Source organism: Candoia aspera, chromosome 1 (genome assembly GCF_035149785.1).
Source record: "Candoia aspera isolate rCanAsp1 chromosome 1, rCanAsp1.hap2, whole genome shotgun sequence".
NCBI lineage: Eukaryota > Metazoa > Chordata > Lepidosauria > Squamata > Boidae > Candoia > Candoia aspera.
The window spans coordinates 89,053,927-89,126,015 of NC_086153.1; the positions used below are offsets into that span (position 1 = coordinate 89,053,927).

General features: G+C 41.3%; 1 protein-coding gene across 1 annotated transcript; it reads left to right on the forward strand.

Moving 5' to 3' along the window:
• Positions 1–3,236: 3,236 nt before the first annotated feature.
• On the forward strand, positions 3,237–31,298 carry HIVEP2 (HIVEP zinc finger 2). The gene is made up of 7 exons (XM_063309260.1): positions 3,237–3,284; positions 4,463–9,971; positions 11,638–11,792; positions 20,158–20,333; positions 23,304–23,405; positions 24,261–25,162; positions 28,798–31,298. The coding sequence occupies exons 2-7, from the start codon at positions 4,857–4,859 to the stop codon at positions 29,584–29,586; spliced, it is 7,239 nt and encodes a 2,412-aa protein (XP_063165330.1). The 5' UTR covers positions 3,237–3,284; positions 4,463–4,856; the 3' UTR covers positions 29,587–31,298.
• Positions 31,299–72,089: the final 40,791 nt, after the last annotated feature.

The following is a 72,089-nucleotide window of genomic DNA, read 5'->3' on the forward strand; positions in this document are numbered from 1 at the left end:
TCTAAAATGTTCTGTCCACATAAACAACCTGCCAATATGAAAGGGGAAATACCTGCTCAGGGAAAGAGAAATGTAGCAGCAGGCACAGATCCTCCTGCCCTTATGTGCAGATTTCTGGAGTAGAATCAAAACTACCTGAGCAAAGCAAACTGTTGCATGCAAAAAGTTCTTTATACCAGAGTGGAACCTTTTGGTTAAAAAAGAAAACATTCTGGACCCTGATCAAGAGACAAAACTCTGATAGAAAATTGGCTGCATTCTAGTCAACTGTGTTTTTTCCCCCTTAGTCTCTCGCAGAACCCCATCAAATTCTCATGGAACCCTAGGGTTCTGCGGGACATAATTTGAAGAACCCTGCTCTACACAGCTCTTTGTAGGATGTGTTGCCCATTGGAATCATCACAGTCTATCTCCAAGTATGGCTATAGAATTTAGTAGACCCTTGCTGTTTCTGAGTTTTTTCTCATTGTGGCTAATGTGGACATTTGGTCAAAGGGAAATAACTTATTTTCAGTATTTATGTAGTAGCATAGTTATTTTATAGGTAATCCTTGCTTAACAACCGCAATTGGGACTGGAATTCCAGTCATTAAGCGATGCAATTGTTAAGCAAGGCATCACATGACTGTACCCGATTTGATCATTTTTTTACTGCGATTGTTAAGCAAATCACAGTGGTAATTAATTGAGTCAGTGGTTCCCTATTGATTTGGCTTGTCGGAAGCCAGCTGGGAAGGTCACAAATTGTGATCACGTGACTGCAGGATGCTGCAACTGGTTGTAAATGTGAGCCAGTTGCCAAGTGCCCAAATCATGATCACGTGACCATGGGGGTAGTGCAGTGTTTGTAACTTCGAGGATGGGTCATAAGTAACTTCTTTAGCCTCATCGTATCTCCAAACTGTCATTAAACAAATGGTCGTTAGCTAGGACTACCTGTACTTATGACTGACCATCTGTCTCTCTTTTGAATCAGTTTTTCTATCTCACAAGCAATTGTGCTTTAAAAAAAAATTTGGATGCTTAGCTGATAATTCAATTAGTTGGTAAGTCAAGCCTTGACTAGCTAGGTAGCAGCACCTAGCCAACCTGGTCTGATCTGAAAAAAGTAAAAAGGTTTAGACCAGGGTTGATACTGGCATGAGAAATAACCAGGAAATATTAGGGTTGTGGGCTAGACTGGGAAGTGGAAAAAAACACCCCAGGCAAACCATTTGCATACTACTGCCAAGAAAATGACATGGATGTGTCCATGAAGTCACCAGCAGTTGGGCCATTATTATGCTTCATCACATGATTATATACTGGCATAATCACATTAGTTGTTTATTCATAACTATGTTTTAATAAGCAGCTGTGGTATTCAGAGATATTGTCTTCATGATTAAAAAGAATTCAATAATATTCAGTAGTGTTTTTTTTCACAGATGTGGCATTTTTTAATATAGGGTGTGCCTTGTAGCATAATGGAGCAACTTCAGGTTGTGTATCATTAATGGGCATTGGGTATTTGATCATAGCCATATATAACATTGAGCTCAGTATGTGATCGGTCTTGCCCCCAACACTGCACCTGTGTGGTCATTTCAGAACAGACCTCAGCCCATACAAAAAGGACGCTAGCAGTGAGGTCATCTTCACCCCTGGGATTGTACTGTACGTGTACTGATTTTCATACCAGGTTGAAAGGAGGTTCAAGTTTACAAGATGTTGATGTTTTTATGAAAGCCAATTTGTATGCTCTTAGGTGCACAGAGCCCTTCTAAATGCAGATGTTTGTGTATGCCTGCTTTAATAAGACACCCCAGCCATTATGTCATGAGGCTTATCTCTGCTGCTCTTATAGCAAAGTCTGTGCATATTTGAAAGAAAGAAACAGATTCACTGTGTATCAGCTTTGCATCAATTTCTGAGATCAGTTTAAATATGATGCTAATATTTTAAACTGTGAACAGTTTTGAAGCTGGCTCTCTGAAGAATTGTGTACACCGATACTGATCTGCCCAGGTCTTAAAGATTAATCAGAAAACCTCTGCTTTCAGGCCCAATATAAATTCTGATTTGATTGTGGTTTTCAGGATAACCTTTTCAGTGGTGGCCCTGCACGTGTGGATTCCGTCTGCTGAGAACTGTGCTTGTCTTGGCTTTCTCTCTTGGAGCGTTGAGTTGAGACGGAGTACTATGCTGTTTTACCAACACATTTCTGATTGCAACTGTGTTATGCATTGTGTCTTGCGCTGTCTTAAACCTTAATGCTTGGCAGTTACATCTAAGAAGCAATGTATCAGTTGTTTAGACATCCTATTACTTTAAAGTTATTAATGCTATGACACAAGTAGCTGATAGAGAAGAAAGAGGGTTATGCTTCAGTAAATTAACCAGAAGCTGCTCCTATATGTAGGTAGCCTGAAACCTGATGGTTTGACCCAACTAGTCATTGGTATTATTGAATCATAGCAATACTGTGGAAGGAGCCATGCAACTTTTGGTCCTTTCAGTGGCATATCTGCATGTTTCACACCTGGAACAGATCAGGGAGCTGAGCAGCAGCCTTAGGATCAAGGCTGGCCTAACCTCAACACCACCCGCCTGCCCTGTTGCATTGCTGTTGCTGTGCCTTGCTGTCAAGTACCAAACTGCTGATTGGCACACTAGGAGAGTGACCCAACTCCACAGCCACCACTGATCCTCTGGATAGCCTCTTCAGACAATGCACCCCTTCATTGCCTTTACCCAGGGTGGACTGCTCCCACCACCAACCCTTGATATGTACTGGATCCTTTGCTGTTAATCCTCAGAGTGGTCTTTAGGTGCCAGAAATCAAGGCTCAGGCCTACATCAGGCTCTGTCGAGCCTTTGAATTGATTACAATAGCTTCAGCATAGTAATTTTGCTGTCCTCCCCCCAGTCCAGGTTTTGCTTCAGAAGGACTGACTTAATGACAATATTAGCTTCTGTTTTATTTAGAACTGCTGGTGAGGCCAGTGGCTGAAATACTTAATTCCTAAGAGATACTTCAGTCAGAGATGTAAGTTGAAAGTTGAATTAACTTCTACCAGGACTTGAAAATGCTTATTCTTGAAAACTTACTGTATCCACTCCCTTAAATTGTTTGGAGTAGACCTTCTCATTTCTTGTAGATGAATAATTATTGCAGCATTTCAAAATATCTATTCTATAAAATCCCTGTAGATTTCAAACTTTCCGTAATTGCTTTTTTATTTCTCTTCCTCTCCAGGAACCTTCAAGATTTATCATGTATAATAGATGCCAACAAGATGAAGGTACTTGAAAACCAAAAAACAAAACAAAAAACTAAAAAAAAACCCAACAACCCCTAAATCTATAGCCTTTGCTCTGGACTGATTCTTGTTAGCTCATGTTATAGCCCCGATATTTTATTCCTTTAAACCGCCCCCCCCCCCCCAAGCATATATTACATTTACCCCTGTGTGGTATTTCCTGCCACTGCTGACATTCAGTCATTACCTTAGACATGTGATAGGACTTTTGCATCTGAAGAGTAGCTGTTCTCTGCTCACAGATCAGCAAAGGGACTTTGTTAACCGAAGAAGAAATAATAGGTCTATACATTTATTCTTCATGTATGAATTTGTACAGGATGCTGCATGCTTCCAAAGGTATTATGTGCCTGTGGTCTTTGGACTTCCAAGCTAATGATATAGGATAATATTCTGTTAGATTTAATTTTTATTTAAAACCATAGCAGTTATAAAGCTAATGGCACTTTTTAAGAGACTTAACATGGAAACATGATGCAGAGGAAAGCTTCTAATTTGGCGCCCTCTGCTGCTGCTTTTCAGCAAAAAAGTTAAAATGTCAAGAGATCCCATCTACAGATGTTAAAGAGTTCTAGTCTGCAGTGCAATGTGTAGTTTAGATTTGAATATGAGTTCATTTGCACAAGGTTCAGGATCATACCTATAGAGGCTGTGAATGGTCCTGCACATGTTTTGTAGGAAGCTGTTTATAAGGAAAGTGAAGGGTGACTATTGAGTTATTCAGGAATGAGGCTGGAAGGACTTAGAAAAGTGACTTTTCAGACTAATTTAATCCATGAAATAGTTAAAATTAGAAACCCAACAACACCACTCTCCCATCTTTTACCCAAAGAACTTATAAAAATTGGTTAATAACAAATAATCAAAGGTCCACAAAAGCATGTAATGAAAACAAACCCTTCTGTCATGTGAGATGATTATGTTGTCATTTTCTCCACCCCTGCCAGTGGCAGCTACTGTGTAAAGAAGAAGCAAGGTTGAGGGGATGTCATAGCATAGTAATATCACACCCAAGTTTTGTTACTGTTACAGATCCAAGGAAAGAACAGAGAAAGAGTTGGGAGATTTCTTTAACATCTGCCTCCAGAATTATACAAACTTGCAAATGTTTCTCTCATAAGCCTTCATGTGCTCTGATACCCATCTTTGTCTTTTTGCAGGCAGCTGCATCTTTTGGAAAAGTTCGTGTGGAACTCTGCTTTAGTAGATGAGCAAATATATCTCTCTGGTTCATTCTTCATCTGAACCATTATTAATCATGGACAGCCTTCAGATGCCACACCATGTCTTGACGGATGTAAAATAAACTGTTCAGAGACATTTCCTGCCATGAACAGAACTGTGTGACAATTACCTTTTAGCATAGAACCACAAAAGATCTAATGCCTGCAGTATGACTATGTGGAAAGTTCCACAGAGGAAGAGACGTCTGTGAAGTTAGAACAGCTGTGGAAAAATGGGAGCATCTGAACTTTAAAAAGCACAGCACTGGATACACTTCATGTGCCTGTACAGTTTTCAAGTGAACTAATACCTAAGACCTTTGGTGACAAAATGGACTCTGGAGATATAGCTGTAGGGCAAAATGCTACCTCAAGATCTGGAGAAGCGGCAAAGGTATCGAGCAGATGGAGGCAGGAGCATTCAGCTAATGTGAAGATGAGTATGGTTGGTAGCCTGGAAGGTCAGGCCCAAATTGATCCAGAACACATGGGAAGCCCTGCATCATCTCAGCTTTTTAGTTCTGGGAAAGGGGTGTCACCGAGCAATGCGACCCAACAAATCACAGACAAGCAATACCCTCAGCAGCTTCCAAGTCCATATTCCTGTCAGCACTCGCTTTCATTTCCGCAGCCATCGTTGCCACAAGGTTTCTTGCACAATCTGAAGCCGCGACAGAGCCTTGAAGGCCATAAATGGCAATTTTCTGGCCCTCTGCAGCCAGTTGCCTCTGAGGACTTATTTCCATTTCACGTGCATGGCCATAGTGGAAGTTTCTCCAGAAAGAAAATTTCCAGTCTGAACCCTGCTTATAGCCAGTACTCTCAGAAATGTATAGAGCCACAGTCAGAAGATGGTTATAAGAAAGAACATAAACCCAAAAAGCCTGGCAAATACATTTGCCCTTACTGTAGCAGGGCTTGTGCCAAACCTAGTGTACTTAAAAAACATATTAGGTCCCATACAGGGGAACGTCCCTACCCTTGTGTCCCTTGCGGTTTTTCATTTAAGACAAAAAGCAATTTATACAAGCACAGGAAATCACATGCCCATGCAATTAAAGCAGGATTAGTACCTTTCACAGAATCTGCTGTATCTAAGTTGGACCTGGACAGCAGTTTCATTGATGTGGAAGCAGAGATACATTCAGATGGGGAGCAGAGTACAGATACAGATGAAGAGACATTGTTACTTGTTGAAAGTTCTGACAAACTGAGCCCAGTTCCGCAGATTCCATTGGACATTACAAGCAGAAGTGGCTTTCATGCATCCATAGAAGAATCCTTGGGAGGCCCAATGAAAGTCCCTGTTTTAATTATTCCCAGAAGCGGGGTGTCATTGCCATGTGAAAGCTCCCTGCATGTTGGGTCTGACAATCTGCAGAATCCATTAAGTACTAAGTCTGATGACTCTCACACAGTTAAGCAACGCCTTGCACTGAGACTGTCTGAGAAGAAAGGACAAGATTCAGAACAGTCGTTAAATCTATTGAGCCCACATAGCAAAGGAAGCACTGATTCTGGTTATTTCTCACGCTCAGAAAGTGCAGAGCAACAAATAAGTCCGCCGAATACCAATGTGAAATCTTATGAAGAAATCATCTTTGGGAAATTCTATAGGATTAATCAAAGGACTGCACAACCATTAGCGACAGCCAATCAAGATTGTAATTCAATGGGTAGAAAAGGCAAGACGGAGCCGCTACCTCTTGTAAACCCTAGATTAGACATTAACATGTGTGAAGAGCGAATGTCTCCAAATAACGAAGCACTAATTGACGCTGGCAACATGAGCACTATGAAAAATAGTCAGGTCTTTAATGACAGCAGTTCAGAATCCAAACAGTTGCAAATTGTTACATCATCCATCAAAAATGAATCAAGCCTTTATCCAGGAAGTCATCTGAGTGATGCATCTCTGCTTCTAGAACCTTCAGCAGATACAAACCCACTGATTAGAAGCAACTCCATGCCTACATCATCTGCAACTAACTTGAATGTCCCATCATCTTTAAGAGGAAGCCATTCATTTGATGAGAGAATGACGGGTTCGGATGATGTATTTTATCCTGAGACTATAGGAATACCCCATCAGCGAATGTTAATAAGACAAGCAGCCTTTGAACTTCCTTCATTGCAGGAAGGACACTCAGACTCTGAGTATCATGGACGAATGGGGAAGAATATTATGCTTGCTTCCATTAGATCACCTGTTGGAGAAAAAGGGCCAGGCATGAGAGAAAAGAAGTTGCCAGCAGGGGAGAGACATATTTATGAGGGTGACTCTTCTGGAAAGCACTATAGAAAATGGGAAGATTATGGGGCTCTGAAGCAAAGCTTCAGTGGGTCAAAGCAAGGTGGAGAATTCTATACTGAATCGCCTACACAGTTACAGGCGGTGTCTTCCACGTATGGCATTACATTTGAAAACCGAAAGCGTAGAATCCAAAAGAGTGTTGGAGATGAGGAAGACACACCATCATTGTGCAGTGGTGTTAGTAGCAATTCCATGACTGGTGACTTTGACCTTAAATCACAAATCCAGGATGGACCAAGGAGTGGATATGCCATACAAAGCCATGATAGCACTGCTCACTGTCATTCAGAGCGCTTTGAGATGTGTAGACCCCATTTACAATCATGCAGTCCAGCCACTAGTTTAGAAGAATGCTCTTTAGCTACTGATCAAGAAAAGGCAGCAGAATCTCTGAGCAGAAAGGGAAATGTAATTTCTGTTATTCAGCATACAAATTCATTGAGTCGGCCAAATTCATTTGAAAGATCTGAATCTACAGAGCTTGTTGCTTGCCAGCAAGAGAAAACTTATTTGACATCTGAAAGTTGTGAAAGTGAAGTTGTGGAGTTCCCAATGAGCCCTGAGAGAGTTCAGCAGACTGAAAATGCTGATGTTGTTAGCAAACAGCCTTCCTCACTGCAGCCTTTTCATACATATATGCAGCCGAGGCTGGTTCGTCAGCATAATATACAGGTACCTGAAATTCGTGTCACCGAGGAGCCAGATAAACCTGAACGAGAGAGAGAGGTCCCAGTGAAAGAGCAAGAGAAGCCTGTGGAAGAATTCCAGTGGCCACAAAGAAGTGAAACCTTGTCCCAGCTTCCAGCTGAAAAGCTACCGCCTAAGAAGAAACGCTTGCGTCTTGCTGACTTGGAACATTCCTCTGGAGAGTCTAGCTTTGAATCCACAGGAACTAGCCTTTCTCGCAGCCCTAGCCAAGAGAGTAATCTGTCTCATAGTTCAAGTTTTTCAGTGTCTTTCGAACGGGAGGATGGCATCAAGTTCATAACATCAGCGAAACAGGACGAAGTGGTCAAACAGCCTGAATTTTTGACTGTCCCAGCTGGTGCTTATTCTCTTTCTGTCCCAGGACACCACCAACAGAAAGAAATGAGACGCTGCTCATCGGAACAGATGCCATGTCCTTATCCTGCTGAAATCCCTGAGATACGAAGCAAATCTTTTGATTACGGGAATCTGTCTCATGCTTCTGTGGTAGGAGCACCTCCTACTGCTTTATCTCCAGTGAGAGAAAGGAAGAAATGCTTTTTGGTTCGCCAGGCTTCTTTCAGTGGCTCCCCAGAGGTTTCCCAGGCTGATTCCAGCATGGAACAAAATATAAAGCAAGAGCAAACCGAACACGGACATGCTAGTCTTCGGTCTTCCCAAGCTCCTTGGTCTCATTCCTCCTTTTCTGTTCCTTCAGATGACTCTGGGAAGCATGCTGCTGGTTCTTGTCCACCACGAAGCACTAGTTTACCACCACTTTCCCATCTCTTGGTCCCCCAAGCACCTTATATTCTAAGCAAATATCCAGCAGAACAACAGCATCTATTTGCATTGCAAGAAAAAGTTCCCTTTTTTCCTATCCACAGTACTATATTGCAGTTTCCATACCCATCTGTCTGCATGGTTCACTTACCATCTCAGCCCTTGTGGCCTTCAGAAATTTCACAGACCCACCTTCCACATCACTTTGTACAGCAGCTTCAGAAATCTTATTCTAAGCAACCTTTCCCATTGGAAAGTCACCTGGGCTGCCACCTGGAATATGCTCAAGGGCATATTCAAAAGAAACCTGATTATGTATATACTAAAGAGCAACCTTACCAGCGTTACTCAGGAACATCTGGGCAGTATTCTAAAAATGCACTTGCAACTTACCAGCCAGATTGTAGCATTAAATCAACGGATACCTCTTCTGAACAGCAGCTACAGGTGAATTTTGAAACCCAGAATATTGAACCTGTTCAGTCATTACCAGGCACCATTGTTCCTGTTAGAATCCAGACCCATGTGCCATCCTATGGCAGTGTTATGTACACAAGCATTTCCCAGATTCTTGCTCAGAGCAGTAGTCCTGCTATTGTCATCTGCAAAGTAGATGAGACTCTTTCTCAAAGGACATTAGCAACAAGCTCACCCATGCATGGAATAGGGTTTAACATAGCACAGATGTTAAACCAACATGGAGGGCTGGAAAAATATCCCTTGTGGAAAGTACCACAAACTCTGTCACTCAGCTTAGACTCTTCTATCCCATTATGTCTGACTTCCAGTTCAGATACTGCCTCTACCCTAGGTGGAAACAAGCGTATGCTTTCACCAGCAAGTAGCTTGGAGCTCTTTATGGAGACCAAACAACAAAAGAGAGTCAAAGATGAAAAAATGTATGGGCAGATTGTTGAGGAGCTAAGTGCTGTAGAACTCACTAGTTCAAATATAAAGAAAAGTTTTCCCAGACCACAAAAGCCCCAGCTGGTTAGGCAGAGTTGTACCACTGAGTCAAAAGAAACAGTGCAGTCTCCTTTGCTCTGTTCTCCATTATCTTCATCATCTCAAGACTTGCCAGCTACCAAACCATCTCCCACTGAGCTTCCCAGTTTTGATTCTGCTTCACCTGGGCAAAAGTCTAGTGGCACCTCTGAAGGCAGGGAGTCCCCAGAAGAACTAGATGTGGATGAAACAGCATCAGATATGAGCCTAAGCCCACAGAGGTCTTTGGTATCTTCAGGAGAAAGTCAGGTGGAAGACCAGTCCAAACCACAAAAATTGCCATTTGGCATGTTGGTACAAATGGCATCTCAACCAAGTGGGAAAGCAGTGAGCTCAACAATTCTCCTGACAGATCTTGCTGACATCCAGCACATTCTGCAGTTCCCTAGTTTGCGTACCACCACAACTGTGAGCTGGTGTTTCTTAAACTACACAAAACCCAGTTTTATTCAACAAGCAACCCTGAAATCATCTGTTTATGCTTCATGGTGCATTAGTTCATGTAACCCAAACCCATCAGGACTGAGTACAAAGATTACCCTTGCACTCCTACGATCCAAGCAGAAAAGCAGCACAGAAATCTATACACTGTCTCCGATGCATAGTCCTGGAACAGGAAAGCTGACATCATCAAGTGCATGGAAACAGTTTGCTCAGGTAATTATTCAGTTCTTAAAGATCTATGTGTTTTAGTTAGGCTTTCTATTATACAGAAGAATGCAATGTATGAGAGACATTTCAGTGTAATGTTTTTGGAATAGCTTTCCAAGATATTAATTTAATTCATTGTTTCTTTCTAAGGGGATTTTTCAAATCTATGAGCAAGAATTAGTAGGAACATAGCATCCTGACTATGGATTGTTTCTGAAAAACCTTGTGGCTATTCAACATTTTCCAAATATATTTTTCAATAGAAATTATTCCAAAGCTTCTTTCTTGGAAAAAGACATTGCATCATCACTAACTGGTTATAAAACAAATATAAAGCATTAATTCCAAGTCTCATGATGTGTTAGTTGTTGCATTAACTGATTTTCTGCATCTTTGAGTATAATGGATTTAATTTTTCAGAGTGCAAAGTATATTGAACTCTCATAAGTATAACAAATTCTGAGCAATAAGGGTGGCCTTGGTCCTTTATTTTTAAGTGTGTTACTTCTTTGTGCACCAAAGTACCATCAGACAAAATCAACAATTAATCTACACTGTTGGAGTTGTGCATGTTATACAGTTGCATATCTGTGCTTTCATTTTCACTGTTCTTATTGGGCCCATTGGCTGAAGTAAAAGGAGCCCAGTGTTGGACCATGAACATCCAGGTTCAGGTCCCACCTGATTAAAGAATTCATTGAGCGACTTCGGATCAATCAGTCAGTCCCTGCCTAATCCATCTCAAGGAACTATTGGAAAATTTAAACAAGGGAAGACCACCACATAAACTGTCAGGTAGAAGGCAGGATAGAAATTCAATAGCTAAAGAATAAATAAAACAAGGTTAACATAAAATTAGGTAGAGGCTTCTCTGCAGATTTAATACGGGAAGACGAATCTGCATTTTCCTTCCATGGCCACGGCCATTTAACAACTTCAAAGTTACAGGAAGATCCTATCTGGAGAAAATCCAGAGCCTCAAGTTTTATTTGTCTTTGGTTTAAACCATACATGGCAGTGCTATGTGGATTCTCCCCCTCCCCCACAGAAAATGTCGGATATGAAGTCACTACATCACCTGGGGTTTTCCAGCTCTTATGTGCCTGTGCTAGTTCTAGTTGAAATACTTGTTTCTGTCCCAGGAGATTGTGGATTTATTTATTTATTTAGCGATGAATAAATTCCTGATATATTGGGTTGGGGAGATCAAAGGTAGTTGGTCATAGTTTGTTGCCACATCACTACCTTTTGAACTATAGGCAGAGAAACTAGTGTGTCTTAACCACACCACCCCTGATGGGCTGGATGGCTTTGAGGAGACTATGACTTGAAATGCCAGTGGTCATCAATTGACTGATTTTGATCGTCTAGTAAGTCTTATTTATCTTTACTTTTTATGTATAGATGGCAACATGATATGCTATGTTTACAACATACTGAGGCATTTTTAAAAATTTATTCTACTGCCTATCTCTTTTATTCCTTGGAAAATCAAAGGACTTAGTTAATTGGCTTCCTGAGTTTTCAGTGTGATGTAAGGCCTAATTATGACTTAAAGCATTTACATTAATACGGCACAACACTGTTATTCTGTTTATGTATGTAGTGTTTATTCTAAGCTTCAAACGTTTTCGACCGTTACTGACATTTTCCCCTGCCTTTCTTTTTACAGATGAAACAGGAGCCATTCTTTGTATTTGGCAGCAAGTTTGAAAAGAAAGTGGTGGGGAATGTTATCAAAGAACGAATTAAAGGAGATGGCCATGGTGATAAAGATATTGTAGCCAAACAAACTGAGCCAATGCGAATTAAAATTTTTGAAGGCGGGTAAGAACAGAAAGATGGAATTGTTGTGTGTGTTGTATTACTTTTAGGGACAAGATCTAAAGAGTTACTTTGGGTGCTCATGCATTTGTGATGTTTCGGGTATAATCTTATATGCAAATTGAAGCCACAACTGATCAGAAGTTTAACAAGGCCTAAGCCATGAAGGGCTTTAAAGATGACAACCAGCACCTTGAATTGCACCCGGAAGCACACCAGAAGCCAATGCAGCTTGCAGAGCAGTGGTGTCACCAGTAACATGTGCCGAGTAACTGTCACCAGTAACTGCCTGTGCCACTGCATTTTGCACCAGTTGAAGTTTCCAAATACTCTTCAAGGGCAGCCCCACATAAAGTGCATTGCAGAAGTCCAATCTGGAGGTCACAAGGACATGAGTGACCATGGGCAGGGCCCCCTGGTCCAGGAATGGGTGCAACTGTCTCACAGCCCTAAACTGTACAAAGGCCTTCCAGCTGCCAGCTGCTCTTTGAGCAGGAGCTGTGAGTTCAGTTTACAGAATCTTTAAAAAAACAGTAAAAACATTAAGAATATAAAACAATACAAACAGCCATAATAATAAGTAAAACACAGCAGGGGTCCCACAGACACATTAGCCCTAGGTCTGGGACCAGAGCCACATCTTAAGGACTTTCTGGAACTCCAGGAGAGGGGGTGATGTCTGTATATCTGGGGGGATGCTGTTCTAGATGATGGGGGCCACAACCGAGAAGACACAGTACCTCGGTCCCATAAGATGACAATGTTTAATGGAAGGGACCTGGAGCACACCCAGTTTGCCTCAATGTATGGGGTGGGCAGATGCAATTGGAGAAAGGCAGTCCCTCAGATAACCAGGCCCTATGCCATGAAGGGCTTTATAGGTGAGGACCAGCGCCTTGAATTACACCCAGGAGCCAACTGGCAACCAGTACAGCTTGGGTAGCAGTAGTGACACACTGGCATAACAAAGAGTGCCTGTTATTGCTCGTGTCACTGCATTGTGAACTACCTGTTCATTGTGAACCAGCTTCCAGCTGGTCTTCAAGGGCGGCCCCATGTGCAGCACATTGCAATAGTCCAATTGTGAGGTGACTAGGTCATGAGTAGCTGTCTGAAGGGCCTCCTTGTCAAGGAAAGGGTGCAACTGGTTCACAAGATGAACTTGTTGAAGTTTGAGGTTTCTTGTTTGTGGGTATTTGAGAGGGGAGAAGGGTTGTATTAAAGCTAAAAAATGGTTTGCACGTGTTTAATGTAGACTTTTGCTGAAAAATGCAAAAAAAAATGTACCTTTGCTTCTCAGCAGTTTGTAAGATTAAAACTCTGAACAATATAGGCAATCTTCACTTAATGACCATTTGTTTAGTGACAGTTCGGACTTATGACAGTGCTAAAACCTACTTGCGCCCAGTCCTCATGCTTATGACCATTGCACCATCCCCACAGTCATGTGATCACAATTTTGGTGCTTGGCAACTGGTTCACATTTATGACTGTCACAGTGTCCTGTGGTCACATGATTGACATTTTTGACCTTCCTGACTGGCTTCTGGCAAGCAAAATCAATGGGGAACCATGTGATTCACTTAATGACACATGATTCACTTAATGGCCATGGTGATTCACTTAATGACCACCACAAAAAGGTTGTAAAATTCAGTCTGATTCGCTTAATAACTGATTCACTTAGCAATTGATCCCAATTGTGGTCGTTAAACGAGGACTATCCGTAGTGTCCATGCTGTTTTATACAGCCAAGCTATTACAATTCTGTGTTGAACTTCAGAATGGAGCAGAATTTGGCCATTGTTCTGAAGATGGTCATTGACTTATCTGCTGAAAAAAGGATAAAGTCTTCTAACCACTACTGGTAGCTAGTAATGTCATAATTTAAGTTCCTGTGTTCAGATGAATAAAAAGGACAGTGGAGAAGGACATGGGCAACTGATTGAACTTCCCCAAACAGGCAGGGGAAGGGGTAGACTTGCAGAGGAATACCATTAAATTTGGGTCAGTCACTTTCTCTCAGCCTTAGCAAGAAGACGATGGTAAAATCACTTCTGAAAAATGTTGCCAAGAAAACTGAATGGATTTGTCCATGCAATTATCAGGACTCACAATTGACTTGAAGACACATATTAATTAATTTAAAAAATAAGAAGGAAGGCAGCAAATCAGAACTAGCTAATGTGAAAGTTCTCCTTTGCACTGGGGAAAGGATATTGGCAGTTGAGAGAGCTGTTCCAAATAATCTTGAGCTGTATAATTTTGGGCTGAAATATGAATCTCTTTGTAGATTGTAGTCTATGACCACTGCTTTAGTACTCACAGAGTTCTTTGGAAGCCAGTTGAGTTCAGATCTTGCATAGATAAGCCACAGGGTTTAAAGTCTGAATTTATCGCAGTTGTCCATGAGACCAGAGGGCTCTTGAAATAATTTCAGCCAGTATTTTAAACAGCTGAGTTGCATGCAGGCTTGTTGAAATCAAGGCAGATTTTAATGACAAATTAGATACATATTGGGTCATGCCAGTCAGGGCTCTTTAGGAATTTGATTAAATGACCGAATTGAGTCACACTGTGGAAGTTGCAGATCTGTGCATCAAGATTCAGACAGCTTATGGCCTTTGCTGTACACCATATAGAGCTTAACTGCATCCAGGACATACTTCTTGCCATTCTGGTTGACAAAATGTGATATTTGTGAGACTTGGACCACATAGAAATGGTCCTCGTTTGTTCATTCCAGGATGTCAAAATATTAAAAGACTCTACAAATACCTTTTCAGGCTTCAACACTGAATAAACCAAACTAATGATTTAGTTTAGTTTATTCAAATACCATCACTTTTCTAAGAATGGCATCATATAACAGGATTTCATGAGAATACCATTCTCTCTGCAGAAAAGCGCAAGTGCCCGGAGGTATCTTCTCAAAACCACTTGAGATATAGATAGGATGACTGTATTATCTGCATACAGGAAATTGTCTGCATACAAGAAAAACCAAAACAGATTTGTTGGCCAGCATAGTGGGATGAACTGACCTGCTTTTCCTAAAGCCAACTTGTTACTCTGTCAAAATGTTACCTACTGTATGAAGTCCAGGAACTTCTAGTAGAGGTGTTTGGCATAAAACTTGCTTACAATTCTCAGCAGGCTGGCTGGACAATCATTTGCTGGATTCTTTGTCCCCTTTTTAATACAATGAGACAGTGATCAATTTGCTCCAGTCTGATAGCATCTGCTGCCAACCAACCAACATTTATATTTAATTCTGCTAGAATTTAGTCAGCCTGATAGCTTTACCGTTTTTAAATGAAAAATAAGTCTAGTGATTTTAGAAGGAGATACAGGGATCCAATGACTCAAGATTTGTGGAGGCTATAAAAATAGAGCTTGGGAGGCATCATGGTGTCCCTCCCTGCCCAGAGTCATCAGGTGTTGCTCACCCTGCCTTGAGTTTGAAGAAGAGATCTGAAAAGGAGCTGTACTTGAATTTGCTCAAACCATGAGTCTAGATCCTCTATGCAGTCAATGATTCTTCAAGGACCCCAGATAACATGAAAATGTGTACTCATATTCACCTTCCTTTCAGACTTCCTGTGTGAATGCAAGGAGAATGAGGAAACAAGAATGTAAGGAATAGGGCTAACATGCACAGCCCTGTCCTCTAGACACTTTTGCCCTTGCACATTCAATAAATGTCCTAAAGAGGACTGAACCCATTCCTCAATATATGTCTTATGTAGTTCTTGCTACAATTTTCCTGCTATTTCCTGCTATTTTAGTCAACATATTTCCCACCAATTCTTTCTGTCATTCAATCATGTCTTGCAGGATTTAGAAAGATAACCTACTGGTAGACAAAAGGTCTTTCCTATTACTTCTCTTTTAAAATAAGATAAACGTATAGGTAGCCCTTGTTTAGTGACTGCCTTGTTTAGCGACCATTCACAGCTACAATGGTGATGAAAAAGTAACTTGGAGACCAAGCCTTGCATTTATGACCTTCTCAGGTCTGTAAAGCAAAGGAAAACTTGTCTCAGACTCAATTTTTATGAAATACAGTACAAATCCACACATGAAGAGCCACTCTGCATTTTTGCTTATTGGAAGAATTAAGATCACTGTTACCAGCTACTGTGATCCAAATTTAGGGCTGAATGTGGCTACGTTTTTTGACAGTTTAAAGATCAGTGATATCTAATTTCAACTTATTCATATGCCTGTTGCATATATGTTCATCCCATCCAATAGAACAAATAGAGTCAATTATGCATAAACATTGACCTCACTGTACAGAACAGATGTTATCATTGGCTGGGTCCTGTATAGGACACTGCTGCTAACCACTTTGCTACAGTCCCACAGTGGGCATCTGGAGAACTGGCGGAGGGTGAGAATCAGTTTTTCTCTGTACCTGCACAGAAATCATGAAATTTCTTTTCATGCAGTTGATTCCACTGTATATGAATAACAAAGGACTTCTGTTAGGCAGGCAATACAGTTTTATCATATGTGCAAGATGTCATACATGCAGAGCATGGCACCGTAATTGTTTCAACCAGTCTGTTACCTCTCAAGCCCTCTTTTGCATACAATATTTTGCTGTGTTTCATTAAATATAGATTAATATTGTTTCAGTGTAATAATGTGCCCTCTTTAAAGTTATGGTGGCAATTTTTTCTAGGGTCCTACTTAGTTCTATAAGACTTGTTCTTCATTACAATTTAAAAATAAACATTTTAAAGCCTTTTGTTGTTGTTACTAACCATGCTTTGCCAGTGTGAATTTCCTTATTCTTGTCATTTGGAAGGCATTAGCTATTGATAAGTATGATTCAAATGAAGTTATTTGAATAGCAAAAATTACTTTTTACATAGAAGCTTTTAATACTTAGAGCAGCTGGAGAAACTACTTTTTAGGGAAAAAAGGATCACCTTCTGGATCCTCGATATCAGGAGCAGATCAGTGGTAGAAGTGGGATAAGATAATAGAATATGTGTAAAACAAGAGGCTGAAGGACTATAAAGGAGATGGAAAATAATGTATCACCGACTGATGTACCTAGCAGTTATAAACAGACAAGGCACAAAGACCTGTCTGTCCAAAGGGCTATGTAGCATCTGCATAACAGCAACATTTAATTTAGAATCTTCCAAAAGCAAGATTCTTCACTACCCTGATCATCTAATATTTGAGACGTGTGTGTGTGTGTGTGTATGTGTGTGTGTGTGTGTATGTATGTAGGTAGGTAGGTAGGTAGGTAGGTAGGTAGGTAGGTAGGTAGATAGATAGATAGATAGATAGATAGATAGATAGATATAACAAACCAAACTAAACCATAACCATTTGCACCATGACAACAGAAGAAAGATCATTGCATGCACTCAAGTTTTAGGTTAACACCTCGCCACAGGGACATATGATAGGGGAAAGCTTGCTTTGTGAGGGACTGTCTTGGCAGTGTTCACAACAGGATGCTGAATTAGACTAGTTGGAGCAACAGAGCTCTTAGCTGAAAGACCTCTTTGGATCATGGCCAGGCATGACCCGTATGTCATCTTCAACACTCTTTGTTAGTAAAACTATAATGTCTTGAACTAAAGGGAAACATTGATTTCTTAGAAAAATAGAACATAAATCTTATTCCGAATAGAATAGAATAGAATAGCTTTATTGTCGTTCCACTATACATTATACACCAAGTGCATAATAAAATGAAATTTCGTTGCAGTTGGCTCATAAACACAATCAGACACTAAAATAAAATACCATAATTACTATAAAATATACATTCTTTCCACATTCCACTTAAAAAAACTTACTAAGTATTCAGGAGTCTGATAGCCTGGGGGACAAAGCTATTACCCAATCTGGCTGTTCTGCATCAGATGCAGCAGAACCTTTTCCCAGAGGGTAACAAAGAAAACAGGCCATGATGAGGATGGGAGGAGTCACGATATTTCGAGTAATTGATAAAATAGTTCTGTTCATTATGTGTCCATTCTAGAGTTTAGTAAATTCTAGTATATTTTCAATAATGTGGTCTTTTCTCTGGTTAAAGATTGTCAGGAGGATCATCCTACTTTAAGGGAAAAGGGTATGTACAAGATTGTAGTGAAAGTCATTCACATGGCCTCCCATAATGAGATAACCATCTGCCACGCAGACATCCCTTTGGAAGTTGGTAGTCTTCAGAGACAGGAAAGATGTATCAGTGCAGCTTTTCTAGACAGGAATAGTGGAAGCACATAATCTTTTTACCTACCAACTGTCATTAATTTCCTGGGACCTACATGTTTTTCAGAGTGTGGTCCTGCTACAAAGTCTTGCTCTGGAAACATCACGGGTCCCAAACAGTATCAGCAATAAATTACTTCTAGACTCTATTTTGTCTCCCCACCCCCTAAAAAGCACTCTTGGCACTCACTTTATCAGTGGGCGATTTAGCATTGGCCTCTTGCTGAAGGCATTACTTTTTTTTCCCAGTTGGTTAACAGCAAAGGCAACTTGACAGCGGTAAAAAGATGAAATAACCACCAGCAGCCGTTTCCAGCTGGGTATTCCGTTTGCCTGCAGGGTCTGGCGTTTGCTTAAATGATAGCTGGGAGCAAAGCAGAGGGATTTGTGAGCAAGCCTAGCTATTTTGAGGAAGTAAAGGCATTCTGGTCTTTTTTTCAGAAGCTGCTGCAAAAATGCTATCTGATTGTTTCTTCTCTTGTTTGATTCTGTTCATGAAGAGTGCAAGCCTGCTACTCTGTTACATGGGAATAAGCCTCACTGGAATCAGCTGAGCTCACATCTGAATAGGAATGTATAGGATTGCATTGTGCAGTTAGGAATGTGCACACAGCAACTTATGCAAGCCTTCTTTAGGCAAAAGTATGCTGCTGTAAATGGTTTTACAGTATATTGGGCAGAAAGGGGGAATGGTTGGAAGAAGAATGAATTCTTCTGTGGCAAAGTTATTGTTTACTTCTCTTTAAGAAGACTGATAAGGTGCCTGGAGCTGGTGTGCAGAGGTGTGATATATGCCATTGATGTCCTTGCTGATTTTGGAAATATCTTCTTATCTACTGTGTCTTTATTTACTCTGCCTTTGGCCCAGTCAAGAGATAGCCAATGATCTTCAAAGCCTTTCCCAGAACTAGGTATAAAAGATTCTCTTTCCCTGGTATAAATATTGAGCAAAGAAATCATTGTTTGGGTATCTTATTTAGATGATTTGTAGGACAATGATCCCTTTGGAACTTGAGAGGGAGAACATGTGTGGTGGGTGTCTTGTGCTGCTTGAGGTATGTTAGAAAAACTGTGGCTCTTTCTGATTTGGAAATGTTGGAAGTTTTAAATTCCATGTCTTTAATGGGGAGTGTACATTGAAAAAGGAAAACAATTTCATATAGGCAGTTTAAATTTGCGCATGTTTGTACATTTGATCTCTGCATAACAGTTCTGGCTCGGCAAGAAGAAATGGTCACTGAGCAAAGGTCTATCTCTAAGAAGATGCATACAGTGACTATTTGCCAAGTATGTGGCAACATGATACTGACATATGAAAGCATTCCCTTGGCTTTGTTTTGGGGGGGGGAGGGAAGATAGCCTTCAATGGACCATATGATCTGCCTTAGCAAGTAACTGTGCTCTTTGTTATACTATATGCTTCTGAATGTAAAGTAGTAGATAATCACGAACACATGCAAAGCAAAGGAACTGAAACAGGTTTGCTGATAACCCTGTTCTACAAATGCATGGAAACTTTCTGGAATTCCCTAGTGGAAAAATAATTTTATAGTCCCACAATAGAGCAAAACCCTAAAGATACTGACAGAGTTGCCAGCTTTTAAGAAGGCTTTTTAAAAAAAAAAGTGGGAGGGGAGAAAGTTCTTTGCCTAGCTTCTTCTGAGTAGGTGTTCCTGCTCAAACATAACTCTTGTCTGTTTGTGTGTGTGTGTGCGCGCTCATGCGTGCATGCACCTTCAAGTCATTGTTGACTCCTGACAACTACCTGGATTAGTTGTGCAGTTTTCTTTGCAAGATTTTTGGAAGTGGTTTGCCGTTGCCTCCTTCCTAGGGCTGAGAGAGAATGACTGGACCAAGGTCACCCAGTTGTGTTTGAGACTAAGGAAGAGCTAGATCTCATGGTCTCCCAGTTTCTAGCCTGTTGCCTTGACCATTACAAAGTGATCCTCTTTATTATTTTGAAGAGTTGTTTTGACTTTTGTAGTATGTTGCCTTTACTGTATTCCTTTTATGCTTGTAACCCGCCTTGAAAGGTAACATTCAAATACTTCAACTAAATACAACCTTTGTGAATAAAAACGGCCAGTTAGGTGTTTCCTATTTCATTCTGACTTTCTTCTAACAGATATAAATCCAATGAGGATTATGTGTATGTCAGGGGACGTGGACGTGGAAAGTATATTTGTGAGGAATGTGGAATCCGTTGCAAGAAACCCAGCATGCTGAAAAAGCATATCCGAACTCACACTGATGTACGGCCTTATATATGCAAGTTGTGTAATTTTGCCTTCAAAACAAAAGGTACCTGATCATTTTTGTTCTCTTATTTTGCTGGGGATTGGTAGATGAGAAAATGTGCTCTTGGTGCTCTGACTTCCATCCTTCCAAGCGTAAGAGAAATTTTCTTAAACTGAGGGGGCTTTTATTTCTGAAAATAAGATTTCATGAAATGCACCACTCCCATTTGAATAAGTGATTCAAGGTTTGATGTGTTTGTCAGAGAGAGCCACTTTGTGTAACTACATTAAGAAATACGGGCTTCGACCCAGCCCATCTGTCTGCAGAGGAAATGTAGTGGCATAAAATTGCCTTGGCAATTATTACTTTTGTGCTGAAAACGTTATGGCGCAAACATCAATTACATCAAGGGATTGTACATTTGCAGTAGCACATTGCAGAAGTGGAACATTAGCTGTGCCAAGCTGAGAATTCCTAAGCTGACTTTATGGTGGGTCAGTTTCACAATTATTAATAATGCACTGTTCCACAGACTCCAGGTGGGCCCTTCCATCCATGCTCACATGAATTATGGATTGAGATCTGCTAGTACATGTCCATGGGTACTCACTGCCACAGGGGAGGAAAAGCAGCTTCCATTTATCATCTCTGCAAAACTGCATCAAATGATGGCCATGGGAGCCAGTGTTGGCATTTCCTTGTTTTTTGCAAGGAGCAAGCCATTAAGTTACTATGGTAACAAATCACTCTGGCAGAGTCAGAAGGTCAAACTTAAGTATCCTTAGTTTTGGGTGTGAAAAGATGACCATATAAGGTAAAGCTTTTAATTGCCCTGGAGAGGTATTTGCCTGGGCTTGTTAGTTTTGGTTTCCTTTCTACACTGCCTTTCTCCCAGTCCTCTCTGAGCGCGTGTGAATGCACAAGCTTGTAAGTATGTTTTTGTGCTTTCTGTAAATACATTTATTTTTATAGAAATGCCTGGTGTGTGTTTTTTCTGATCTGTCAGGCCAAACGCTTTCAAGCACTCTGCGACAGCCAGAACTGATTTTTAATCAATCCCTCCCCTTTTCAAAGAAAATAACACCAGTTGCCTAATTTAAAATGCTAAAGCCATTAGTGGCCTGCTCCTGCTCTAAGTGACAGTGGGAAAATATCTACTCTCTGTGTATGTACAGAGGGGTAATCTGCTTAATTTTGCAGTACTAATGTACGGATTGCCCTCTCAGCAGCATTTGATATTATAGGCCAACCTTCCGCAGGGTTGGTACACTCCAGATGTGCTGGGATCCTGGGGAGTTGTAATCCAACACATCTGGAGGTCATCAGGCTGCAAAAATCTCCTGTAAAAGCTGATGCCTTCACATGCTGGAGGTGTTACATTGAGACTGAATAGTGTGAAGAATCAGCAAATATCTGTAGGGAGGATAACACAATTAACAGAACTTTTTATGAACTAATTTTTTAAATATATTTGCTTGTTAATTATATTTCAGTAATAACTTGTAACCTGTTGTAAAAGTTAGTCTAGTTGCACCTCAAGGACTTGCAAATTTATTCTGGAGTAAGTTTTCATGCCCTTGTGTGTAAGGAAGTGGAGCTGAGTTTCTATAAGATCCCCGTCCTCCACATCCCCAGCTGATTGAGATCATCCGAGGAGACTCAGCTATAGCAGCCATTGGCTTGTCCCACAGTGATTCATGGTTGAGCCTTCTCTCTCTTCGTCCCAGTTCTGTGGAATGCACTCCCTACTTTGTTCAGAGACATAACCTCTTTGGGTAGACCCTACACATACCTTTACAAAATAGGCTTTTAATTGTGGGTTTTGGATGCTGGATTTATTTTTTTTAATTGTTGCTTGAGCCTTATATCTGGTTTTAATCTTGATTTTATCTAACCATAAACCTCTGAGAAACTTTGGTAAATTTAATAAATAAAGTAATCCACAAGGAAGTATTTATTTATTTATTCAATTTATATAGCCACCCATCTCACATTCGTGACTCTGGGCGGCTTACAATTAAGTAGCTAGATGTCAGAGGCAGGCAAATGGGAAAACACCTTGTGAAGTTTCTGCCAAGTGTTTATGTCCTCCTTGTTCAATGCATTCAGGGTGGGAGGTCAGAGCGGCAGCTGTTTTTTTTTTTTAATTTGAGTATTTTTTACTGTACAGTCATTTTTTTTAAAAAATCCCCTCCTACAGGGTATCATATTAGTTACAACAGTGCCAGGACTGGTGTAGGTTCGGGGCCATTTTAGGGAGGAGCTGTGCAGGGTATATACTTCTGGGGTAGGGGACTGGAAGGGCTTTGAATTTCCTAGATCCCTTGAAACCACATTCAACACCTCCCTTCTTCTCCCCTAATCACTGCTGAAATATTGATAGTAGAGGAACAACAGTGGAAGAGATTTTCCTTGTCTTGATGAGGAGCTGTGATGGCAGATCTCCTTTACCACCCATGGAAAGGGAGCTCCACAATATCCTGCATGAGGTTGTTATATGATAGTCCAGGTGTGCAAACCTGGTCAGTCCTAGATTTACCATTTGTTTCCTCATCTTTTCAAGATGGGAGGAGGAACATTTACTACTGTATGTCAGATGGTAGAATTGGCCTGACATCTTCCATTTTCCTTCTCAGTGACATCCTTAGATATTTTCACATCTCATCCAAACAATTGAAATGCCAATCCTTTTCCAGTATTTGTAGTTGTTGTTGTTGTTGTTGGCGGTGGTGGTGATGATGATACATTATTAACAATAATGACAGAGGCACAAAAAGAAGATTCAGATTCAGTAGTCCTGAGTATCACAGCTTAGTTATGAAAAGAGAAGAAAAGAAGAAACACATGCGCTTCTATGAAATTATTGTTGCTGCAATGACATTTATATAAAATGAATTTGTTTTATCCCTCTGTCCAGTTCACTAATTCCATATCCAGCCAAGAAGGAAAAGATGGGGAGCATCTCTTCATAAGAGTCAGTATGAATTCTAAACTGGTGCCATCTTGTCTAGTTCATCTTTGTGTTTTCCACAGGGAATCTGACGAAGCATATGAAGTCGAAAGCGCACATGAAAAAATGCCTGGAGCTGGGGGTATCAATGACTTCAGTGGACGATGCGGAAACTGAAGAAGCAGGTATGTGAGTTTCTCTGCTGCCGGAGCAGTTGCAGTATACAAATGACGCATCACATTCTATCACTTACTGACAAGAGAGGCTATGTTTTTAGAATTTAAGTTTTCCCTCATGTCAACACTAAAGCACTGAAAATAATATTGATATGTTGGTTTGAAGCTTACAGAATTTAAAGGCTATCTTTATGTCTTCTCTCATCTCACCCTATCCCATCCCATTCAGTAAGGTATACAACTGGTTCTAGCACACAGTATTCTTAGAAGCTGACATAAAAACATATCTCAAAATAGTGTGAAAATTTTTGGTAGCGCACATTGCTGTTAAAGTTTTCCTCACTGCACTTTACACAAGGTATCCGAGCAGCTCAGCTCCTAGTTTTTTGACAGGAGGAAAATATTAATTTAGGCCTCATTGTGGTATAATAAACTTTTTAAAGGCATATTACTGGACATTTACAGCTCATATTTTTTAATAGTACAACTCTACTTAGATGTAAGCCTTATCAAGTTAATCAGCTATTCCCTTGAAGCAGGTATACAGTTGTAAGTCAAGTATTTGAGGATCATGTAAATGCCGGTTGGCAATCAAATATGTGATTTTGGTTATACTCTGAATTTACTCAATTTTGCAAGAAGTTTCAGAGAGGCATGGATATCAAACAGGGTTATGCATTTGATGGTGCAGGAAAATGTCTTAAGTAGACATCTTACCCATGTATTACCAAAAAGCATCTTTGTTTCATATTGCAGTGGGAGCTTTAGGCACAATCAACAGCTTTATGGGCAAAAAAGATCTGCAGTCAAGTTCAGTTTTGTGTCCCTTGCATATGACTTGTTGAATTGTTACATTTGTTTCAGAAAATATGGAAGATAACCACCAAGAAATTGAGAAGAACAACATGTCTGGCACATCAACTGAGCACCAGTTCTCTGATGCTGAGGAGTCTGATGGAGAGGATGGAGAAGACAATGATGAGGATGATGAAGATGAAGATGATTTTGATGATGCTCTTGGAGACTCAACACCCAAAACAAGATCTCGAAGCACTAGCCCCCAGCCGCCCCGATTTTCCTCAATATCTGTGAATACTGCTACCACATCTTATGGGGGCTCTCCTGAGAGTTCTGTGGGTCATTCGTCCTTGATAAGTTATTTGGTCACTTTACCTAGTATTCAGGTTACTCACCTCTTAACAACAAGTGATTCTTGTGATGATTCACCAATGACAGAATATCAAAGATTTTTCCAGAATAAAAGTACAGATTCTGAACCTGACAAAGACAGGCTTGACATACCTAGCTGCATGGATGAAGATTATATGATTTCCTTGGAGTCCAACTCATCTCCTAGAGATTTTTCATCATCCAGCCAACAGTCATCCCCTGGGTATGATTCCTCACCATACAGAGATAACTCACCAAAGAGATATTTAATACCCAAAGGAGATCTGTCACCTAGAAGGCATCTATCACCAAGAAGAGAGATTTCACCTATTAGACATCTTTCACCAAGAAAGGAAGCTGTCCTAAGAAGAGAGTTATCACCACGCAGAGATGCTTCCCCAAGACGGCATCTGTCACCGCGGAGGCCAGTGTCTCCTGGAAAGGATGCAACCTCTCGAAGAGATCTGTCTCCACGAAGAGAAAGACGATATATGGCCTCTATTAGAGCAGCATCACCCCGGAGAGGCTTATACCACAACCCATCATTGCCCTTGGGCCAGTATATGCAATCTGAGTCAGTTCCTTTGGGACATTCGGTAAGTTAAATATAATGAGGAAACAGTCCTCCTAAAATGATTGCCTACAAAAAACTTTTTAACATTCTTTCTTCTGTTACGTCAATTGGATTCTGAGGTAATGGAAACTGAATTCTCAGAATTGGCTTAATTGCTAGGATGTGTGCTCAGACTAGGATATTGGTTTTGGTTGACAGACAGATCCTTACATCTTGTTGTTAATGAGTGAGACATGAGCCTCATAAACATCTGATTCTGTTCAGGTTGTTGGTTTTTTATTTGCTCCTTCCCTGTTACTGCAGCTCCCTGTCCCATGTCCCAGACCCTTCCTTATCTGCTAGTTCTTGGAGGGCTGTTTGGAGGCTTTGATGGGAAGGAGGAGAAATCTATTTACATTACTGTCTTTTCATTCATGTAGAGTGGGATCTTAGTTCTATTTATTTCAATGAAGCATTTTCTTCTTTACACGGATGAAAGCTGTAGAACGGAAGTGAGCAACCTGAGATCCCAGGACCAGGTGTCCCCTAAGCCCTTGTCTTGTGGCTACCTCTGATTAGAATCACTGACAGTATCATCAGCATATTGGGGAGAGAATATAGCCCCAAGGAACCCCACAAAGCAAGGGGAATAGGCTGGAATTCTCTCTTTCCCCGTCACAAAGACCAGCTTGAGCAGCCCACAGAGGAAGGAACAGAACCGCTTCAACCCCATGCTCCTCTCTCCCACCCTGTAAACCAGTCCAGAAAGATGGTCTCAAAAGCTGCTGAGAGTTGAAGGAGGCCAGGGTGGATGCACTAACTCTGTTCTGGTCCCACCAACAGTAATCAGCAAGTGAGATCAGTGCTGTCTCAATACTATATTTCCAGGCCTAAAACCCAGCTGAAAAGAGTCTAGATAATCTGTTTCCTCCAAGGCCCGCCAGAGCTGCCGTCCAACCTCCTTCTCAACAACCTTCCCTAAAAAGAGAAGACATTTGTACAGCCTGTGGCTCTCATGATGGCTTCTTGGGGAGGGGATAGACCACCGCTTCCTTGAAAGCAGGGCCACTCCTTTCCTCCAGGATGAATTTACCACTGCCTGGATCCAACCACGGGTCTCCCAGGAGGCCTTGACCAGCCAGAAGGGGTGCGGATCTAATACAGAACTGGAATCCATATGGAAGTAATATTTTTATTTGGCCAGATGAAGATTTAGAAAATAGTGTGTAGGTTTTCAAATATCTAAGTCCTTTGCTTCTTAAGAAACTAGGATGTCTTAGAGACAGCAGGTTCAAAATACGGACATGAATAATTTTATTAGCATTTTAAAAAAAAACTATCTCTGTAATCAGCTGTATCTTTAGATAAGAATTATCAGACGTACGAATAACTGCTCTGCACTGTTTCATTCCAGTCTGTTACCCACAGATGTATTTTTCAGAATGAGATTTTAGAAAAGCATCCTTAGTTTGTTTGTTTATTTGTATTTAAACCTGAATTCAAAATGACCGCCCCCCTCCAAGTGTAGACAAAAAAAAATTAAAATACAGACAGAAATTCTGGGAATGCGCTGCTTGTCAGCCTCAAGTTGCTAACTGCAGCTGCAAACCATCCTGTAGATTTCTGCCATCTCCCCAAAATGTGTGCTATGACACCCTTAACACATGTTTGTGTGCATACTTGCTCAAAGCCACGTTCCCAAACCTTCCTTCCAGCAGAAGCAGCAAAAAAGAAGGGGAAAGTAACCAGGATGGAAATGGGTTAAGGGATAAAGTAGACTGGCATTGGAAAGGCTGGGGGGAATTAGATGAAAATGTAGTGAATGGAAGAGGTAAATGGACAGAAAAAGAAAAGAGAGACAAGTTCTAATCAGGCATAAACAATATTAAAACATTCTACTATTAAAAAACATCAATCAGTGTTACTGTTAACAGACTAGCAGAGAGAGTTTAATGTTACAAGCAATGCAGTCACCTCACTTGTTCACCATTTCCTTGAGATCCTCAAGCCTGTTGACACAACCATGTTTTGAGGGACTTCCAGAAGGATATCAAGGATGGGGCCAGTCTCACCTTGGGAAGAATGATGTTCCCCAGGGCAGTTACCATGGCAGAAAAGGCCCCTCTCCTGGGTCCCGCTGGATGTAGCTCCTTGACAGACAGGACTGCAACATACCTCTTCTGCCAGACCCGATGGGACAGGCAGATGTAATCAGACAGAGGTGGTCCCTCAGATAACCTGGCCCCATGCCATGAAGGGCTTTAAAGGTCAAAGCCAGCACCTTGAATTGGACCCAGAAGCAAACTGGCAAGGAATGCAGCTCACTAAGCAGAGGTGTAATGTATGCTGTTCTAGGGGCACACGTAACTGCCTGTGCCACCACGTTTTGTACCAGCTGAAGCTTCATGATACTCTTCAAGGACAGCCCCATGTAGAGCATATTACAGTAGTCCAGGGAGGTGACCAGGACATGAGTGAAAATGAGTTACTTGTATTTCCTACCCAACAGCCCTCCATGGGGCTGCCTTTGAAGATGACTCGGAGGACTCAGTTGGTTCCAAACGTGACAGTCCATCTGCTACAGTCGAGCCGCCCAACACCTGTGTTCCATTTGTTCCATTGGTTGCTTCTAGGTCTGATTCAAAGTACTGTTTAAAGCTGTACCTGGATCAGCTCCTGGGTACTAAAGGATTAGTAGTACCCTCTCCTGACCAGAACTGGCCCACCCTGTGTTTTACTGCAGAGAGGGATTACTCAGGATCTACAATCTGTCTAAGGTAGAAGAAGTGGAACCTGTTGCCTTCCGACATCTGGAACCCCAAACCTTCTTTTTTTGGGGATTTTCCTTGCTTTTGTAAACTGCCTCAAGTCCTATGGAAAGGGGTGGTATATTTATTTATTTACAAATGTCTTTAGGCCACTTAAGTCATTTGACTCTGGCTTATCAAGGCAGCATACAATATATAAAATGAGAATAGTAATTATCAAGTTATCAAATAATTATGATCCACATACTGTAAATCTTGAATAAATAACTTTTGCTGTCAACATCTGCCTGCATGTTTCTCAGTGGATGTAAAGTGATCCCCTCCCCAATTCACCATTAATTATTTGGGAAAGCAACCGCTTCTTCCTGCTAGATGCACATTCCATACAGTCCTAGAAGTTATCCAGGATTAAAACTGTGTAACAGCTGAATATGTACAGGTCTTCAACCTAAATAATCTGCTACTATTTCACTCAGTGCTGCAGAACATTTAAAAGATTATTTCCTCGTGCTGTTTAAATTCTGAGATTTCATGTACTATATGTGTAGTAGTTTTTTAAACTAACTTGAGGTGCTGCCTTAGAAACTTCTTTAGAAAACTTCAGAAGATCCCCAAAATGAAGCCTTCACCCTAGCTATGAATCATTCTGTAGCCTGCCTCAGTGGGTTTGTTTTTTTTTTTTTGGTGAACATTTCAGCCAGCAATTACGTCAGGATTATGTCCCTTCTCCAGATATTTCTGTCTAGTAAGTAGCATGACATCTCATCCTAAATATAGTTGGTTAGGGTTGTAGGGTTGCCAAAGTGTTGTATGGAATGAGTGTTTTGCTGAGCCACTAACAAGAATGGTGTACTTCCCCTTCCAGGACCAGGAAGTACTGTTGCTGATCTTTGTCTTTCTCTGCTTACAGAATTCAAGAGCAGGATTGTTGCAGGCACCGTATTTCAACTTGCCCGGAGAAAAAGGCATTCTGGAGCACCCCATCCCTAACCTGTTTCCTGAGGGTCCTACCGACTATGTCTTTAGTCATCTTCCACTACACTCCCAGCAGCCACTTCGTGCACCTATCCCTATGATGCCCATTGGGGGCATCCAAATCGTCCATTCGCTCCCTGCAGCCCTGTCTGGTTTACACGCTCCGTCCATCTGGTCTCTCCCCAAAGAAAGTTCTGGGGAGGAGCAGTGGGAATCAGGCATCCCTCCAAAGCATCAGGAGAAACGTGCCTGCCCTCCCGCTGTGCATACAGTGGCCCAAGGCAGCACATCGACGTCTGAGTTCCTGTTGATGAGAAAGGGCGCTTTGGAGGAAGGTGTCATTGAGAGGGAGCAGGAAGAAAATATTCAGACTTGTACAAAAGCCATAGCCTCTCTCCGCATTGCCACAGAGGAAGTCCTCCACGGGACGGAGCAATTACAAAGGGATTCCGAGCCCTTTCAGAAACCCTTGGAAAGTGCACATTTTAGCATGGAACACTTTAGTGGCTCTGAGCCAGGCCAGATCTGCGCCTCAGCCACCAGCCCTGACTTGCACAGTGGTGAAAAGGACCTTTTTGGTACATCACAGCAGACTGTAGTATCTCATTCCACCCTTTACAGCAAAAGCGGCGTGGAGGTCAGACCGTCAGGCTACCTGAGTAGGAAGGATTCAAGCACACAGGAGAGAAGAGAGCTGCCCTCTGAGAAAAGCAAGCCACAGTGATCTGTGAGGTGTGAAAACTTGTTGACTCCCCCCTCCCCTTCCCCAGCGATAGAAGGAAGTATTTGAATTTATAGCATGCCGGTTCTAAGTTACAGTAGTTTGCTATTATATATACTTTTGTTGTATCAAAAGAATGGAGTAAAACTACGAGTCGTCATGGGCCTGACCAAAATGAAATTTCAAAATTCTTATTGGGTCTGGTACTTTTAACCTGTACAGGTGTTTGTGCCTTTTCTTTACTTTTGCTTATATTCTTATAAGCATTTTTTAGCAGTAATTTGTACATATTTTAGAATTTGTGTATCTGCTTTGTAATAAATGTAATTTCTTTCCTTTTTGGGACACTTTGACCTAAATGATGTAAAGCAAAAAACAAAAAAAGCATCAATATATCTGTGAGGTTGCACTAAAATATTTTTATATGATTAAAAACTGAACAGCTTTTATGTACAGCTCTGATTCTGTAATACTAATATTTATTTACTTTGTTTCATAAATTGTACATTTTTTCTTAATGTTGCGGGTTGCTTTTCTATGTGAAGCATGGGATTTACTGTTGCATTATTAGAACAAAAATGTATATTGTAAACAAGATATTTAAACTAGAGTATCTTATCTTATTCTGCACTTATGCATTAGTTAAAAAAATAAGATAAAAGGATGTATCAGTCCATTCTTAACTCTTGTAATTTTTTTTTTGTCTCTTGTTTGCTGGATCAACTATAACTTAAAAGTGCTGATTGTGATTTTAAAGAGATAGTACCGTAAAGCATTAAAGTAAAACCATGTGCTATTGTGAGTTTTTTCAAAGCTTTATAAAAGTTATAAATATATTAAAAGTATTTGGTCTTATGTGAACATGTTGCTATATGCTCCTTTAAAAAGAATATGGGAAAACATTCCACCCCGTGTAAATATATGCAACTTCAAAAACTGGTGCAATTTCATATCGATTGTGTGAATGCTTAAAGGGTTCTTCCCATTTCTAGTGAGGGTCAGCGAATAGGGGGATCTTGACTAGGAGAGAAGCAAGATCAGGTGATGGGACATCGCATATCAGGATCAAAGTGTCTTTAAAACAAGAGCAGTGAAATCTGGCATCCTTAGCCTTGATTACAGAGGAGTCAAGCTTTTACTCCAGATGAGAAAGCACAGGTTTGTCTGCGCAGAGCTTAGATAATCGGCTGGCCCGGTAGCTTGGCAGTCAGCGCTGGGCGCTGCACACAGGAGACAGAGCCATGGAAGCGAGCTGGAGGGTTTCCAGACCAGCTGAGAGCAAGGAACTGAGTCATATTGCCAAGTTATCTCGCTTCTGAGGGGGCAGGGGTAGGTGGGGTTATGGAAAGGGAATGGAGAGAAATAGTTGCTCACAGCTGTTTGGGGATAGACGTTCTTCCTTGGAAAAAAAGGTCCTTCGTATCTACGGATCTGTCTAAGAGGAAAGATCAGCCGGCAAAATCAAGATTTAGGGCATTTATAGCATTCAGTTGTCTTGGGAGAAGTTTGGGAGGAACCATTCCTTACATGTTTAAAGGTATGATGGATTTCCCCAAATATACACACATCTGCCCAAGTCAACAACAACAAAAAAGCTGGGTTATTTTCTGTGCTATTTAATGGATTATAATTCTGTGAAAACACATTTGTATATTGAATTGCAATACATTTAAGGAGTGTTGTTTAAAAAGAAATAAATATACAGTTACATTACAGATCTAGTGTCCAGTTTTCCTGTGGTGTTTTGATTTCCTCCCCAAGTTAGCAGTGGAAGCTCTGAGCTGCAGTCCTGGATCCCGCACTTCACTTGCAAGAAAGCCACCTGGAACTCAGTGGAATTTGTTCCCAAGTAAAGAATTGGGCTGCATGTTGCCTAGAGGCGTGTAAACTGATGTTACATTTTGTGAGCACAAAAACATATGTAATATATTTAATTTTGTATATAACAACAACAAAACAATTGACACTGGCTGAAATTTTTCAAACTATTACAAAATTATTGTTGGAATATTTGATAGTCATTGCATGTTTTTGAAAGAAAAAAAAATCACCTTAATTGATTTGCTCAGCTCATCCAAACCTTCTGAATGTATGCCACTTGACCAAAAGCATCTTCCAAAGACATAAGCCGAAATAGCTATTATTAACCAACCAATCAATAATTGCAATAATGAATCCTAACCAGGTTCATAGAATCAATGGTCCTCCATATTGCTGAGTTAGAACCCAACAAAAATGGCCCAATTTAAGGGATGCTTAGAATGAATTTCAGCATTGCAATAGTAGCATAATGTACAGAGAAAATAGGAACAATTCCATGTGGAAAAATCAAAGAGATGGAAAACTTCATAAAATTTGGATGTCAACATTGCAACCTTTTTTGTTTTATTCCAATTTTAGCATGTATACTGCCAAAGCAAGGATTAAGAGGTGTAATTCAGCATTACCTGGAAAGCCAAGAGGTATATGCACTTCAGGATATAATTTAGTGCAAATTTAAACCAACAAGTCACTTGATTCTTTGTAGCATATTTTGGCCAGCAAAGCAAGCAGAGACTAATTTCTGCGATAGAAAAGATGAGGTAGTTCTCAATAAATTTCCACTTATCCAGGGATGATTGCTCATATGACTGATTGGCTTCAGACTTTAAAAAGAATAACTAAATGTCACTAAAAATGTCAAATATATTTGGTTACATAAAACCATAGGTAGCATATATGCATCCCAAACTGCAGTCTCTTCAGTCTGATTCCTATATAGCATTTGCTTTTTTCTCTTTTCTGGAGGGTACAACACTGTTTAGAAAACATTCCTCAGATCACAGATAACATGGTAAAAAGCTGCTATCACAGGACTTTTCTATAGATTATCCTATGAGCATTTTGTTGTTGTTTATTCGTTTAGTCACTTCCGACTCTTTGTGACTTCATGGACCAGCCCACGCCAGAGCTTCCTGTCGGTCGTCAACACCCCCAGCTCCCCCAGGGACGAGTCCGTCACCTCTAGAATATCATCCATCCATCTTGCCCTTGGTCGGCCCCTCTTCCTTTTGCCCTCCACTCTCCCTAGCATCAGCATCTTCTCCAGGGTGTCCTGTTTTCTCATTATGTGGCCAAAGTATTTCAGTTTTGCCTTTAATATCATTCCCTCAAGTGAGCAGTCTGGCTTAATTTCCTGGAGGATGGACTGGTTTGATCTTCTGGCAGTCCAAGGCACTCTCAGAATTTTCCTCCAACACCACAGTTCAAAAGCATCGATCTTCCTTCTCTCAGCCTTCCTTATGGTCCAGCTCTCGCAGCCATATGTTACTACGGGGAACACCATTGCTTTAACTATGTGGACCTTTGTTGTCAGTGTGATGTCTCTGCTCTTAACTATTTTATTGAGATTTGTCATTGCTCTTCTCCCAAGGATTAAGCGTCTTCTGATTTCCTGACTGCAGTCAGCATCTGCAGTAATCTTTGCACCTAGGAATACAAAGTCTTTCACTGCTTCTACATTTTCTCCCTCTATTTGCCAGTTATCAATCAAGCTGGTTGCCATAATCTTGGTTTTTTTGAGGTTTAGCTGCAAGCCAGCGTTTGCACTTTCTTCTTTCACCTTCATCATAAGGCTCCTCAGTTCCTCATCGCTTTCAGCCATCAAAGTGGTATCATCTGCATATCTGAGATTGATCCTATGAGCATAACCCAGTAATAATCTACCTTCACTTCCATTCATGGGCTAACACCTGGAAAAATAGATGACTAATACATTTTTGCTTCCTGGCAAAAAATTATCTATGAAATCTGATGATACGATTACAACCATTTCTAATGCAACAACCTTAAAAAATTAACTTCAGGAATTCAGCTGAGTCTCTGGCTTAACAGTTTTTAAAATCTGCAATAGTTGCATTCATACTCTATTTTATATGCATATATCTACTATATATCTCTCCAATATTTTAGAAGTTCCCCTTGAACATAGCACCTTTAAATATCTAGGAAATAATATATTGACAGATTTAAATAAACTATTCAGTAACAGTTATGGCCCTGTTTGGAACAAGAATGTTATGGAAAGATGGAACAAGAGTTATTTTGTTATTTTAGACATACAGCAGCAATTATGTTATTTCCAAATTCTTTCTTGGTAAAATTCTTACCATTTAGCAAAAAAAAAAAAGATTTTATTATTTTGCTTTAAATCAACATACAATAGAATAAAAATATTTTATATTTACCTCAAAATAAGAGAGGATAGACACACCTTGTTTAAGCGTATGTTATCAAGCAACTCAGCACAGGTTAATCCTTTTATAATGGAGTATCCAACAAAGCCACAGATCAAGATGGAAAATACTCAGTTCTTAGATAAGAATTTAAACCTATCCCTTTTCTCCCAAGCAGACGTTAATAAAACAAATGAACACAAATACAAATTTATACAAGTAATGTGCTGAATATGGAGAATTCAGTGTTCACAACTTATTGGAGTTAGAGTTGAGTTGCTTTGCGCTGCATTCCAGTGCTTGGCCTTTGCCCCCACTCCTTTTTGAGTGAATTCTCTTCTAGATGGACCAACAATCTGATGTAGGATATGCAGCATTTATTTATTTTATTTATTATTTATTTCTCAAATTTGTACTACTGCCCATCTCCCCACACAGAGGGACTCTGAGCATTCTAAGTAAACAACAACGTTCAATAATTTGTACATTGCATTGCTCAATTGAATTCTTGTGTCTATTCCATACATATCCTAATACAATTTTATCCATTTCTAAGTGATTTTGAAATACAAACCAGAGAGCAGTGACAGTAGGTTTGAGGCTACCCTCTTCTGTTTCTGTGTTTTTAAGTGCTTATACTAGTAAATTATCGCTGAATTATAAATAAAAACCAACAAGAAGGCTTCAATTTTGTAAAAAGGAATTACTTTTTCTTTGAACTTTTAGACTACATAATTAATGTTGATGGATTGTTTTCACATGGATCTTATACTCCATATAATATACAGTGCAGAAAGAACTGGATGCGCTACTCTTGCATTTTCTCAAATATGCTCATTATTTAAAAAAAACAAACAAACACACACTATATATAAGGCTTCAGAACTCATGAAAAAGAGAAAGACTGATGAACTTACAGCCCTTTCTAATATTTACATTGCATTCTCAAAAAAAGCACTACATGGTCTGACTTAAAATATTAAGGTTACCCAGAAACTAATTTCTCAAAATCCATAGGCTCAAAAATGTCACAAGATATCACCATATTATCTCAATAGATACCATCCATCCAGCTTCCAATCTGGAGCAGACATGAGCAGTTTTATCCATGAAATGCTTGGCCAGACTATTGCAGCTTGTACCACTTGGTTCTTCTGCCCCATCTTTCCCTAAAAGTTTTAGGGAAGCTTTAGAAGCTTCCATGATATCCCACTGAAAGCTTTTTCAACATCCCGCCCCCCAGATAATTGCTGCTGGATTCTATCTGTTTTGAATGAAAAGAATTACATCAGGTAGCTGTAGGTTTATACAAGGTTAACACAATTCTGATAATATTCCATTATTAGAATCTTGCTGACCCTGTAGAAATCCAGTCTGAAATAGGCACACAATCATTGGAAGAACAAGCAGCAATCTAAGGAGCAAAACACTTAACAGCTTTTCTTTTATGAAAGAAATGATGCATCTGATTTTGAACAGAACAAATGGCTATGTAGAAAAACTACAACAATCACAGCACTTTAAAAAGAGGCTTAGAGGAGCAGAGGATAGACTCTGCCTTACTGGATGCATGATTCTCTCCTTGGTTGAGAGGGGAGAAGATGAGGACACAGAAATCAAGAGAAGAATTAGACTAAAGAAAAGAGGCATTGGGGGTAAGAAGGCTTTGAGACTACAGGAAGCATAATAGGTCTGGCACATAACTATTCCGAAGACAAATCTAGGCAAAAGGAGGACATAGTGGCGTCCACTTCCAACAGCACCAAGGCCAATCACTTTCAATCCATCACTATCTCTTTCTAGCGAGGTGGAGAGAATCTAGGTCCCCAGTTAGGGCCATAGTGAACAAAATCTAATGTCTTGCTAAAATACTAAGCAGATCTAACGTGGCTTAGCTTTTCCTAAGATCAGCCAAGATCACTAGGTGCTGCCACTTTCTATGAGAAACTGCTATAACGTTAACACATTTATTATTGTGTATTGTCTATAATTTCCATTTATCATATTCCTAACATGCAATTAAAATTATAAAACGCAGTTTACAAAATGCAAAACCTAGAGTTAAACATTTTCAGTTCAGTTCTAACCTGCCTACCAAGCAATCAGCAACAGCAACTATATCTACAGAACTAGGCTGGCATCAATATTTAGCTAAAATGGTTTAAAGGCCCATATAAAAGTAAACAGGGTCAGAGGGTCTCCCCAGAAAGGGCCTGTCTCTTGTGCTTGGATGTTGTTTGGCCTGCTGTATGTATTAGTATCTGTATCTTCTCTCTCATTCTCCTTTTCCAAACATCCAATGAGATGTTTTTTTCATTTGAAACCATATCCAATCAGCTATTGCTGAAGTACAGGATGATATACATATTCAGAGAATAGTTTGTTCCCCACCTCCCAAGTCTACACTCCTACACATTTTCCTTTCAGACTCGGGGGTCTGTTTCGCCACCTGTATCCAAAGGATTTATTGTCACGTCAAATCCTTTATACATAGCTCTCTTGACAGGCACTTATTCCAGAAGCATTGCTATCGACAGCTCCATATTGGAAGTGTTAACATTCATTGGCATCATGATAGTCTAAATAGCTGATGCAAAAAAGCAAAAAGCAAAAAAAAAACAAAACGATGTTCAAAGAGCCAGGGTACAACTGCCCTTATTCAGTGCCTGAATGCTGCTACATCTTCAGCCACAGAACATGAAGCTGTTCCATATTATCACAACTGAAACCCAACAATGGCATCTGAAAGTCAAAATCAAGCTACAGCTGGGGACAAGTGTGCTACTTTCAACAATGAAATTATTTGCAGATTGCTAATTAAACCCATTGCAAATAGGATTTCATTTTTATTTTTGATGGAGAAAATGGTTTTAGTGTATTTATATGGCTGGTTGCCAAGAATACGACTCACTATGAATCAAGTAAAGCTAAAGACTTTCTGCAGCAACATATGGATGCTGGGAATAATCGAGTCATAAATGGAAGCAGATGAAAACAATTTTTTAAAGGATGAAATAAACAGTCAGACGGTTGCAACTATCTTTTGGTTGATATCTGTATTTCTGTTGCTGTCCTCATATTCTTCTGGAGGAGGGGGAGAAAAATTACACTCCTATATAACATGTGAGATGGTCTGTGGAGCACATGGGTTCTGCCTTGCTGTTCTTTTCTTTAAACTAATTAAAATCCTCATGCAAACACTGTTGCTGTGATATATTTAAAGATGACTCAGAGCACTATTTCAACATACTTTTTGCTTAGGGATGGCTAAGAATTTGGTTTGGGTTCTAGGAGGGAAGGGAGGGAATTAAGGAGAAGGGAGTTCACCCAAATTTTTAAATGTTATCATAAACAGAAGGGAAAACTATTATCTGGGGGACTGCGGTGTGGGAGAATTCTCATGCACTCCTCTGTTGACATGATTACTTGCTTTGTCCTTTCCAGGTAGGGCTAATATGCATTATAATACACAAAAACTATTGACAAAAAGATGAAATCAAGTCAGTCTACCAACATTTGTATGTTTATGAGAATATGGCTGCTAGGAAGACATTGTTTTCTCTTAAATGCCGTGTCTCTCTTGTGGTACCTTGCTGGATTGTAAGAAAATGTTGGTCAGTAAGATAAGCAAAAGAGCAGCATAGCAATTTCTTGCTCTCCAAATTACTGGTTTCTAAATTCCTATACATGTGGGGACAGATTGCCTTGGCTTTATGGTTATTTTCCTAGCAACTAAGGTTTTGTTTGTGTAGAAGTGAGAACATTTGCTGTTAGCTGGCTGAATAGGTCAGTCTGGCCTTCCCCATTTGAGGCTGAAGAGATGTGCCGTTGTTGAGAATTTTGAAAATGGTTCACGAACAATTTGGGCTTAGCATTTTACAAGGAACGTTTTTAGCAACCAGATAAGAACCAGAGAAGTTTGGACCACTTTCGGCTTCTGAGATCCCAACTATTAATAATTTTCTATTAATAATTTTCTCTAAGTTTGACATGCAGATCAAATGGCTCTCCTTTCCTCTTCAGATTATCCCCACCCACGGTAAGTAATTAAATAAACACCCTGATTTGTGTGATTAACATGCTCTAAGGGTGACTTGTCTAATTGGGATGCACAAAGCATTTTGAATTCAAAATATTTTGAGCTCACAAAGTGCTGTTTTGCATTTAAAACAGTTGTTTCAAGTTTAACATGGATTGTTCCAACCATTATGAAAGTGTTTCAAGCAACAAATGGCTGCCATCTTTGTTTCAAAATGTAAGCTGTTCCAGAATGGTCAGACTAACTCATTTTGAATTTGAAACAACATATTATTAAACAAGGTATGCCCATCCTCTCTTATTTTGAGATAAATATAAAACATTTTTATTCTATTCTATGTTGATTTAAAGCAAACAACTCTTTTGAAGTAGAGTGTTTTAAACTTGAAATACTCTGCAGATCTTGACTATCTAAGACCAACCAATACTTTCTACAGCTGAGTAGATTCTACTTGGCTAGGGTAGATGGAACAGTTGAGATAATGCTATTATTTATTTATTTATGTATACATATGTATCTACATACTGTATATACATACATGCTGTACACTTTTATAGGGTAGGGAGGACCTGGATGCAAGAGGCACACTGAAGGGTAATTAGGAAACTCTCTTAGGAGAAAGAAAGATTCAGAGAGTGAGAAGTAGGTGAAGGTAAGGAATGAGAAACTATAAGAGAAGAAGATGGGTGAGAATAGGAAAGAAGGGGTGAAGAATAAGGTATATATGAAGTCATTTTCTCTCCTGAGTTACTTCCATGTAATTGGAAGAGATCATTTATTCAAACTCACTGCAGAGAACATGTGGTATTTTGATTGATAGCTGTCTTTTTCTCTTTAACCACTTCACATGTAGGCAGTCCACCATGTGGTAGACTAAACAAGTGCTAAACAAACTCTCACTGTGAAGAAACTTCTACTGTTCAGCCAAAATGTCTTCCCTTTTGTACCCATTGGTTTTAAACTTGCCTTTTGGAGCAACAAGTCTATGCCATCTTCCCCATCATAGCTCTTCAAATACTTGAAGAAAACAATAACCTTTCCCTAATTTCCCCCTTCTATCATTTTCGTCATTTCCAGCCTTTAAGACTTGGTTTCCAGTCATTTCACCATTTTGACACACTCCATGGCCAATGACTTTCTTAAACTATGGCTTTCAGGATTAGTCACTCAACATACCAGTTATTCTCAATCTGCTATCTTGCTACTGCATGTTGTGGAGTCATATTTTTATTTAATATTAAGCAGCTGCATCTCTATTTTTTTTCTGGTTTCACACAATGAAAGATCTATTCATTAGCAAATTTCTGCCTCTTGAAAGCCAGCTAACTGGTGGAACCTTTACCAGGAAGACAAAGCAAAACAGGTAGACACAAGGCATCACATGCCCAATGTAGGCCAGTTGCATTAAGAACCAGTCTGAGGAAAAATAATGAAACAATGCAATGGAATGTGGTGACACAGTCCATGCTTCAGCCTAATCCACATTTTCTTTGAACAATGTACATCATCTCAGGAGAAGAGTAAAAGCTTTCTTTTGTTTTTGATTTCTTCTCTCATTTGAAAGGGTTGTCTTGTCCCTGGAGGCAAAGAAAGGGATCACTTTTTCCTATACCAAATAATTCCCCAGTTGTATGATAGGGAGTTGATTCATTTCCCCCAGTTTCTACAATAGACATGGGAGTGTGTGTGTGTGTGTGTGTGTGATATGTCTGCAGTGTGGGGTGGGGTAGGCCAATAGAAGCTAATGCCAAAAGAAGGAGAGGAAGAAGGGAACTGGATGAATTTTTAGCACTTAGTGGCCAAGTGGTGGTTACATTGGTGAAACCAAGCTATGTTAAATGGTCAATAATGTTTGATCTGACCCAGAGTCAGATGCTTTCTTTTAGGTAAAGTATTTATAACCCACATCACCAAAGCAAAAGTATACCTTACTGATAAATTAAAGGCTCCTGCTGATGGTCTAACAACCTGAAAAGACACAACATAGAATGAAAAAAGTGATGCAGGGGGGCCCAAGAAAACACAGTTGCAATGGGCACTGAGGAAGCTAGCTCAGTGTTGCCTTACCAGATAGCCCTGGTCTCTGGGATTTTAGATTGAAATGTTTCCTAGTCCTACCTGGAGATACCTGGAAGCTGAGCCATGCAGCTTAGCCACCCCACCAAGAAGGTGCATGACAGCACTAAGCCAGGGGTCTGAGGGTAATCCTGGGTACCCCAGGCCCCTTAAAAAGAACAGCTCTGTTCCTTTTAAGAAAATTAGGAGGGGTCTGCAGATCTTTGACAGACTGATCCAGCTTGTTGAAGAGTTGATAAAAGTGTTTCACTGAAGCAGATTCAGAGATTCATTTCACAATGATATCTTTTATAGGGACTGGCCAAAAGTTCTACTTACTTGGGCGGCAAGACAAGGAATGCCATTTCCTTTGTGCCAAACTCTTTCTTTGTAGCACTGCATCTCTGTGGCATTGTGTCAATCTGCTTTGGCTGCCTCTGCTAACTAATGATTAACATAGACATTTTAAGCCAGAACTCTGACATAACCACCATGAACTCACAGAAGGGGCCAAGCTTTGCCAATGCATCCTGTCCAACCTGACATACCACCAGAAAGGGTGACATGGGAGTCCTTCCAAGCAGTGGCCAAGGTAGACAGCCAGCTGTGCTATCCCAGTTGGCACCACCCAAAATCCATCGATCAGAGGCTGCTAATAGCAGTATTCCAAAATGGCATCAAAGAAAGCGAAGAACTTTCTTTCTAAGTAATCGTTGAAAACATTTATTTTTATGTTTGAGTTGGATAGGACTATTTCTATAAACCCAAGTACCAGCATCCACCCTACCTTGTCTGGGGTTGAAAGCTAAGCAGATCAGGCTTAGTTAGTATTTGGATGAAAAACCATCAGGGAATTCCAAAGCTATATAGTACACTGGAAAGTAAAACACACACACACACACATCAATTAAGGCGATGACATCAGGAACAAGTGTTCATGTAGTTCTCCAAAGTTGTTTCTTACAGCAAAGATTCCTGAATCCAAAAGAGGGAAGGAAGGAACATGGGAAGAGACTCAGAGTAATTATACTAGGTATAGATTGTGCTGGAGAACTGCTTTGACAAGCTTTCAAGTTACTCTACTACATATAAAGATATTTCTAAGTGCTTTAGGAGAAAATCCAAAGCATTGCAGTTTGTCAATGATGCTGTATTTCCAAGAAGATCAATAGCTACCATAAGTGTAAGAGGATTCTTATGGTAGAAAATTTAGTTTCATCCCATAATTGAAGGTGCTTATCCATACTGTGATCGCCACTTTATTCTGCCACATTTCTATGTAAAACCCCACATTAAGAATACACGGAAAGCACCTCTGAAGTCGATTAAAGATGTGATAACTGATGAGTTCCTTCAAGCTTTTGTAAAGCATGTGTAGTATGAACATTTTTGCTTCCTTGTAGATTAGAACTCAAAACCTAAACATTTGAAATGCGCCACCTACCTTATACCAGGTTCCTCATAGATCCAAGCTGATTTGGGTGAGTGTCTGTTTACATATTATATAACCCAATTTGTTTTTAGTGAGTGTTTTCCCCAGAAGTACTGTACCCCATGCTTTGCATTGCTTCCCTTAGATTTCCTGGGATCTGTGATAAAACTATTGCATCATTTCCATATAGCCATGTTGCTACAGGTTTACTGGTGAACTTTGGAAGATGATGTTCTTCTTTGACATAATAGTTCACCATTGAGTTGAAGTAAAAATGGAACAATTGTGCAGCAAGGATATATCCTTGTTTAACTCCCTTTCTAGTTTGCATCAATGGAATTCTCTAGGTATTGGACCAAAAGCTGCTTAAAGCGCACAGAAGAGCCTACAGTGCTTTTTTACCAGGTGGTAGAGCACTAAGCCCTGGTCCAGCATATATTGGCCTGGTCTAATGCCTGCCTCCTCACGTCTTCTTCCTCAAGTTCATCAGCCTCTAGTAAAAGGAATATTAAAATAGGATATAGGAAATGACTGGCTGAGGAATTCTGGGAGTTGAAGTCCACACATCTTCAAGCTGTCAAGGTTGAGAATCGCTGTTACAGAGGATATTACAGAGCTAGAAAAGATGCAAAATGGGCAACCAAAATGAAACTACATGGAGGCAGATCATCAGAAGAAGATATTTTTTCACACAGCATGTAAAATACAAAACATGCAAATATGGTTGTGATAGCCAGTTTGGAGGTTATATGGAGGATCGGGCTATCAATAGCTCTGAGTCATAGGCAGCATGCCTTAAAATTGGTTGCTCAGAAGTGACAGAGGAAGGGGACTATCATCTGCCAGTCCAGTCATGTGAGTTCCAATTCATTCATTTGGCCAGTATGTGACACGGAAGGCTGGACTAGATGAGCCTATGGCCTGACTCAGCAAACTCTTATGTTCTTAAATTGTCTGTGCTAATTTACTGAGGCAGATAGAAAAAGGAGAAGGGAAAAGAAAAAAGAAGACTGCATTATGTTTCCTTATCCTTCTATGTCAGCCAAGTTTACAGAGGCCTGGAGATTAAGGCTATCTCCATAGTTGTTGAAATACTGTGGGAAACAAGGCAAAAATAAGGACAGACCTTGACTCACTGGTTGCCATTTCATCTTGTCCACAACAAAAAGACAGAACCAAGTAAGTGTTGAAAGTCATATTCTTAGAGTGACATTTCAGATCGATGTCCACTGAAGGTCCTTTAAAAATGCCATTTAAGGGCAAGATGTACATGGACCACATACAATAATGAAATGCATTATTGCAAGGGACAAATATATCTTATATGGTCACATCTTTTGAACCGAGTACTCCTTATTTTTCGCTCCTCTGTCCTTCATGTCTCTTTGTTATATGATAGTTTTTATTCATTAGTTTATATTATGTATTTCACATCCATCAAGTTTCTAAACATCTCCTGCTCTAAACTGGGATTTGCTCATGCATTTTAATGGATCACTCCCTGTACCTACATTATGCACATCTACAGAGAAACTACCATCAGATTTATAAAATAAGACATTTTAAAAGGAGACCAATCCTACATAAGGTTATTTTGCCATTTTTGCAAGTACAGTGTGCTTCAGATTTTTAAAATGTTTTATTAATCTTTAATTGTTTCAGGAATGCTTAGAGGTGGTCAATGAATTCATTATTTCATTGTTACAACAGTACCCAGGTATGCTAAATTTCCTTGTGAAGTCTCAGGTGGGTAGCAGATGCTTGGCAACATGTAATGACTGGCATTATACATTCTGGCACCATAACCTGCACATATATCTTTTAACCAATTAAAGATTGCCTGAAGGAATTTCATGTGTTAACTCAACCTAACCCTGACAGCATGTAAGTTCAGCCATTAAGAAATACCTTGTATCATGCCAAAGGTAGTTCTTAGGACCTCTAAATTATTCACAGGTGTTTAGGTTCTAATTTCTACAAGCTTGGCCTAACACCAAATGGCACACTGAATGAAGATTTGTTCTGATGTCCCTGTTTGTAATCTATCCTTGATTTCTGTAAGTTATGCCTTTCATAACTTATGAACTCATAAGGTTATTTGCGGGACTGCCTCTCCCCGACAGTATCTGCTCATTCTACCATATCAGAGAGGGTAGGCATGCTCCAGGTCACTTCCCTGAGATCTTACCATCTAGTGGGACCTAGGAAGTGTGCTTTTTCGGTGGCTGCTCCTACCTTATGGAACACCCTCCTACCAGTGATTTGGCAGGGCCCCACCCTTTTAGCCTTTCAGAAGACCATCAAGACATGGCTTTTAACCCAGGTGTTAGGGTAAAGTGAGGATGACTGGAGTTGGTTGTGGGGCATCCCAAGGGGATAACTGAGGCACTCGATTTTGTTTCAGTTTTATAGTTCTGTGTTTTACTGTTGTGGTAAGCTGCCCAGAATTGTGTTTCAGATGGGCAGCCATCCAAATCTTTTAAACAAACAAACAAACAAAATTTTAAAGTGTGCAATATAATAGTGCAAACCATATATTGGACACTGTTGACCTAGATTTAGAATCTCACATTCACACTTTTCACCCATTTGTTGGTACAATCGCTACTATGCAAATATTTGGCTAATTTAATTTTAGTATAGATAGTTATAGATAGATAGATGATAGATATTGCAAGTAGTTGGATGAAGTGCATTATTTACTTCATCCATACAATATTACTTGGTACCTGTATAATATAATATTATGTATACATAATGTTTGATATGGTACCTGTATAATATAATATTACACAGGTACCATATCAAACATAATGTATGGATAGGATGTTGCCCAACTCGGTTATTGTAATGGCATGTCGGGAAGACCTTGGGAGACAGGAGGAAAAGCCACAGGCTAGACAACCTTCTTGCAAAAGGTATCTCAGATCACAGAAGGAAAAGGGGTATGGGAAGTGTTTCAGAAGGGACCCTCTCTAGCTTTCCAGAGAGTAAAAGGAAAGGAGGGGAGAAATACTTTCAGGCTTGCAAGAGTCTGTTAATGTAACCTTGCAATAAAGATAGAGTTAGTATTCATAGTTATGCTTCTTGAGTTATACCTCAAAGGGCTAACATCAATCTTGCAAGACTGAAAGCATTTCTCCCCTCCATAAACTAGATTCTGCCTTTGAAGGAGACCCATCCATTTCCACTAGTACAAAATATGCCTGGAAAAGCTCCAGCTGGGAGCAGACATTGCAATCACATTATATCTCTCCTTTCTTGTCTGTACTGACTTCTGATTTGTTGCTGGGAACATTCAACATGCTCATTCAGTCTCTGTGCAGCTGACGTTCAGTAGGTAGTAACAAAAGAAGTCTGTGTTGTGCTGCCTCCCCAGACTGCTTTTCCTTTAAAAGCTCATCTGCACTCACTTTTGCTCTTTCTATATTTATTTATTCTTGTTCTTTCAGTCTCTTTTCAAAGTTTGGTGTTTTTTTTAGTTCCTTCAAGTCAATCTTGACTCCTAGTGACTATATGGCCAAGCCCATGTGTTTTTCTTGTCAATATTTGCAGAAGTGGCTTTCCATTGTCTGCTTCCAAGGGCTGAGAGGGAGGGACTGGCCCAAGGTCACCCAGCTGGCTTTGTGCCTAAGGTGGGACTAGAACTCCCGGTCTCCTGGTTTCTAGCCTGGTTCCTTTAACTACTACACCAAACTGCTCTCTTTTATTTACTACTTATGTAATATTATTCTAACATTCCTGTGCTAAAGCTTAATTTTTCATACCTGGCAGTGTTTTAAGTTTTGTTCTGTGTCCCTACTATATATGTTTTATCAAACTAAGTCAGTTCATATTTGCTTGATGCTATATTATGCTAGATTTTATTGTTACAGCACTAGAGTAAACTAATTGTTGAATGTTTATTATATTGTGATTGTATTACATTTTAAACTGGAGTGTACAGTTCCCAAGCAAAACAGGTTTAGGCATTCAACAAATCCAATAAACAAAATCATAGTTTATAGGTGATGGCAAGTGTTACAAAGCACAATTCTAGAAGAGCTGGGTATAAATTGGTATAAATAGCTTCTTGATCAGCAATTCTATTTGCCAATGCATGTGCTGGTAGCTTTCACGGCTGTCAATCCATTTCATAACTTCCCATCCCCACTAAATGGCACGCTAATTCTGATGGCACAGTTGTAGTACAAGTTAGGGCACAGCCCTACAGTCCCTGGGAGACCAACCAAAGACTGTAACCTATTGCAGACCTCCTCTCCAGAGATGGCGGACAGCTGCTGTTGTAAGCCAGTTTGATTAGCAGAAGGTCCAGCCTCTGCTGCTCCACTGCCACTGAGGCTCTACAGCAGCAGGAGCTAAACAAGGGTATAAAGGGAAACTTTAGAACTTCTGAATCCGAAGCTCTCCAAGCTTTCTAAAAATACTGTTATTAAGAGGAAACAGTGAACTGGGGCTGCCTCTTGTTAGAAGAATGGGGAGGAGAAATAAAAAAGTTATTGCAAAAAAAGAAAAGGAACAAGGAACCCCCCTCCCTCCCCTTTGACAACACACGGACACACACACTTTCTATCCCAACCAGTGCAAGCCTGGCAGGATTCTGGACCTGGAATTTCTTCTGTCACGAATCTTTCCTCCTCTGCAAATAACGGTTGCTTATTATCTAATTTATTACTCCTGTAGGAATTTACATGGAATGCTTCGAAGCATTCCAAGAACAGGGTAGACAATATAGTTTTCACTATCATGTAATAAAATGTAGACACTTTACTAAGCTGAAAGATTTGGGTCTCCAGGGTTGATTTATTGACGAAGATGGCCCTTAAACTAGCTAGATCCTGACTGGAACATTTAGATCGCACTAACAGGGACAGGATCGGCATGGAATGCTGAAGCTGATACAGCACAGAAAATTATTCACTTACATATTGTAGACAAAGAACAGCATTTTTCACTAACCTAGAAACAAATAGGCACCAAGTGCAAATGACGCAAGGGTCAGTATCTGAGTGGGAACCAGTGGGAGTTTCTGAATTATTTTGCAGAGTCCAAGGTTGGGACTGTTGTTTTGGACAGGAGGATACTCTTGTGGGCCCCTCCATTCATACCAGAAGAACAATTCCTGTCTTGCAGCAGCACTGATCATTGTTTGTTTGTGCTGCCAGCAGGGTGCATCTAACATTTCCACCTATGCTTAGCAAAGGGTAACACAAAAAACCACCAAGAAACACAAGCTGGGAAAGAAAGAAAAAAAAACCCCAACCTCCTGCATTATCATCTTGTCTGGTCTCACTCTCATTAGAATAAAAGCTTTCTGGCTGATATGCAAACCACTCTGCCCCAGTTGTTTTCTTCTGCATCTGGGAAACTGAAGCACGTTGAACCCCTGTGTAGTCAGTTCAAAGTCAGATCAAAGAGCTTTTCTGGAGAAACATCAACCTTAAGGCAGCTGGAAATGATGGGTTTCAGGGAAAAGAGCAGCCTGTAATGATTGCCTATTCTAAAACAGTATCAGACTCACAGGCAAGATTCAAGGATATCTGATTTATTAAAGAACAGTAAGCAGGATCACAAAGAAAGCTGAGAATGATGAAAGCGCGCCAAATTCAAACTGAAAACCCTCGGTGCAAATGAAATCCCTCCCCCTGTAGAATCTTCTCAAGTTCACAATCCCAGGTGCTCCTAACGGTTTCTGATGGTCTGTGGGAAAAGGCCTTGAACAGAGCACATAACCCAAACACATTCCATTGTAATGAATTCAGATACAGAGCTTGGTACAAGGTTTCACAGCAGCTCCCTCCCAAACAGAAATGCGCATCAGCGCCATGGCATGTGAAACGTTACGATGTATAAACTACATTGAAACAATGAACATGACACAGCCATAAAGGGTCTCTGCTGTTGTCAGCTGGTTGACTATCACCAGATTTATTTCTGGGATGTGAAAAGTACAGAGAAACTTACCTCACTAGAGGCTTGGATGCCCCTCAAGAACATTAATCTAATACGAAGTCTCTCAGAGATGGCAAAAAGAAAAAAAGAACAGATTAGGCCTTCTAGATATCTCATGGGGAAAGTAAGTTTCATGTAACATCGAAGTATAACATCTTAGTTTGGTTGGGAAAAACACAAATTAGAGTGGTCACATAGAATTATTTTACAATGTGTTGTGTGTACATATACTGAGACTCCACAGTGGTACATACAGTATACTGACTGTGAAGTCATATCCAATCTTCCTTCCTTCCTTCCTTCCTTCCTTCCTTCCTTCCTTCCTTCCTTCCTTCCTTCCTTCCTTCCTTCCTTCCTTCCTCTTATCCATGTAGGAGTGTATAGTGCAATATGACAAACTAAAAGATATTGTAATAAGGTAGCACAAAGTAATTATGAATAACTAATGATAGAAGCCCGATTGTAATCTACTTGGTAAAGTGTGTGTCTGTGCCTTCAAATCAGTCTTGACTCCTGGCAACTGCCTGGGCAAGTTCCTGCAGTTTTCTTGGCAAGGTTTTTCAGAAGTGGCTTGCCCTTGCTTTCTTCCTAGGGCTGAGAGAGAGTGACTGGCCCAAGGCCATTCAGTTGGCTCTGTGTCTAAGACGGGACTAGAACTCATAGTCTCCCAGTTTCTAGCCTGGTGCCTTTAATCATTATACCAAACTGGCTCTCCACTGGTAAGTACCTATTTCTAAAAGTGGATAGGATAGGATAGGATAGGATATTACTCTTTGTTCAAGTAAGGCAGGGTTTGTCAAGTTTTTCAAGAACCTCAGTGTAATGGTGCATTGACACAGAACAGTAATGTATTTATTTCAAAATGCTCAAAATTTCTGTGATTTCACACCATCTCATAAAAGAAAGAGAAATCTTACAGGCCTAGCTAGGTGGCTCAATCTCCTAATGGATCTTGGCTGATCCCAAAAAGCTTAGCTGACTTGATTAGTAGTCAGATGGCTGACTACCAGAATTACCTACCATACTGGAGGTATTCTGGGATGTTAAAAAAGACAACCCAGACCAAAACAAGGGCAAATCATGTCCATACTGTTGCAAAGCAAGCTTCATGGATGTGTCCCTAGGACCAGGAGTCAAACTCAACTTGAAGGCGATTTTACTTTAAAAAAAAAAAAATTTGGGTTGGGTTTCCAAATTAACTCCGTCTTAGTCTGTGACAAGTACTGTACAGCCAACCCTATTGTAGGAGAGAAAGAAAATCCATACTTATATTTATTTATTTAACATATTTATATAGCCACCCATCTCACAAACATGTGATTCATGGCAGGATACAACACAAAATAGTTAAAAACTCCATAACAATCTAAAAACAACAAAAAAATAAAGTAAACAGATAAAGTAAACAGATAAAATGAATGGACAATACCCAAGAAAGTCACAGAACAAACATCACTTAATTGCATAAAGCCACCTTGCAGGCTCTTCCTGGGATCCCCAAGGCTGGTGAAAAAATTATTTTAAAGGCCTTCCAGAAGACTGGCAGAGAGTGGGCTAACCCCTCCTGCCTGACCTGGTGGAACAGGTGGATATAGTTGGGAAGAGGTGACCCCTCAAACAACCTAGTCCCATGCCATGTAGAGCTTTAAAGGTCAAAACCATCACCTTGAATTACACCCAGAAACAAACTGGCAAGCAATGCAGCTCGCAGAGCAGAGGTGCAACGTGTGCTCCCTAGGGGCACACATAATTGTCTGTGCAGCTGCATTCTGCACCAGGTGAAGCTTCCGGATGCTCTTTGAGGGCAGCTGTGTCTCTGCATTTGCAGTGATGTGTTAAATTCTCAGAGAAGTGTCAAGACTAAAACTTAGTGATCCGTTTCTCAGTTTATTCTCTATGGTATTGGAATTTTCCTATGAGCCTTCATTTTAGCTACTCTAACAAAGAACAGGACGAGATTCCTATTTTAAGAAAGTATGGGCCTCTTCATATATTCAAAGCAGCACTCTTCTGGGGCCTAGTGGTATGAGTTACTTGCTAAATTAGTTACGGTTTCTTGGAACATTATTTACACAGCTAGATAAACACCTCTATATTTCTTCTGCTTCAGTCATTGCGTATAACAATTAAATAACATGAGATCCATGCATAGATCATCCCGTGTATATTCCTTCCTTGTAAGTGACCAAACATATGGAGCTCAAAACTAGCATATTCAATTGTTCAAAACACACATACTTTAACACTGTTGCTGATCTTGCCTGAAAATCTACAGTTCTGACAGTATTTGTGATTATTCAGAGTTATCTCAGTTAAAGAAAGAAGAAAGAAAGAAAATGAGGTTTTGAGAGGTTCTTCATTACCACCTTTTCCCACTTTCTAGTGCTAGACTATATGTTTTGTGCAAAGTGGCATATTAATAGACCAAGAGCTGTTATGGTGAGAAGAACAAAGATACAATGCTCAGCCAGTGTTATATACGAAAGCAACTATTCTTTTCATACCTGATCTTATTTTATACAAGTCAGCTTTTCAGTCTAGTGTTTCAGTTTGTGGCCTGGAATTGCTAGCTGAACCGAACAAAATGATGACGCCTATTTCTAATGGCTGATCGATATTAGCTGGAAAAGAGATGTTTGTATAAAAGAGGACTTCCCCCACCCAAAGTAGTTTCTGTAAGAACACAGAAATCAGCAGGTGACACTTTCCACAGTAAGAGCAAAGTAAACCTGTCCATAAGCTGTGCCTGCCAGGTATTGATCTGGCATTCCTTGTATCAATAATCAGCATCACTGGGTAAAACATAGATATCCTGCATGAGTCAATAGAGGACCACCGTGCTGCTAAGCTCAGACTACTGGATGCAGATTAGGTACTCTAATTCAGTGTACCATGCATCTTAAAATCATGCATACACACACAGAGACATGTGTACAAAGAAACAGTAGAGTTTGTGTATTATCCTAACTCTCACTCTCTGTTAAAAACTCTCCAGAGTCATCAAGATGCAGCTTTGCAACACAACCAAATTATTTTCAAAAATTAAAGCAAAGGATAAAAAAAAATGTTTTATATGCCATTGCCTAGAAAAGAGAAGTACACAGAGAGAAAGAATGGGAAGAAGAAGAGCAAACATCCAGGAGGGAGGAAATAAGAAAGGGAAAGTGATAGGCGAGATTGTAGTCCCCAACAATCTTTGTAGTACTAGTGCCAATGAAGCACAAGAGTCAAAAAGTATGTATGGGGCAAGGGAGAAGTTGAACTTGTGAGAAATTCTAGGTCTAGTCCTTTGTTCCCACCTCAGTGATGGTGCCACATCCTTGTTAGAACACAGCCAGAGCACGACACATGTCTTAGATCAAACATTTGCAGGCAATGGAATCCTAATACAACACATTACCCGAGGTAAGAGAGGGTTGCCCCCATGACTTCCCTAGCAAATAAATGAAACAAATTGTCCAATAGAGATCCAGCAAAGTGACTGCAACTGATATGCCAACATTATGCCTTCCAGCTTCAAGATTCTGAGCTTGAAATCGTATGGTGTAAAGTTAAGGTGCTGGACAGACGAAACCTGTTATTAGACAAGGACAGGCATCATAGGTTTATAGCTCTAGTCAGTTATGAAATTCACCAGGATAAGTCTCAATAACTCATCTACTCTCAGCCTAATCTAAATGGTGGGGTAGAAAGGTTATATAAAGGGCTGGTTAAAGCTGACTTCTTTTTCATAGCAGCCCTCTCAAAAGTCTCCTCCAAAGTTAAAATGGCATTGAGAATATCATGTTCTACAATATGAAAAACTAGGAGGAAAGGGAAGATCCACAAAAACGGCAGAAGATACCTCCTGAGCCATAGCCCACTTTAAACCCAAGAGCTTAAACCATGGTCAGCAATTCTTGGGAGAGTCTTTCTGATTGCAGCTAGGACATGAAGGGAGCTTCTACCACCAACCTCATTATATCTTCAGTACACTGTGATGTGTCTAAACCTACAAAGTTTGGACTCGTGCAGACAAAGGTTTTCCCTATGACACTCTATGGAAGCAAAACCTGGTCTGCGAAGAAGCAGGATTGAAAAAGTATTGACACTTTTGAACTTTGGTGTTGGAGAAGACTCCTGAGGATATCATGGATAGCCAAGAAAACAAGCAAATGGATCATCAAACAAATCAACCCAGAGTTCTCACTTGAGGCACAAATGATGAGGCTCCAATTATTATATTTTGTTATAGTAAATTTTATTAAGTTTCAAAGGAAGAATAAAAATTACAGAAAAACTAAACACTACAAAGAAATCTAAAAAACTAAAAAGGTGTGGAAACACAAGAGAATTTTTTTTTCAAATTTACAAAAAGATGTGGCTTCCGACTTTTAACAACAAGGATATACAAAAATTTCCATAATCAGTCTCTTACTCTATATTAAACCGAACATCACATTATTTCTATAAATCATTCCACTTTAACACATAATAAAAATCACTAAATACAGTTACTCCTCTCCCTTATATTAAATTAAAGAGAAAAAGTCCATATAGGCCTCCTAAATATCTTTTTCCCCTCCAAAAGATAACACTATTTAATTATTCCCTTCCTACCACTATTCTATACATTTCTGTCTACTATGATAAGAATCAAACTAAAAACCACATAAGTTGTCTGCTATTATACTTAATAATACAACAATTTTAACAATCCCAATCTTAATAAACTCAAAAAACAAAGACAATTCAAAACAGTAATTCCCTGTCTTTAAAAGCGAATACAGTAGGCTCTCACTTAACCGGCACCCATAGGGATTGGTAGATGCTGGATAAATGTAGTTTCTGGTTGCTTGAGAGTTACTATTAAACCCTAATACCCACTAGATGGCAGCAGAGAGATACAGATTTTTTTTTTTTGGCCAGTTGTTTGAGAGTGCCGGTTTTTTTCCAGTTCGATTTTTGTACTGGTTGCTTGAGTTACGGCTAACTGAGAGTCTATAGTAACATCAATCAAATCCTTAAAGCAAGCCAGATAAACATTCTTTAACCCTAATACAACAGTTTTAATAATTTTAATCTTAATAAACCCAAAAACCAAAGACAATTCAAAACAGTACACCCAAATCTTTAAAGGCAAATAGCATCAATGAAATCCTTAAAGCAAACCAGATGAACGTTCTTCAACCCTTATCCCACTTCACAATAAACCAAAGCAGTTACACATCCCCACAATGTGCACAGAGCTTTCCTCTTGAAAGAATCAAACAGCCCAACTGCCCCCCTCAAAGATTCCAGGTTCTTTTCATGGCATTCCACCAGGAGATCGATTTTACTTATGGCTTGCAGATCACTCTCTCCCTTATATTTATCCAACTCCATTATCCAATCTTCATCCAGCATCTCAGTAAAAATCCCAGTCTCAGTCTTAAAAAAAACACCCTTTCTATCGCTCTTAAATTCCTCAATTTCATCCACCACATCCCCACCCCAACCTGATGGCACATTTTAGATCTCATATTTTCCAGAATGTCCTGGATACCTTGCATAAAAGCTTGATAGAAGTCAGAAGAAATCTGTTTAAAATCCTGGTGAAAGTCAGAAAGAATCTGAAATCCTCCATGTCTCACGCAGTAGATTATGTCGCCCCCTAGGAGCTTAACCAGCAAAAGCCGAAGATATGGAAGAGTTCTGGAGTGTGTTTACATAAAGTGAGAGTGAGACAGCAGACAGTTCTCAAGGGAAAGTGAGAACAGAAAACTGAAGGTTCAAATCAACCAATTCAACGTACAGGAAAATGCTAATATCTTCAAATTTAATTCAGAAATAATAACAGGAAGACAATTGTTTACCCTCAATCCTCCTTTATATGTGGAAGGAAAATGAAATCCAAAACATAAAAAAAAAATTAAAAAAACAATCCCAAAAATAACGTTAAGCACCAAGAAAACCAGCTTCTCCTTGCTGTAGAAAGCCTCTCTTGGGGTAATATACTTAAAAAAAATACAAATTGGTGATTTAGAAATGGGGTGGCTGGTCTTAGTGTCCTTTTAAGGCAACTGCGCAGCTTGGAAAGTGATGAAGTCCCCGCCTTCCAGTTGGCTGTTACCAGTTGAACGTGAATGTTGTTTGCGATCTTCTGGTTGCAAGCCGCCATCCAGAGGATAGATGAGATGATTTCAGGTATTCTCCTTGATCCGGAGAATATTTCTGGGCTTCAGAAAAACCTGTCTGAACCCAAAGAAAATTACCGCATTTTCACTCTCCGCCTGCTGAACCCGCAGGCACAGCTGTTCAGTCTGCCATTCCCACCAGAAGCCATGAGGCTCCAATTATTATATTTTGGACTCATGCAAAGATCCAGCTGTCTTGAAAACTGTATAATGCTGGGAAAGGTGGAAGGAAAGAGGACAACCAGCAGAAAGATGGATGGACTTAGTTTGAGTAGCAATGGGCACACCACTGAAAGACTTGAAGGACTAGGTTGAGGTCAGATCATCCTGGAGAAGGTCTACCTATGTGGTCTCTAAGCATGTACATCAGCTTCGTGACACATAATCAATCAGTCAAAAAATGCTGACAAAGCAAGTAATGAAGTACCATAAGCACATGTAGGTGTTTATGATGTTAATTTAATTCTGAGGAATGAACACATGGTAGCTTGGAGTGAAGACAACCAAGTTGATTCAGTTTTCCTTCTGTGAGAGAAGAAAGGACTTTTACCTTCCAGACACTTTTTTTTAGCTGGGTTTCTTACTTCGCTCTTACCAAACTTTAATGCTTCTGGTGAAGCTTAAAAGAATCAGTAGTATAATATTATTCTAGACACAATGAGTCTAATAAAAATTTCAGACCAGCAGAAGCAAAGAATCTTTTTGAAAAACAGAATTGTTCCACAGGGAACTCAGAAAAGTCACATGGCTTAGATTCTGTTATTAGTATTAGCATTTGCCATTTTAGCTGCATGTGCATGCGTGCGCGCACACACACACACACACACATATAAAGTGTGAACCGAGACACAAGTGGTGAATCTCACTGCAGGCATTTTACAAAATGTTAGGCTTTAAATGTGTGCACTGCACCGCCTTGAATTTCATCATGAGAAAAAAGAGAGACTGCGCTGTATTTAATTCCTCTGTAAGTGCAGGGTTGGTGAGGAGGAGTTATTAGGAAAACCCTGCAGAGATGCATGGCATGGTGGTAGCTTCAAATACAGGCTGACCACATTGCTGAAGACTCACAAGACACTGAGTTACAATGAACAATGCAGATCTAACCCAATAAGCTGTTATTACAGTGTTACAACACCACTCGGTATCATGAAACCCACTTATGCCAAATGGGCTATATTTGGTCCAGTAGCAGTCATGACTGCAAAAGATAAAACACACTCTGTACTTTTAGGATGATGAGATATGTTTTGATTGCTAAGCAAGTAAGGATTTCTCATTTTCTTTTCCTTCCTGTCCTTAGGAACATGCCTTTCCAATGCAAAAAGCTGGTATTATTGAAAGTGTATACAGATTACGGAATGCATAGTATTTTCATGGTATTACCACAGACTGTGCTTTCCAACATGTTCTTGAGCCAAACTATGAGAAAATGCCACCTGGAGATTTAATGTTATTTGGATCTGAATAAAGAAGCAGAAGTACGTATCGGGCACACAGAGATGGCTGCCCACAGGATGGCTTTTAAGCAGACTAGATAAATTCATGGAAAACTCATTTATCAAGGGCAGAGCTATCTACATGCTTACCTTTGCAGGTTATTCATATTGACCTTGCCACATCAAGCAATTACTTTCTGGCAAAGGGATGTGGCTCACAAATCCTCCAACATATTATTAAAAATGTTTCTAGATCGTATTTGTGCCCTGTCAAGACAGCATACAAAACAAAATATCGCAACTGAATTAAAGGCAGATTATTAAAACTAATATGAGCAGAGTTAAAGCACTGAGCTCGGATTAAGATCCAGGTAAATAATCTATATTTTTGCTACCTATCAAACAGGCATCAACAATAGGGCCAATATAGCCTCTCTTTTGGTGCAGGTGGGGAGATAATTCAGTACTTCAGATGGTAATAAATGGGTAAGTTCATGCAGATGGCACAATTTTTCCAATATCCTAAGCTTTTTATTATAAGTGAATGATAAGGGTAGAATTTCTGAAACATGAATTGACCCAAGAGATGAACAAACAAATGGAACTCAGGTGAAAGTATGAAACATTCAGCAGTGGCACTCTTTGGAGAAGAAACCATTTGTCAAAATGTAGTAAGCAACCTTAAAAGCAATTGTGAGAAGGGGGGAGGGAAGTCTGAACAGATGCTGAGACAAATTCTTCTACCCTAGAATGGAGAATGTTTGGTGAGAAGGGCCATGGCTTTTGTAGAAAAAAAAAGCAGCATTACCTTACTATTACTAATAAATGTTATACAGTATGGGTGTGCGTGTGGTATATTATTCAACATATTTTTTTCTATAACTGCTAACCTGTCTCTTTTGGGACAAGTGGACTTTAGTTCACATGATGGACAATAAGCCAGGAATTAATCTGAAGCCACAGGGGACATGGATTCAGGTCACCAAAGGTCCTTCAAAAGTAAGGGACAATTGTCAAATAGATATGGAGTAAGCATATTAATATTTCATTTAATTGTACTTACTTTTAAGTATAAATAAATTTATTTTAGTTCTCGTAAGGCTTTCTTTTTAGATTTTTCTATATGCATTTTTAGCTTTGCATCTCATTATTGTTATTATTATTATGCTGAGCTGTTATTTATCTATTTGGATTTTAGGCTGTGTAGGATTTTACTCATGATTTTAATTATGATCATAAAGTTTGGCTTGCTGTCAACAAAGAACTGTACATTGCCTAAATCCTACAAGTAACAATTCTGTTTTAATGGTATTTAACACATTCAAAAGTAAATACATTAATAGTGGAGGCCTGCAGTTCTTTTAACTGGGTTAGTGAAGGGAAACAAGGAGTTGCAGGCAGAAGAAACTGGCCAGGAGGAAGTGAGTCAGCTGGAGGGGTTTCAATGTCTGAGATATTCTCTTCGTGGCTGGGTCTGATAGATCCATGGGTGTGTGTGTGTATGGGGGTGGGGGATGACATGTGTGTCACAATGATGACGACATGACTTATGTACTTGCATCAGACATCATGACACAACTGACCCAACTTAAATAATTATATTATTTGCATGTTAATATCATGACATATATGGCATTTTGACATCATCATGGCTTGCAGCAGATGCTGATATTCTTCCTTAGGCAAAACAGAAAGAGAAAAGCACAAGAAAAAACACTCTTTGTGTAACAATCTGAGCAGAAAGAAGCATGTCAAAGCAGCTGTCTTAAAGGCTTGGGTTCCTCTGGGTTGTTAAAGGTATAACACAGGATAGGCCATCCCTAGGCCCACCACTAAGCTGTTTTGAGGAGGGTGGGTTACTAATGTCTTTTATCTAGCACGCTCCCTTTCTGCAACAGGCTTGTGCAATAAGAGGCTAATCTCTTAAAATGTTGCAATAATGGATTAGCAACAGCATCTGCAGATCTTTCATTTACCATCACCTCTTAACATCTTAAGAGTTCATTTCCTTTCATTATTACTTTATAACAAGTAATTATTTTATAGAGTAAATAAAGCCAGCAACTTCAAAAGTACAATAAAAGAACAGCACTAGAAATTATACAGTTCCATACCAGGACACAAATGGGTTCATTATGAAAATCTTAAAGGACTATGCAAATATTCCTCCTGCTCCTGCTCCTCCTCCTCCTCCTCTTTCTGCAATGCAAACTTGAATGATAGCGATGTTGCAATCGCACACTTGAACAACAGGAATGAGCAGTTAATCAGACATAAAACACTGGATCAACTGGGAATCACTGCAGAACGTCATGATTTCCTCCCTGGTGAATAATCTGATGAGAAAGTTAAAGCAGCAAAGAAGTTCTCAGACCAGATGAACAAATAGAAATCTTGCATGCAGACGCAGTATGGAACGTTCTGCTTTTCCATCACTCTAAGCAGGATCAGTGAAAAAATATTAGACCTTTTATGCTACCTACTGCAGGATGCAAAATAAATAAATAAATAAAATCTAGACTTCTAATGCTACCAAGAGTTAGGATGAAAACAGATTACAGCACAAGGACTAAAGTGGAAAAAGTGAATATTATGCATTTCAGAAACCATTAGTAAAAAACCCATAGTCCCAATATTTTGTAGCCAGTTGAGGAACTTTCTGATTCTTTTCTAGCCATGCTATTTTCAGCAGTGCTTCCTGAACCTGTTAACACAGTGTTTCTCAACCTTGGCCACTTTCAGATGTGTGGACTTCAACTCCCAGAATTCTCCAGCCAGCAAGCACTTTCCTTTCCATTATCTAGGAAGTAGATTGAAAACAGAATATTACTGTTGGCAGATGCTGGGAAAGCCTTTAGCCCAGGAGAGGTAAAAAAAGTCACACACCAAGCATTTCTATAAAAATAATTTATTTACAGAAAGCAAAACATATTTAAAGGACTTAGCTCTCATTCAGAGCTACCTAGCTTGGCTACATATTGGCAGAGAGAAAAAAAGAGGAAGTAAGAAACAAGTCTGAGCAGGATCCTCCCCCCAGGCGATTTGCATGAAGCACGTGAAAGGAGACAATCAAATACAACCTCTTCACCCGGCCAAAATGATTAGGTACAATAGCAGTCTTAATCGTTAGTAGGAAAACCTCAACAATTACAGATTGCCAACGCTATTCTTAGTTACACATAATTCGTTATTATTTATCTCTATATAAGAAGTAATGTTTGATACAATGCCAGTTTGGTGTAGTGCCCAAAGGCTCCAAGCCAAAACCCAAGAGACTGTGAGTGCTAGTCTTGCCTTAGGCACAAAACCAGATGGGTGGCTTTGGACCGGTCAGCCTCTCTCTCAGATCTTAAACCATCCAGAGTCGTCACAACATGAGATGGGTGGTGAAGAAATATGATAGATAAATGAATAAATAAAAGAAGGCAAGAGAAAATGTTGCCAAAACCAAGCAGGGACTTGTCAAGGCAGTTGCCAGGAGTCAAGACGGATTGGAAGGCACCCCCCTCCAGATCTAGCTATCTACACATAGACTCACACACTTAGAACAAAGCTGATACTTATTAGAACTATAATAATAGTCCTGATACAAGAGAACAAATTAGAAAAATCTGAATAATCCTACAAGGAAGGATTACAGCAACAGGTGAATTAATTACTGTAATGTAAAGAATGGTCCATGAAACATTAGAGTTCTTTTAGATCTTGTTGCCCTCCAATGTAAGAGACTGAAGCAGTTAACTCTTCAGATGAAATCAAAGGGACTGAAAAAGTTTTTTTTCATTTGATTGTTTATTTGTAATATTATGGTTACTACTGATCGGTACAAGGAGAAGGTATGGGAATCTGGGGCAGCAAATTTCATCCATTTTGTAAGACGGAAAGAAGGGATCTAGATGGAGTAGAATACCAAGACATCACTGTACTGAAGCTGAAATTATATATGATGTAACCTACTTTGGATGCTCTTTTGGCTTAAAATTAAAAAAATTTCCACCCAGAATGTTTCAAGCACTTCTCCCAAATGTCTTCATGATGATTTCAAAGATTAGTCAAACTCTAGGCCAAGCAAGACGAGTCAGCATGGAGAATAAAGACAAGTGATATTGAAAACAGATGTAAGAACAGGGGTAAGAAACCAGCTGAAGCTCTGCTATTCTCTGCAGCACTTTAACTATCATGGATGGTCTGGAACACTGCTACAATAGTGGCAGTGTGGTCTCCATTATGAATGAAGAATTGAGTGTTTTCCAAAGTAATTCATCTTGTTGGAACCACTACAACAAATGTCATTTATACATAAACCTGTAAGACTGTGGAAGAATCACAGTGACCAGCCACTTGAAAGAGCCCTTCCCATCCAGTAAATAAATGTGAAAGCTCCAAAGGAAGCTTTTGGGAATTATTTTTCAAAAAAAGGTGTGGAATCCAACTAGAAAAAGACTATCTTATTTTTCCCCCCTTTTGTTTTTTGAAATAAATGGGGTCAGTAATCTCTTGGACACAAAAGGAGTCTGCATTTTCTCAACGATAGTTGAAAACCAATAATGATTCGATGCCAGGGAATATACTGGATCAAGGAGTCACCAGTTCTCTACTGCTTTCTCTTTAGTAAGCCAGCAAAGATCTGTTTCTCTTGCAAGCACATAATGTGTAGAGAGAGGACATGTGGCTTTCTTCCAGTATCACTAGAACAACAGATGGTAAGAATTCCGCTTTTTTAGGAAGACTCTCAGTGGATCTTCTAAAACTAACTTCTAGCCACTGTTCCTATCTGGAATACAGAATTACATACATACCTATCATGCTATTCTCTTTCAGGGTAAGTAAAAAACAGAAAGGGAGTAAGAAACAGTAAACTGAAGAAATTAAAGATAAAAAGAAACACAACTAAATTTAGTTTATATCCACAACCTCCACTATACTTCGCTATATCTTTTTAACCTTCCAAATAATCTTTGCGTCCTCTAAATCCATAAATTGACTAGTAACATGGGACAGTCATCACTCACCAAAGGGTCCTCTCTTTCCTCCTCCTCAGAAGCAGGCGTGTTGCGCCTGGGATTTTCCACCTGCTCGCGGGCGCGATTCAAAACAGATGAAATTTGTTTCCTGCTGGCTTCTGCTCTTCCAGCTCGGAGTCCTCACTTGTCTCCAGCAATGGCCCCGCATCCAGGTCCCTGTGCGCCAGCGCAGTTGCTGCAGCTCCCTTGCATTTGGTTGGCGGGGTCTTGGCCGGTTTCGTTCCTCCCTTGGCTGCCTCTGGCTCTCCGCAGGGACATTCTGCTGTGCAATGGGTGTCCTTACCGCATTTGAAACGGCTGCCTTTCTTCCAGGTGCGGTCTTTAGAGTCTTCTTTCTCTCAGAATAGCTTTCGCTGGGCAAAGGGGAACTGGCCCGGAACCCCGGTATTCCTCCCTGCGGCTTGTGCTCTGAGTTGCCTACGAAATTAGTACTGGGTATTCTCGACCTCCCCAGCCAGGCAAATCCATTCTTTTAGTGTGTGGGGGGGTCTCCTCTGCAGAGTGCCCATCTTAGGACCTCCAGCTGCAAGCCCCCCTTGAAATAATCAATCTTAGTGGTCTCTGATCAGTCCATAACTTTCCCTGCCAGGGCTTTGAATTCCATGGTGTACTCTGCCACACTTTTCCCCCATTGCCTAAGCTGCTGGATGGCCGATTTCACCTTCAACTTGTCCAGTGGGTCCTCGAACCTCTCCCTCAGGGCTTTCATGAACTCCCTCAAACTGTGTAGTTCAGGGGCCATGGCATCATGCAGCTGCACATACCAATCTGCTGCAGCTCTGCAAAGCCTTGTGCCGACCTGGCTCACCTTCTTGTATTCTGTGGGGAAGCAGGACCCAAATTCTCACATATAGATGGACACATTTGTCAAGAAAAACGCCAACTGTCAGGGATCCCCATTGTCATGAGTACTGATGGCGAGCTGGAAGGGGCCTCTATCCAGGCTGTAAAGCGCATGCGTAGCACTGAGGAATTAAGCAGCCATTCAAAGAGACACAGATCAGACCCGCCTTAACTTTTGGGGTTTATCTGTCTGGGTTTTTCCCATGCTTCTTCAGTTTGGTAGGATTCTGTTTTATGTAGCAGTAATAAAGACTAGAGACCTACTCCTCGTCTCAGCGTGATTTCTGACTGTTAGGACATCAATCCTAACAAACTCCTACTCCCATTGAAAGAGGGAGGAACAAAGAAAAATAAAGGAGAGACATTTGGAAAATGTCTTCGGAAAACCAGGAAATTCGGCAGGCCATCCAACAACTGGCAGCAGCCCTGCAACAACATCAACAACAAGTAGATCTCCAGATCAACACATTACAAGCTGCCATGCTACAGCAGTTACAACAACCAGCTCCGATTAACCCACAACCGGTGCCAGCAGCAGAAGCAGCAGCTCCGCCAGTAGTCTTGAGATCCCAGGGCAGTCTACCAGAGAAGTTTGGAGGAGAAGCAGGACAGTTGAGAACCTTTCTCACACAGTGCACAATGTTTTTCGACAGCAGACCGGCAGAGTTTCCCACAGACAGAACCAGAGTCACCTTCATCCTAAGTCTGCTAAAGGGACCAGCAGCCAAATGGGCTATTCCCATGGTAGAGAACAACGACCCGATTCTCAACGACTACCAGAATTTTCTGGCAGGGTTCCGAGCACACTTTGACGAGCCGATCAGAGAGGTCACTGCCAGCCGGGAAATTTAGAAGCTCAAGCAAGGCAACAAGAGAGTGGGAATCTACATTGCTGATTTCTAGCTGTTAGCAGGAGATCTGGACTGGAATGAGAGTGCCTTGAAAGACCAATTCAAACAGGGGCTGGATGAAGAAATTAAGAATGAATTAGTGCTCCAGGGAACACCAGCTACCCTAGAAGGTTTATATCAGTTGTCTGTGGTCATAGATGCCAGGCTAGAAAAGCTCAGACAGATGCAGCTGGGGAGAGGCAGGGGCCTCAGGACGCTTCCAGGATTTCCAGCTCTCTCCACAGAACTTCCTTACTCAGGACCAGAGGAGCCGATGCAGATTGGGGCGAGCAGGAGGCTTACTTCCGAGGCTGAGAGACAGAGAAGGAGAGAGAGAGCCCTCTGTTTCTACTGTGGAGTCCAGGGGCACATGGTGAGAGCTTGCCCAGCGAGAAGCCAAGCAAATTCCATAAGAGCCCCAGGGCAAGCAGCTGAAACAAGAGCCGCCTCTGCCTCTACTTCCAACCAGGGAAACTCCGTCGGTCTCCCTCCACAGAGCTCAGCAGGGAGACCATCAATCAACTAAGAAGGGCTCATTCTGAGGATTCCAGGCACTCCTTTTACTACTTACCAGTCATAATGCACGTAAACCCAGAGCACCAGGTCAAGCTAGCGGCCCTCGTGGATTCCGGAGCTTCAACCAATTTTACTGATGTACAGACCATACAAGACTTCAACATCCCGACCATAGAATTGCCATGTCCCATAGAAGTGGAGACCATTGATGGCCAGCCCCTCAAGGCAGGGCCGATCAGAAGGTTCATAGAACCTGTGCAATTAACAATGGGAGACCACACTGAGTGGATCCAACTTTATGTTACGGCATCACTTAATGTGCCTATAGTCCTGGGCACACCTTGGCTGAAGATCCACAACCCATTGTTGAACTGGACTATGGGAGCAATCTCCTTCCCAGCTAAGGAATGCCAGCACCACAAGATTCAAGCTGCTCTCCTCTCTCCAGCAACCAATGCAGTCACAGAAGCAGGGGGGGTCCAGTTGCCAGCAAAGTATGCAGATTTCGCAGACGTTTTCAGCGAACAAGAGGCCACAGCACTACCCCCCCATAGGGACTGTGATTGCACCATTGAGTTGATATCAGGAGCCAAGATTCTAGCAAGGAAACAATATCCCATGTCCCCCAAAGAACTAGCCACCTTAAAGGATTACTTGGATTCTAATCTTCAAAAGGGGTTCATCCGACCATCTACTTCCCCAGCATCTGCTCCTACCTTCTTCGTACCAAAGAAGCCTGACCCGTTGGCACCGACAAACCAGGAGGCACCCATGAGAGTGGTCCACGATTTCAGTTCCCTCAATAAACTCACAAAAAAAGAAAATTATCCCTTGCCGATAATATCTGATTTGCTGGATCGCTTACAGAAAGCACACATTTTTACTAGGTTGGACCTCAGGAATGCGTACAATCTGATCCGGATGAAAGAGGGGCATGAATATCTGACTGCCTTCGACACCAGGTTTGGTAAATTTGAGTACCTTGTGTCTAATGCAGGAGCCATATTTTCCCGATTTATGAATCAAATTTTCTCTGATTTACTAGATAAGTATCTGGTCATTTATCTAGATGACATATTAATTTTCTCTGAAGATACTACAACTCATGTAACCCATGTACGTAATGTCTTACAAAGACTGAGAGAGAACAAGCTGTTCACCAAGCTAGAGAAGTGTGCCTTCGATTTAACTGAATTGCATTTCCTGGGCTATAAAGTATCAACAGAAGGCATATCCATGGATCCTTCTAAGGTCCAGGCAATTCTCTCTTGGCACCCCCCCCCCCCAAAATGTGAAAGATGTACAAAGATTCCTAGGGTTCTGCAATTTTTACAGGCGGTTCATAAAAAACTTTAGTGACAGGGCTAGACCCCTCACACAGCTTTTGAAGAAAGGATCAAAATTCATTTGGGGGGAGAGGGAGCAAGCAGCATTCCAAGAATTCAAGCAACTCTTTGTATCCCAGCCACTGTTAAAACACCCTGATCCCACGAAGCAATTCATAATGCATTCAGATGCTTCCGATATTGCCATTGGGGAGGTGTTATTGCAATATACAAACAAAACCAAGAATACATTGCTTCCGTGTGCCTTTTTTTCACGCATGCTCTCACCAGCAGAGAGAAACTATGATGTTTTTAACAAGGAGTTGCTAGCAATTAAAGCAGCATTCCAAGAGTGGAGGCACTGGCTAGAAGGTGCAGCCTTTCCTGTGAAAGTTTGCACCAATCACAAGAATTTACAGCTTCTACAAAACGCCAGATCCCTCACCCCACGCCAAATCAGATGGAGCCAGTTTTTCTCCCGTTTCAATTTTGTTATTTCTTATGTTCCCAGGGTGCAGAACCGTTTGGCAGATGCCCTGTCTCGATCCATTTAGGCAACCCCCGCTACTCACCAGGAGGTACAGGCTACTATATTACAACCTCACAACTTTCAGCAGTCTATGAGGGGGAACCAGACAGAGATTTTAGCAGCAGGAAGAGAAGCAGAGGACCTATTTACAAGAGTCAGAGCTCAACAGCAACAAGACCCATATGCCAGGGCCAGGATGGATGACCTCCAGAGGGCCCCGCAAGACACTGCCTCACCATTCAATGTGGAGGCAGGAATCCTCTGGCATAGTGGGCGATTATACATTCCCCTCTCATCGAAGGAAGAAGTACTGAGACTTTGCCATGACCATCAAATGGCAGGCCACGGAGGTCTTTTCAAAACTCTCCATAGAGCTCTGAGAGACTACTGGTGGCCTAAGATGACTGCAGACATAAAGGGCTATGTGGCTTCTTGTCATACCTGTACATGAGCCAAGCCTCTCCCAGGGAAGCCCACAGGACTCTTGCAACCCCTACCCACCCCCAGTCAGCCTTGGGATACAATCTCCATGGATTTCATCACTGATTTACCCCCGGTCCAGGGGCTGACTTCCATATTAGCGGTGGTGGACCTTTTCACAAAAATGGCACATTTTATTCTGTGCAAGGGCCTCCCATCTGCGCAAGCCACAGCGCAGTTGTTCATGGACCATGTTTTTAGGTATAGAGGCATGGTAAATCACTTGGTGAGTGACAGAGGCCCTCAGTTCACTTCCAGGTTCTGGAGGGCGCTTTTCCAGTCATTAGGGGTCCAGATCCACCTATCATCATTGCATCATCCGGCTAGTAACGGGCAAGCTGAGAAAATTAACCAATGGTTACAGCAGTATCTCAGGTGTTACACCACTTAACAGCAAGACAATTGGCCAGCCCTACTCCCCATGGCAGAATTTACCTATAACAACTCTGTGCAATCCTCTACCAAGATGTCTCCTTTCCAAGCACTCTACGGGGTTAACCCTTGGGTGTTGCCCACCTCTTCCCAGCAGGGAGCTGTTCCAGCCAGGGCTGATTTTCTTAAAGAGCAACAAGCCGCACAGGAGTTGTTAAAGGAGCAGCTGAACAGGGCAAAGAGTGCTTACCAGAGTGCTGCAGATACTCACAGACAAGAGGGGCCAGCAATTGCGGTAGGAGACAAAGTGTGGCTCTCTACCAAGTTTTTGACCTCTACCAGACCCTCCAAGAAGTTGGACTCTAAGTTTGTGGGCCCTTTCACTGTGGTACAGCAGATAAATCCAGTGGCTTATCGCTTAAAGCTGCCAGCATCCATGAAAATCCATCCGGTCTTTCACAGAGCCTTGCTAGCCAAGGACCCTCCCCCAAGTGCCTTACGATTGCAACTGCCCTCCCCCCACATCCAGTAATTGTGGAGGGGGAGGAGGAATACGAAGTCAAGGAAATTCTGGACTCTAGGAGGAGGGGAAGGGGCATCCAATATTTCATACACTGGAAAGGGTACCCTGAGGAAGAGCACAGTGGGAGAATGCCAGAGATGTGCATGCACCAACGATGGTTCATTGATTCCATCAGCTTTTCCCTCACAAACCCAAGCCTCGCACTATACCAGAGATCCCTCACTTGGCTGAGCAAGCAGAGGAATCTCAAGCAGAGGAGTTCGTAAGTTTGCAGTTTCCACCCCCACCTGAAGCCTTGACACCAGTAACAGAGGAGGGGGGGGGGAACCGCAGCCCTCCACCTCGGGCTTGCATTTCCCAGGGGGGAGGGGGGATGACTCTTCTAATTATCTAGCTATTTTCCAGCAGCAGCCACCTGGGCCAGAAGAGTTATCAGACCTGAAGAGCAGCACTGATTCGTCCTTGGAGGAGTTTTCCTTTGAAGACTTTCCATCGTTGCCCAGTTCCCATGGGAGCTTAGGAGACATAGACTCTTATCAAACCTCTGGAAGGGAGGGGGCTGAAATGGAATGTGAATGTGGAGGGGTGGGTGATGTCATGAGTACTGATGGCAAGCAGGAGGGGGCCTCTATCCAGGGGGGAAAACGCATGCGTAGTACTGAGGAATTAAGCAGCCATTCAAAGAGACACAGATCAGACACGCCTTAGCTTTTGGGGTTTATCTGTCTGGGTTTTTCCCATGCTTCTTCAGTTTGTTAGGATTCTGTTTTATGTAGCAGTAATAAACACTAGAGACCTACTCCTCATCTCAGCGTGATTTCTGACTGTTAGGACACCCATTGAATTTAACCTGTATCTCTTTCAGAGTCCCCAGAGGTGCTGCCTCGCCTGCCTTGGGTTGCCCCAACTCCTCTTGGCTTTCCGCGTGGCCTCCGCTCCTTCATCACTCATTGGGGAGTCAAACCCCCTGGGTGGGGTTAGGGTGCGGCGTCTCCCTCGCGGGTCCGGCGATGCCACCCTGGAGAGTTGGGTTGTGATTTCCGCCAGGGGAAATGCCATAGTGTCAAGGGTTTTTGACACATGCTGCATCATCACCTCCATGGCAGACATCCTCGCCTCCAGCCCATGAATCACTTGCAGGTCCCATCGGTGTCTGTTGCAGTTCCATGAGATCCCAGGCTCAACACCCTCATATGCGCCTGCAGGGGTGGAGGTGCTCTCCCCTCCATCTCCTTGGCACCTGACTGTGAAGTCTGTGGTTCTTCCAGTATCACGTCTGTGGAGTCTCGGGCTCTCTCACAAAGTCAAGGGTAAGGAGCGCACTCTCCAGCTCGGTAGCATTGAGCCAGGTTTCCGTTTTGCACTCACTTTCCCCACTCTTCTTCTCTTCCTCCTTGGCATACAGCACTGTCCTCTCAGTGGAGGTTGAGGGCAATGGCTGCTTCACCTTAGTTCTTCCATGTTTTGGCATTATTTCGTCAACTCTCAACTGTTACTTCCCCAGGAAGAGTTTTCGAACACAATGGGATTTCACAGCTTAATGTCAGCACTAGACCATTCGAGCATTCACACAATGACAGTCAGGAGCCCAGGATCCTTTAACTGTTTGATGAAGCGAAATGACTAGGACAGAGGTAAAGCTGCGAATGGAGAATTCCCGCTGAAACATACATTTAAACCTCATTCCCTTGATTGCCTTCCTTTCCCACGAAAGTATGTTGCCCCCCCTTTCCCATCCAGGTGGTGTTGCTGGTGTATCTCTACTGACTGGCCTTGATGTGAACCTTCATAAATCTGTAGCCATAATAATGCAATTCACACTCCAACTCAACACCCCCTCCCATCCGGCGACAGAGAGTCTACCCCATTGATAAGGAAGTGATGGAAGATGCTCCGATAAGGGGTTCTGTGAATCTTTTGGTTGGAGGAATCTGACATTATCTCTGCTTTTTAAACTTCTCACCTCTTTTTAAAGGCTTTCATCAAGTCCATCAACTCCCTTTAGTCTTCCCCTACCTTTTAACTCATTCATTCTTCCTATATCTATCTGATTTGCAATTTAATCCCCATTCAGTGTAATGGGCTTCTTAGTGCCTGGGACAGGGGATTGTGATTTGCAACTTATTATTAGCACAGAATACCTGCACGTTCTTCCTTTACCAAGAAACCATATAACTATCTCCCCAGTGCATCAATGAGTAGTTAGCAAGAAGATCAAAAAGTTCCATCTTAACAAACTTAGAGTTAAATTGGGTGCTAAAATAAACATGTTCAATTGCCAATTGTATGCTAGTCCCCACTTCTCATTCAATAAATCTGATTAAAGACAACCCTGGCAATACTGGCTTTTTGTTGTAGTAACTGCCAGGAACTTGACGTTCATTCTCTCTGTATGACCAAACCATCTCAATGTGTTTCTTTTGTAATCCACATTCATTTAGCACCTATTCATTCCTGATCCCATTTCTTCTTGTTTTATACAGATCTTTAAATACCCCATTCCTCCTGCATTCAATCTACATTTGTATATCCATGTATCAAAGTGGCCAAAACCATGCTTTTATGCACAGATACTGTATTCTTGCTTCTTTTGGCAAACATTCATTCCTAATGATGGATCTCATACTACCCAATGCCTTGCACATCTTAATGTTTCTTTATCCATTTCCTCATATTTAGTAAACATTCTACCAAGGGATACCAATGTAGCTCTAGGTTGTTGTTGTTGTCCCATTTCAGTATAATTTGTAATTGTTCACTCCATTTTCACTGTTAACACATCAAGGACATGCTAGTGGACATTTTCAGGTCCAGAGAACTTTGAACACATGGTTCAAATTTAGATTTATCTCACCTCTTCCAGCCTTTCATATTACCTCTATTACAGAAATCTTTAGCAACAGTCTAATGAAGTTTTAAAATAATGATTCATGGTGTTCCCTTGTCTGTGATTAGGGTCACGGTTCCCAAACTATGTGCTGCAGTGCCCCAGGGTACCCCAACAAACTCACAGGGGCACAGTGGGATATTTTAAATTTTGGGGAGAAACACAACAATACTTGGCAACTGTAGGATACCACACAACGTCTAATAGTGCAGCCTCACTGATGAGTTGCATCCTTAGTTATCCTGCTGTCCTGGGTCATCTAGCAACAACTATAGCTTGAACTTGGGACCAGAATTTGGGTCACCAACGACCTTCCATAGTTCAGCATATGAAGCAGTGGTGAACAGGCATGTTGAACAGCATGGGCTCAGTGGGCTAACACTGCTTGCCACAGTATTTATTTATTTATTTATTTATTTATCGATCAAATTTTATCACCGCCCATCTCCCCCCCAAGGAGGGACTCTGGGTGGTATACAACAAACTTTAAAATTCAATACAGTTATAAATACAATAAATATAATATAAATAGACAATAAAAATGTAAAATGAAATAAAAGCCAGATGGCTAAAGATTCTACCCCAGTCAGTGAGCGTAAAAGGGCCCATTCTAGGGTGCTAGCCATCTCCAGGAATGACTATTCCTTTTTCTCGCTCCAGGCTTGTTGACAGAACCAGGTCTTCAGTTTTTTCCAGAATTCCAGGAGTGAGGGGGCTTGTCTCACCTCCAGGGGAAGTGTGTTCCAGAAGGCTGGGGCTACTGCAGAGAAAGCCGGCTTCCTGGACCCCACCAGATGGAATTCTCTTACAGATGGGGTCTGTAACATGCCCTCTCTGCATGACTGGATGGGACAGGTCGATATAATGGGGATGAGACAGTCCCTCAGGTAACCTGGCCCCATGCCATGTAGGGCTTTTAAGGTGATAAGTAACCAACACCTTGAATTGGACCTGGAAGCAGACTGGGACCCAATGCAGCTCGTGTAACAAAGGTGTTACATGTGCCGCCCTTGGGGCACTTAGAATTGCCCACATGGCCACATTCTGGACCAGTTGTAGCTTCCAGATATTCTTCAAGGGTAGCCCCATGTAGAGTGCATTGCAGTAGTCTGTATGGGAGATGACCAGAGCAGGAGTGACCATTCAAAGGGCCTCTCGATCCAGGAAGGGGCGTAACTGGTGCAGAACACAAAGTTGAGCAAAGGCCCTCCTAGCCACGACTGCCACTTGCTCTTCCAGCAGGAGTCTTGAGTCCAGGAGGACCCCCAGAATACACACCACGTCTGTCTGGGGCAGTGCAACCCCATCCAGAACCAAAGTTGACAATTTCCCAGATACCGAGGAGCCATTAATCCATAGCCACTCCATCTTATCAGGGTTCAGCTGAAGCCTGTTGATCCCCAGCCAGGCCCCGACAGCCCCCAGACACCTGGAGAGGGTGGTCACGGCATCACTTACTTCACCTGGGATGGAGATGTATAATTGGGTATCATCAGCATATTGATGATACCTCATCCCATGGTGACAGATGATCTTGCCCAGTGGTTTCATGTAGATGTTAAAAAGGAGCAGAGGGAGTACCGAACCCTGTGGATGCACTGCCCCCATCCCGTTCCCGCCTATCAGGGCCAGGCCTGCCTCTGACTCGGATTCAGTTTCACTTTCTGAGTCAGAGGAGGAATTAGAAACTTTTCGTGCTGGAATTGGGGAAACGAAACTCCAGCACGACCCAGCAGAGTGGGAAGACTCCACGAAGCTGATTGGGTGAGATCCGGAGGGGGAATTGAATATGCCAATCAGCGCGCACCAGAGATGGGCTGAAAAGTGCGTGAAGGAGAAGGCAGCCCAATTGGCTGCAGGAGACTTCAAGCACGCCAAAGATTGGGATAAAAGGCAGCTGCACAGAGAGTGTGCTGCCAGAGACAGCCAATCCTCAAGACCTGCAGCATTAGAAGAAGACTCCCTATCGGCTTCAGAAGCGGTGTCTGAGCTCGAAGAGGAAGTGGTGCCCAGCTTGACTTCCAAGAGAGGGATCTTCACACCCACTGCATTTGAGCAATCGACATCGTCCAAGCCCGGCAGCCAGTGACTACATCCAGCCTTGAGAGCTCCCGTTTCTCTCAGCAGCACAACTGAGCTGAGAGTTTTCCACGCCACTGCCCACCAGCAGCATACTGTAACTGCTCTTCACAAACCCCTGCAAATTTGGGGGATTAGTGCTTGCCTTGCTCAGGAACTGAGTTCATGGCACACATGGTGCCTCCAGCCGAGTCCAGCCGAGTTTCAAGTTCCCAGCCTTGTTCCAAGTCTCCTGCCCAGCGAATCCAGCCTAATCCGGGACTTCCAACTGAGTCAAGCAGTATCCCGAGTTGCAAACCTTGTTCCAGGTCGCCTGTCCAGGAAGTCCAGTCCAGTCTGGGGCTTCTAGCTGAGTCCAGCCCAGTGCCAAATTCCAAGCCTTGCTCCAAATCATCTTCTACAGAGATCCAGTCTAATCCAGTGATTCCAGCTGAGTCCAGCCTTGTACTGGGTCTGAATTTCATGCCCAAGATTCAGTGTATTTCTGTTTGTTGATCATAGTCTTGCCTCCAGGTCCCTCAAGCCAGCCATCTGGTGTTGTGTTGTTCCAGATTGATTCCAGCTCAAGGTCTGCTGTCTCCAGTACTCATGTTCCTGTTGGTTCCAGTCTTCTTCCCAGTTAATACCTAGAGTTGCCTTGCTACATTGCTTAATCTTGATTACCCCAGTCTCCTTATCCTAAGGGCTTACTGATCATAAATAGTTCTTAATAAAGAGTTTTATTGAGAACTGGTTTGGTGCATGGTCTGAACAGGACACCATCAAAGATCATCCCTAAGCATGACCAATGCTGTTTCCATCCCATAACCAGGCCTAAAACCTGACTGAAAGGGGTCCAGATAATCTGTTTCATCCAGAACCCTCTGGAGCTGCAACACCACCGCTTTCTCAACCACCTTCCCCAAAAAGGGGAGGTGGGAGACTGGATGAAAATTGTCCAGCTCAGTAGGGTCCAGTGATGGTTTCTTGAGGAGAGGGTGCACCAGCGCTTCCTTAAAGACCACCAGAAACACCCCCTCTCTCAAGGATGTATTTACGATCGTCTGGACCCAACCACACGTCACCTCCCGAGCTGTCTTCACCAGCCAGGAGGGACATGGATCTAACTGGCAGGTGGTGGCATTTACAGTCCAGAGGATCCTGTCCACTTCCTTAGGCCCAACAGGATCAAACTGTTCCCAGATAATGGGTAAGTATGTTCCCTGGGCATCTCCACATACCCTGTCTCATGCTTGGAGTCCAACTTGGAATGGATCCAAGCAATTTTATCTGTTTCATCCAGAATCCTCTAGAGCTGCAATGCCACCACTTTCTCAACCACCTCCCCCAAAAACGGGAGGTGGGAGACTGGATGAAAATTGTCCAGCACAGTAGGGTCCAGCACTTCCTTAAAGACTGCCAGAAACACCCCCTCTCTCAAGGATGTATTTACCATCATCTGGATGCCCAGAAAACTCCTCAGCACAGCCCTGTAGGTGGATCTCTGGATCCCCTTTCCCCAGAAGGGATCAGGTAATCTTAAACAGGGCTGCCAGGTAGCATTCTGTGGATGCAATAAGAGTGGAGAAATATTGACGTTTCGCCACTCTTACCACCACAAGGTAGGCCTTAATAGCGGCTCTAGCTTGTGTCCGGTCAGACAGTATCTCCCCATATGCATCAGCCTCTCTATACATTATATGTGACTACATTACTTTCTACAAACAAATGTATTTGTTCCCAAGTAATTGCAAATCAGGACAGCAGAAAGAA

Excerpts from the sequence above, each read along its gene's own strand:
- HIVEP2 (XM_063309260.1), top strand. The coding sequence starts at position 4,857 with ATGGACTCTGGAGATATAGCTGTAGGGCAAAATGCTACCTCAAGATCT. Across the intron at positions 20,334-23,303 it reads TTTTGCCTTCAAAACAAAAG|GGAATCTGACGAAGCATATG; the intron begins GTACCTGATCAT and ends TGTTTTCCACAG. Across the intron at positions 23,406-24,260 it reads TGCGGAAACTGAAGAAGCAG|AAAATATGGAAGATAACCAC; the intron begins GTATGTGAGTTT and ends CATTTGTTTCAG.